General features: G+C 42.2%; 1 protein-coding gene across 1 annotated transcript; it reads left to right on the forward strand.

The window, feature by feature from the left end:
- Positions 1 to 1169: 1169 nt before the first annotated feature.
- On the forward strand, positions 1170 to 36927 carry asb1 (ankyrin repeat and SOCS box containing 1). Its single transcript, XM_063051779.1, has 4 exons — positions 1170 to 1618; positions 13043 to 13345; positions 22262 to 22647; positions 28038 to 36927. Exons 1-4 carry the CDS (start codon positions 1371 to 1373, stop codon positions 28169 to 28171), a joined length of 1071 nt encoding a protein of 356 aa, XP_062907849.1. The 5' UTR covers positions 1170 to 1370; the 3' UTR covers positions 28172 to 36927.
- Positions 36928 to 72089: the final 35162 nt, after the last annotated feature.

Genomic DNA, 72089 nt, shown 5'->3' on the forward strand with positions numbered 1-72089 from the left:
CTGGTTTGAGTCACTGCCCTCGGAGGGGACGCTGGTTTGAGTCACTGCCCTCTGAGGGGCCACTGGGTCCCGATGCGCTCGGAGATGTTATCGAAATTCTGAGATTTACGGATTGGACTGTAGTTCATATTAACTGTAGTTTATATTGGTCCCTTTCAGTTCTACACTGTTTTTTTCATATTCTCGCCCACTCTTTCTTGTTGCGGACTAGCAGACTGGGGGTTTGGGTGATCTGTTCGCTTTTGTATGAGGGAGGGGTTGTGGGGGGTGTTAGGGGTTTGCAAGTTTTTATTCTTTTCTTTTCGTGCGGGGAGGGGATTGATGTCTTTCTTTCAACTAATATCGTTTTCTGCATTTTATGGCTATCTGGAGAAGACAAATTTCAGAGTTGTATTCTGCATACATGCTTTAATAATAAACTGACCCTTTGAACTGCTCCTCAGTAAACAATGCATGATATTATTTTATACATCCAACTAGTTGATGGTTTGTATTAATTAAAAGGGTAAGTACGAGTGAAATTTTAAGAACGGAGTCACGAGATGTATCTTTTTAAATAGTGGCGAGCTAGAACTGCGACTTGGGAATTTTCTGCCATCATTTTTGTTGGTATGTCCTTCTCACTTTCACAAGCAGCAACGTTGAGGGTCTGGTCCAAGCAGCCAACCACCACATTTGGAGTGGCAAAAGACTTGGGATAACGTTTTAAAAACACAATTCTAAAGCAATAGGTGCAAGTCCAACACTTCATTTCACAACCACACTCCGTCACCAAGGCCAGCTGCTGCAGACCAAGGCTTTAGCATATTTATCAAGGGATAGCATATTCAGCCGTTTATCAAGGGCGGTTAGGAATGGGCATTCATTGCTGTTCTTAATTGCAATTACTGCATCACGCAGAAGAAATAACCTATGATAATTATGTTGATTAAAGAATACAGATTTAAGATACAGCCTGTAAGTTTATTTTTAAAAAAATGCAATCCTGGCGTGGAAGGAAACACTGACATAAATTGAGTTTCCAAAAGGTAAATAAAGAATTACAACCAATTGATCAACAGATAAGTTTTGCAAAATATAAAGAAATGCACCCGCTTGAAACAAGGGATGGGCACCACAAAAGATAAATAATAAAGAATTGCAACCTCTTTTCCCGGCACCGAGGCTGAGGGCTCCGCCGCGTCCGTGCCCACCCGGATGCGCGCGGCCGATTGGCATCGCGCGTGCACGGGAGCGGCGGTGGGAAGTGGCGACAACACGGGCGGTACTTGGGCCGGGCTTGAACCTCGGATACGGGCAATGGAGGCGACTGTGCTCTCGCTTCAGTTGTTCTGCCGCGGGATGGGGGCCACAGAGTAAGAGCGGCGGCCATGTCCGAGCGGCGTTCGGCCGAAGGCGGCGGCGCCGCTCCCCCGAGCCCCGGCGCCGAGTACCGGGAGGAGGCCGAGGGAGCGACGGCCGCTGGCACCAGGGCCGGCCGCGACTTGAAGGAGTGGCTGCGGGAACAGTTCTGCGACGGTACGGCGGAGGAGTCGGAGGACACCCGGCTGCATGATGCCACCTACGTGGGAGACCTGGCCACCATCGCCACCCTGCTAAAGGAGGACAACTTCAGGAGGTGAGAGCGGAGTCCCACCGTTTATTATTGTTCATAATTCAGCAATCACCACTGTCCGTGAAACTTGAGCCCGCAGTCTCCATTTATCGCGGCAATCTGTGTTACAATGCGAGCAAGATAATTTTAATGCGGTCATGCTCTGGAAAATATTACCACCAATCTAATCTGACGGTTGTTGTTTTCACTAACATCTTTCCCTGTACCGGCAGCCAACCTGCCGGTGTCGATAATGTAAGTGCTTACCACAGCAAGCCGTATCTCAGTATCTCATTCGCCATCCCCGCCCCCCGTCATTGCACAAATACCTGTAGACCCCCAGTTCAATCAAGACCAATAATTGAACAGGATAACTGGTGTAGGTATAACCACTTCTAAATATATGCGTTTGGAAAGGATCATTTCCCCCGCTTTGCCCATATGTTAACGTGCATGCTCTAATTGTAATATATTTCCTATTATAACATTACAAAATGGTCGGAATTCTTATCAAATCGTTGCATTTGGAGCCATGTTTCTGATGGAATTCTTGCAACTTAGTAGTTACAACACAGATACCCTTGAGAATTTGGGGGGGCTACCTTATTGAGCCTTCCGCAGGAAACCATTGTTGAACAAGGGTTTGCAGCTTGCAGAGTTCATTGTTGGTAGTGTTCTGGAGGTCTTACTGCCAATGACCTTTTAGGTGGTTGAGAGTCTGGGAAACGCTGCATGGATCTTGTAGATGGTAATAATTATACTCATGATGTAGTGGTGAAGAGGGTGAATAGGAATTTGGGTATGGTGGCCATTTGCAATTGCAGTAGATTTTTTTTTGTCTCTGTGGCATCTCATACCATCACACAATGAAATTCTTTGGAGCTTGCTGTAGTATTGTAGGAACATGACAATGGACTTTTCCGCTGATAGCGTAGTGATAATATCCAGACCAGCTCATTAGTTTATGTTGATTGTGGAATAGTATTAGCTCACAGCTCATGACTCTGCTGTCATCTTTGAAATACCATTGTGGTATCTTTTAAAATCATCTAAGACCTATTCACCTAAGAGCATCTGCTATTAAACGTATCTGGGAACAGAGCACCAGTATTGGGTTTAGAAATTATTCAGTACTGTACCAGCATGGTTTTTGAGTGTCTGGAGGAAGATTGGAACTTGCATCCTTAAGATTGTATGGACAGAATGAACCATGTCATGACTTTTTAGAATTGTGATATTGAAAGTCTGCAGCAATTCTAATAGACCAACAGGATGGATAAACAACCAATGTGCAAAAGACAACAAATTGTGCAAATACAAAAAAAGCAATAAATGTCAAGAACTTAAGATGAAGAGACCTTGAAAGTGAGTCTATAGGTTGTGGGTACAGTCCAGTGATGGGACGAGTAAAGTAATCTCTGTTTCTAGAGTCTGATGGTTGAGGGGAAACAACTGTCCCTGAACTTAGTTGTATGAGTTCTGAGGTTCCTGTACTTTCTTCCTAATGGTAGCAATGAGAAGAGAGCATGACCTGGATGGTGGGGGCCCTTGATGATTGATGCTGCTTTCCTGCGACAGTGCGCTGTCTAGATGTGCTCAATGGTGGAGAGGGTTTTATCTGTGATACACTGGGCTGTATCCACTGCTTTTTATAGCTGTTTCTCTTCAAGGGCATTAATGCTGCCATACCAGACTGTGATGCAATCAATCAATATACTCTGCACTGCACATTTTATGAAAGTTTGTGAAAGTTTTGGATGACATGCCAAACCTTCAGCAACTCCTAAGGAAGTTGAGGCACTGCCATGCTTTCTTCATAATGGCATTTACATGCTGGGCCCAGGACAGATCCTCTGATTCCACTGAGGAACTTAAAGTTGCTGAACCTCTCCATCTCTGATTTCCCCCGATGAGGACTGGCTCATGGACCTCTGGTTTCCTCCTCCTGAGATCATTAATCAGCTCCTTGGTTTTGCTGACATTGAATGAGAGGTTGGTGTTGTGGCACCACTCAGCCAGATTTTTAATCTCTCTGCTATATGCTGATTTGTCACCACCTTAGATTCGGCCTAAGACCGTGATGTTGTCAACAAACATAAATATGACATTGAAGCTGTGCTTGGCCTTATAGTCTTAAGTATAAAGCAATGGAGATTGTAAAGGAGATGTTGCCAATCCGAACAAATTGGAGTCTGCAAGTGAGGGAATTGAGGATCCAGTTGTACAAGGCAGATTGGAGCTGATCCAAGTTGTTGGTCAGGCAGGAGTTGATGTATTTCATCTCCAGCCTTTGAAAGTACTTCATCACAGTGAATGCAAGTTCTACTGCTCGATAGTGATTGAGGCAGATGGTGTAGTATAACGTCTCAGTACATGATCTCAGGGTAGCATATTTATTTTGAACTTTGAATACTATCTAGGGAAGTGCAGCGAAAGAGTTGACTATTTAGCACTTTGAACTTGATCAGTATTTCAGCTATGTTTGCTTCTGTAACCCTTTCAAAGCTTATTTAACAATAACCTATCAGTTTCTGTGCTGAAACTTTCAATTGCACACCCCCAGTTCTTTTTTTCACCTAAATGCTTTTCTTGGGTGAGTGTCATAGTTTTACATCATTCTTCATTCTTCAAATGGTGATTCTGAGGACCATCCCTAAACTGCTGAGCTCTTATTTTAAAATCCCTTGCTTCTCAAGCAGCAGAATTGTTTTTTGTTTACCTTATCAACCCTGAAAGCACTTCAGTTAGATCAGCTCTTAATTTTTTTGCTCATACAAATGTCGTCTGGAGGCCTCCCTTTATAACTTTGCCTTGGCACCATCAGAACCCTGAAGAGAGGGACCAAATATGGGCTGTCTGGGATCTTCACACTTTCCCAGAGGAGCTTCTGGTGGAGTTTATGAATGGATCAGGTTTCTAGGCACCAAAGAATTGCTCTATAGTGAAAGTGGTGTTTTACAAACTGGATCTATGCTGGACGTCATGATTATATCCATGAGAAATTCTGTAGATGCTTGAAATCCAAAGCAATACACACAATGCTAGAGGAACTCAGCAGATTAGGCAGCATCTATGGAAATGAATAAACAGTCAACGTTTTGGGTCACGACCCTTCTTGGAACTAGAAGGGAAGGGGGAGGATGACAGATTTAAAAAAAAGAAGTGAGGGGAGGGGAAGGAGGATGGGTAGAAGATTATAGGTGAAGCCAAGTGGATAGGAAAGATAAAGGGCTGGAGAGGAAGGAATTTAGTAGGAGAAGAGAAGGAGATCCAGGAGGAGGCGATGGGCAGGTGAGAAGAGGTAAGAGGCCACAATGGGGAATAGAAGAAGAGAGAGAGAAAGAGAATTTTTTTTACTGGAAGGAGAAATTGATATTCATGCCATCAGGTTGGAGGCTACCCAGACAGACATGTTGGAACAGGAATAGGAATCAGAATTTAAAAAATATTTGGCCACTGGGAAGTTCCACTTGTGGTTGGAGTGGAGGTACTTGATGGAGTAGTCCCCCAATTTACGACAGGAAGTGAGGGAAGAGATGAATGGGCAGGTATAGAACTTTGACCGCTTTTAGGGGTAAGTGCCAGGAGGAAGATTAGTGGGGAAAGACGAATGGACAAGGGAATCGCAGAGTGAGTGATCCGTGCAGAAAATGGAGGTGGGGGAGGGGGTTGGTGAAGATGTTTGATGGAAGGATCCCTTTGGAGATGGTGGAAGTTGCAGAGAGTGATGTGTTGGATGCAGAGTGTCTTGGGGTGGTAGGTCAGGCCAAGAGGAATTCTATCACTTTTAAAGGCAACAGGAAGGTGGGGTTAGCGTGAATGGTTGGAAGTGGAAGAGGTGCGGGTGAGGGCAGCGTCAGTGGTGGAGGAAGGGAAACCCCGAAAGGAAAGCCGCATCTTTGGAACACGTGCGGCAGAGGTGAAGGAACTGAGAAAAGGGAATAGCATTTTTGTAGGAGGCAGGGTAGGAAGTGGTATAGTCAAGATAACTATGGGAATCAATAGGTTTATAAAAGATGTCAGTTGGTAGTTTGTCTCCAGAGATGGAAACAGAGATTGAGAAAGGGAAGGGAGGTGTCAGAAATACAATCATGATTATACCATTGCTTTAGAATTGCAGTGATTCAAGAATTTCTGTTATCACCAAGGGAAATTAGAGATGGCCACGTAAATACTGATCTTGCCATTGAGCTATTTTGCCTAAATGCATTAACTTTAACATATTTTGATGCCCTGGTGACCTTGTATTCTCTGGCTCGGAGGCTGACGTTCAGCTGTCCAAGAGGATGAACTTTCGCAAGGTGACAGGCCCCTATAGAGTACCCGGTAGGGCTCTGAAAGCCTGTGCCAACCAACTGGTGGGGGTGTTCAAAGACATTTTCAGTCTGTCATTGCTACATTTGAAAGTTCCCACCTGCTTTAAAAGGGCAACACATATACCAGTGCCCAAAAAGAGCAAGGTGAGCTGCCTTAACCACTACCATTCAGTAGCACTCATATCTACGGTGATGACATGCTTTGCGAGGTTGGTTATGGCCAGAATCAACTCCTGTCTCAGCAAGGACATGGACCCACTGCAATGTGCCTATGTCCATAATAGATCTACAGCGGACATGATCTCATTGACTTTCCTCATGACCTCTGATTGACTGGACAGTACAAAATACCTATGTCAGGATGCTGTTTATTGACTGCAGCTCAGCAACAGTTTATTGCTGTTTATTGACTGCTGCACCATTCTTACAGTTGTGATCAAAAAGTTCCAGAACCTGAGCCCCTGTATCTCTCTTTGCAACTGGATCCTCAACTTCTTAACTGGAAGACCACAATCTAAGTGAATTGGAAATAACATCTCCACCTTGCTGACAGTCAACACTGGCGCACCTCAGGGATGTGTGCGTAACACTCTGCTGTACCCTCTCTACACCCATGACTGTGTGGCTAGACACAGCTCAAGTGCCATCTATAAATTTGCTGACAATACAACCCTTGTTGGGAGAATTTCAGATGGAAATGAGAGGGCATACAGGAGCAAGGTATACCAACTAGTTTAGTGGTGTCATAGCAACAACCTTGCACTCAATATCAGTGAGACCAAAGAACTGATTGTGGACTTCAGAAAGAGTAAGACGAGGGAATACATATCAGTCCTCATAGCGGGGTCAGAAGTGGAGAGAGTGAGCAATTTCAAGTTCCTAGGTCCTAACCTGGGCCCAACATATTGATGCAGCCATAAAGAAGGCAAGTTGATGCTATATTTCATTAGGAGTTTGAGGAGGTTTGGTATATCACCAAAACACTTGCAAATTTTTAAAGATGTACCATGGAGAGCATCCTAACTGACTGCATCAGCATCTGGTATTTTGGGGGGGGGCGGGTACTGCACAGGATCAAAGAAAGCTGCAGTGAATTGTAAAATTAGCTTCATGGGCACTAGCCTCCATAGTATCCAGGACATCTTCAAGGAGCGGTGCCTCAAAAAGGCATCCCCATCACCCAGGGCATGCCCTCATTGCTACCATCAAGGAGGAGGTGGAGGAGGTAAAGGAGCCTGAAGGCACACAATCGAAGTTTCAGGGTAGTTCTTCCCCTCTACCATCTGATTTCTGAATGGATATTGAACCCATGAACACTACCTTACTACTTTTATTTCTATTATTTTTGTGCTACTTATTTAAATTTACTATTTTATTTATATATTTATAATATTTACTGTTCAGTTTTTTTCTCTCTATAATTATGTATTGCATTGTTCTGCTGTCACAAATTTAACACATTTCACAACATATGCCTGTGATATTAAACCTGATTCTGATTTGTCTGGTCCTGACTTATGTTTAAGCTGTTCCATGATTTTTATTTAAGTTGCTTGCACAACCTCTCTGGGTTATTAATGGTCTTTCTGTAGGAAGAATCTAGAATATTTGTCAGTGGTATGTATTTTGACTGTGGCTGAAAAAATATTAATGAGGACTCTAAATTAATTTTGTTGGTTTTGCAGTAACTTATGAAAGCTGGGTTATGCTGAACTTTGTTATAAATGTCAGACACATTGTGGATGAGCCAAACCTTTATCCACTTAAATAGTAGAAGAAATGATTCAGGAGCCTCAACCATCAGGCTGTTGAACTGAAGAGGATAACTTCACTGACACCAGCACTAAACCATTCCCACAACCTTTGGACTTGCCTTCAAGGGACTCTTCATCTCATGTTCTCGTTATTTATTTATTTATTTATCTATTTATCTATCTATCTATTGATTGCTTATATAAATAGTGTTTTTTGTATTTGTAGTTTGTTGTCAGTTGCACATTGGATGTTTGTCAGTCTTGAGGTTTTTCATTGATTCTATTGTGTTTCTTTGTATTTACTGTGAATGCCTGCAAGAAAATGTATCTCAGGGCTGTATATGGTGACATGTATGTACTTTGATAATAAATTCACTTTGGACTTTGTTTCTTCATAAACATCCACTATTCAATCACACGAGATTCTGCAGATTCTGAAAATCCAGAGTAACACAAAACGTTGAAGGAACACAGTGGGTCACGGAACTGAATAAACAGCTGATGTTTTGGGCTGAGTCCCTTCTTCAAGACTGGAAAGGAAGGGGGAAAATGCCAGAGTAAAAAGGTGGTGAGAGGAGGAGGACTAGCTGGAAGGTGATAGGTGAAGCCAGGTGGGTGGGAAAGGTAAAAGGGCTGAAGAAGGAGGAATCTGATAGGAGAGGAGAGTAGACCATGGGAGAACGAAAGAAGGGGGACACCAGGGGAAGGTGAGAAGAGGAAAGAGGCCTGTGATGGGAACAGGAGAAGGGGGAAAATACCAGAAGGAGAAATTGATGTTCATGCCATCAGCTTGGAGGTTACCCAGATGGAATATGGGGTTGTACTCCACTGTTCAGTGTCAAAGATTAATTTCATAAGTGGTGCTTCACTCTCAAATTTTCTGGGATCACTCATATTTGCTGCTCTGATTGACTAACCCTGATATGTTTGTGTTCTTCTGGCCCATGGTTGTTGGAGAGCAAATGCTAATAAGAATATGTGACTTCAGATTTGAACTGCACAGATTTTATTTTAGACACTCTCCAATCGAAGCGAATCAGTACTTCTCATTGATCTGAAACGTTAACTCTGAGTTTGTTTCCACAGAGACTGCTTAGTTTGCTGAATACTCTCCATCTTATTTCAGATTTCTGCATCTGTAGCATCTTGTCTTTTGGATTATTAATTGAGCAGTGTGCGAATTGGCAATGAGTCAGGCAGGTTAGAGGTGCAGATGTAAAGAGAGATGGGGAGAAAGCTTGAATAGGTTACTATATTTGGATATATATCCGCCTTGATATGTGCAGCCATTTACTTTACATCAGCCATGATCATATTAAGTAGTGAAACAGACTCCTAGTGCTGGATAGTCTAACCCTCCATTTTCTGTCTTACTGTTTTATAGGACACAACAAAGTTCAAAGAAATTTTACTATCAAAGTACCTTGATTCATTTTCTTGTAAGCATTTACAGGAAAGTAAAGAAATACAATATAATTTGGGAAAACTAAAAATAACTAAGACTGACAAACATCCAATGTGCAAAGGAAGACAAAATATTCAAATAATATACTGAGAATTTGAGTGTAGAGTCCTTGAAAGTGAGCCTCAAGGTCATGGGGTCAGTTTAGTGTTGAGGTGAGTGAAGTTATCCACACTAGTTCTGGAGCCTGATGGTTGAAGGTAATAACTGTTCCTGAACCTGCTGATGTGGGACCGAAGGCTCCTGTACCTCCTGTCTGAAGTGAGAAGAGAGCAGGGCGTAGATGTTGAGGGTCCTTGATGAAGGATGATGCTGCTTTCTTGTTGCAATGCTTCTGGTAGCTGTGCTCAGTGATGGGGAGGGCACAGTGTGACTGGTGGAGAAAGAGCTCTTAATGGCCCTTGTGGCTAGGGTGATCAGAGGGTATGGAGGGAAGGCTGGTGCAGGGTTCTGAGTTGGATGATCAGCCATGATCATAATAAATGGCGGTGCAGGTTCGAAGGGCCGAATGGCCTACTCCTGCACCTATTTTCTATGTTTTCTATGTTTAATTGGTTGGGAACAGGGACTCACTGGCAAAGAGGTGGTCCAGCTAACCCCCAAAAGGTGGGGATAGGAGTGGCAGAGTGTATTTTAGTGATGACAAAGGAATCTAAGAGAAATAAGAAATGAAAAACGGGCAGATAAACATTCATGATAGACACACAGAAGGAAGTTGTTGGATGAATCACTGATGTGAGTTCAACTTGGCGGTATGACGTGATTTTTGGTGATGTGTTTGTAGGGGGAGGAATGGATGGAAAGAGAATGGATTGCAGAGGAAGCAGTAACTAACCTTGGTTAAAAAAATTCCCAGTTGAGAGTATATAAGGGGGGATCATTAGACAGTGCCTTTCAGTTTGGACTAAGGAATTTAAGACTCTAGAGATTAGGCCTCTTTATAGTAACTGAGATTATATAAAGCAAAGGGAGAGGTCTATCTGGAGGATTTTAGCTTTGGTATGGGACAAACAAGCAAAGTTGTGCTCAGGAGAGTGATGAATTCCAATTGCATATTGATGATTGTTGTTCCAGAGCTTAAAAAGAAAAGGCATATTTAGTTTTAATAATAATCAAGTCCACTGGAGTATTTGAAATTGATAAACTTTAAATGGCCACTAAGTTCCTGAGTTGGGACGATGTAGTGACATAAACTGCCCATGAGAAACTGCATCCATTTGTTAATGGGTGACACATTGGAATATAAACAGGATGTGTTTAAAAATGATGTGATACAAAGTTGGTGTGTCGCATAAGGGCCGAAAGCTCTACTTGCTAAAATAATCTTTTATGGATGATCAAATAAATAAAGAACAGCATAAAACATAAAAGAAACATAGTTTTAAAAAAAACTAGCAGAAGCAATGACGGTTAATGAAACAATCATAGTTATATAATTGCAAAATAAAAGATCTTGAAAATGATATGAAAATCTACTTTGGGGATGAGATGGTCAGAAGCCATGTAAACTCCTTTAAAGTTGACAATGATATTATAAAATGAAAATAGAGAAGTGTGGGAGATCATTTCTGTCATAGGTATCATTGTGCCAGACAACTTGAAATTTTAGGAGTTGGCCAATATGAATATACATCAATAAAATTACAGTAATGAATGCAGTAAAGGACTACATCCATGGGACCTTCTGGTTTTCATTTTGGGGTTTTAATGCAATGAGGTGAGGACATTGCAGAACTTTTCACTGATCTCTTAACTTAGCGGTTGTTAGATTGAAAGAAAAGTATTCATGCCAGCATATGAATAGTAGGAGAGAGAAGGAAATTACAGACCATTTATTTGCTCTGAAGAAGTTATGGTCTGTCATCAGAGCGGCTGAGGACTGTAAACTTTCACCTGATCAGAGGGATTACCAGAATTGCCAGTGACCAATTCTTTTGGCTGTATTGCAAATATTGACCAATAATTATCCTGTGAAAAAAGTGTCTACATTTTTAAGTGAAAGTTGCTACTTCAATGTTTTCTGTCTTTACAGTGCCTGCTACCATTATTTTGACTGAAGATTTTATTTTTTTGGCTGGAAATGACAATCTCTATCAACCTATCTTGAACTGTCCCTAACTGTGAAATTTAATTAGATTGAGATTTATTATCACTGTTGTATATGATATGAAATATGTTGTTTTGCATTATTCTCCTTTTGCACTACTTATTTTGTAATTTACAGTAAAGAGGTGGCATTCATAAACTGTACAGAAATTTGTTGGTGGAGGGAAGCTCTTTTCAAGATTCAAGGTACATTTATCATCAAAGAATGTAGACTTGTCTGCTTGCAAAGCTAGAAACCCAACAGAACCCAATTAAAAAAAAATAAACACCAACATCCAGTGTGCAGAGAAAGGAAAAAAAAATCATGCAAACAATAGAAATGAGCAACAGTAATCAGAACCAAATTGAGTCCTTGGAGCAGCCCAGAGTAGGCCTAAGCCTTGGTCTCAATTCATATGAGGGGGGTAAATGACCATGAAGCTCTCAGACACGAAGCATAGCAGCCGGGGCAGTCTCATGGCCTTAGTGTCGTGGAGAAAGGAGTGAACAGAGGAATTACAACAAAAAAAAATCATATTGAGTTGTATTGAAGGACAGATGGTACTTTTTTAAAGTTTAAAGTAGATGAGAATTCAATTTGAGAATTGTTTTGAAGTAGGAGAGAGGTTTAGAGAAGGAATTCTAGAGCCAAAGTCCAATCCCAATCATGAAGTGATCAAAATAGGGATGAACAAGAGGCTGGAACTTGAGGAACCTTAAATTTTGGAAATGCTCAGCAGGTCTGGCTGCCTCTCTGGGAACAGAAATTGAGTTAACATTTCAGGTTCGATACCTTTTTGTCAGAAGTGGGAAGGATAGAAAAGTGGCTTGATAAACTACAGGGAAGGTAGGGCAAGGAGGTAGGAGTATGATAGGGTGATCATGGATTAAACTGAGAACAAGGTTATTTAGTCAATGAGTGAATTGGAACAGTTAGAGGGTGAGAGCAAGAACCAGTGTGTATTTGGCTAGGTGGTCACTTTTTTAGATAGAGCACCTACACTCAGTCCACAGGAATGACCCTGAGCTGCTTGTTGCCTGCCACCTCAATCCGCCATTCCACCCTGTGGCCTTCTGTACAATTACAATGGGCCTGAGGAACAGCTTCCATCTGGGCATGTTGCAGCCTCTGGACAATCTTGAATTCTACTACTTTGAGGAACTTGATTTCTGCCTGTTTCAGTAATTCATGTGATATTGGTTCAGCTTGTTTGCACTCTTCTCTGGAAGTTGGTGGTGTGCCTAGTCTGACCTACCAGGCACATCTTTCCACTCTGCGCTTTGCAGCTCCTCCAATCCTTTGTCTATGTTCTCACTCTCTGATGACTCCCATCCACTCACTGACCAGACAACCTTGTTTACAGTTTATCCACACGGTCACCCAATTTTACCCTTGCATTGACAATCACTTGCCCCACACACCCTGCAGCTTAATCAGCTTCTTTTCTCTTCCGAGGTCTGATTAATGGTCTTCAACCTGAAACATAAACTCTGTTTCTCCTCTCACAGATGTGGGCTTTGCAGTTTGTTTTTACTTCAAATTTGCAAAGCCCGTGATTCTTTTGAATTTTTTGGGTCTGAAATTGTGGTGATTACAGCTGGAGAAGAATTCAACAAAGTTTAGAGCAGTGATAAATTCTTCCAAAATTAATGTGAGGATTCCCATTGTTTTGGTTTTCCTAAGAAACTAATTGTGGGGGTCGTGTACATCGTGTCTGGATGAGTAGTGTTGTTTGATCCATTCCTGTTCATCCTTGTGTGTTTGTTGTGTGTCTGAACATCATTTTGTGTGAAGTGAATTGTTCAAAGAGGCTGTTTTTTTGTGCTTTAGGAGAATCAATGAGAAGTCGGTCTGGTGCTGCGGATGGTTGCCCTGCACTCCCCTGCGGATTGCAGCGACTGCGGGCCACGCTGACTGCGCGGACTACCTGCTTAAACAAGGGGCGGAGGTGGACTTGGTTGATGTCAAGGGACAGACTGCGCTGTACGTGGCTGTGCTGAATGGCCACGTGGAATGTACCCGCATCCTCGTACAAGCAGGTGCTGATCCGAATGGAAGTTGCCACCACCGCAGCACGCCTGTGTATCATGCCTCGCGTGTGGGCAGAGCAGACATCCTCAAAGAACTAATCAAGTAAGTTTGTGGGGGTGGGCATGGTTAGGTCTCCCATATAAAGGCTTATTCCTGGGATATATAATGCAAATCATAAAACTTCCCTTACAGATTAAAATCATGTTTTTAAAAAAATGAGCACAAGATTTCATTGCTAGAGGGATAGAATTGATAATTGAATTGAATTTTGAATTAAATGATCTTTATTGTCATTATACATAGGTACAGTGAAACTCCGTTTGGCTTCCTCTTAGGCAATTAAATAAAGCAGTAGATAAAAACAAGACAGTAATAGAAAAACAGTATTCGATAGATAAGTAGCAGAAAATAAGTTGTAGCAGCACCAGAGTATCACAGTAATGCACAAAGTGCGGTTAGTGCAAGTTTTTGAGTCCTTGTGTATGCTCACAGTTTCAGTCATTGTTCTGTGGGAGTGGTGTGATGGAAAACTGCACTAAACCTGTTTCAAGCTAGTTAGATCCACATTAAGTATTGATTGTAGGTTTACTCAGAGAGAAGGCGTGGTAACAGAACTTTCAGTATATTGACTTTGCACCAATCATCAATTGTCCATTAAATTAAATTTGCAGTGGCCATTTAACCTACCAGCCTGCATTTCTTGGGGGTGTGGAAGGAAACTGATACACCAGAGGAAACGTACGTGGTCATAGGGAGAACATGCAAACTCCACGCAGTCAGCACCTGAGGTTAGAATTAATCCTGTGTCTGGCACTGGGAGACAGTGACTGTACTAGCTAAGCCCCCGATCTGTCATCTGGTTGGTGTATTGTTTTAAAAAACAAAACAATGTATGGGGACTGGAGCAGGTGCAAGCAAGATTTATTGTGGGGAAACCAGAAATGTGAAGGTCTGTATATCAAAGTGAATTAACTGCCTATATCTATTTTCCATTGAGTAAGGAAAGTTGAAGAATGACCTGATAAAGGTCTTCAAAATTATGAAGGGTTTGAACAGTGAGGATGCAAAGAGAACGTTTCCACTTCTGGTGAAGAGCATAAGTATAGAGGTGATATAAGGTGATCTTTACAAAAAGATTGGTGAGAATGTGGAACTTATTAGCATGGAGAGTGGTTGAAGCAAATATTGCAGATTCATTTTAAGAGGCAGTTGGTGTAAATATGAAGGAAAATAAAGTAGAAGCTTACACCACCGAATTTAGATAAGCAAAGGTTGCAAGAGGCTTGAGTGGACCATAATTGCAGGGTGAATTGTTTGGGCTGAATGACCTGTTTGGACTGTGTATCAAATGTAATCCTGTATGAGTTGGGCACAGCTCCCATTGCTCATCCTGTATTAGCTACATTTTTTTTTGAGTTTGGTAGAAAAAACGTTTCTTTGTATTTTATCCTGTAAACTGTGACTGACATGATGAAAGAATAGATCAACATGTAGCTGACTTGAATTTCAGTTTACAGCATATTCATCCAGCTGTGAATGCTAAGTAATAACGGCTCTCTTGGCTGGAACATAATGTGGAAGTTGTATTCACCTCTGCATGGGTGAATGTCAGTTGTATACAAGATTGGGTTTGGTTAAATGAATTTTTTTTAAAGAAATGCCTGTTTATTTTTATTAATTTTGGGAAAGTGTAGGAACAGGGTGAGGTATCTTAGTTGCTCATATCATTTTTGTCATTGTTAATCTGTGTCTCAGTTCCATTTATTTCTCTTATTCTGAGGCAATGCTCTTGTACAATAATATCTATCCATCTTTAGTAAGGGAAAGTGTCCTTGGTGTTTTTCAAGCATGTCTCATCTTGATTTGGTTTGAGTTTTAGAATTTGCTTATCTCCCTCCACAACCTTCCTAACACTTGCTTTCACATCCCTTCATCTGTACACTGCATTTTGATAGTGTTATAAAATTTAAGGAAGATTAGCTTTATTTGTCTCATATGTATCAAAATATGTGGTGAAATGTGTCATTTGCATCAAATCAATTAGCAAAGAATGTGCTGGAGGAAGCCTGCAAGTGTAACCATGCTTCTGGCACCAACAATGCATGCCCACAACTCACTCATGCTAACTATACATCAGTAATTTGAGAGGAAGCTGAGGCGTCCAGAGGAAACACACATGCAGTCACGGGGAGAATGTACAGCAGCAGAAATCAGACCCTGGCGCTCTAAAGCATTGTGCTAGCTGCTATGCTTAAGTGTATAAAAGAGTTGTACTCTTAGTCATAGAACACTATGGCAGAGAAACAGGCCCTTCAACCCATCTAGACCATGCTAAACTATTAATCTCCCTAGCCCTGTCGAACTGCACCTGGACCATAGAGCTTCCATACCCTTCCAAATTTTGTCTTAAGTGTTGAAATCGAACCTGACTCCACCATTTCTGCACACTCTGGGTGAAGAAATTCCTCCTTATGCTCCCCTTTATCATTTCACCTTTCACCCTTAACCCATGATCTCTAATATTAGTCTCACCCAACCTTAGTGGAAAAAGCCTGCTTGCATTTACCCTATCTATACCTCTCATAATTTTGTATACCTCCATCAAATCTCTCCTTACTCTTCTACACTCCAGGGAATAAAGTCCAAACCTATCCGACTTTTCCCTATAACTCAGGTCCTCAAGTCCTGGCAACATCCTTGTAAATTTTCTCAGCACTCTTTCAATCTTTTTGACCTTTTTCCTCTAGTTAGGTGACCAAAACTGCACATAATACTCCAAAATAGGCCACATCAAAGTCTTGTACAACTTCAACATAACATCCCTACTGCTGTACTCAGTATTTTGACTTATTAAGGCCAATGTGCCAAAAGCTTTCTTTTCAACCCTATCTACCTGTGACACCATTTTCAGGGATCTATGGATCTGTATTCCCAGATCTGTCTGTTCTGTTGCCTTCCTTACTGTTCTACCACTCACTGTGTAAGTTCTACCCTGGTTTATCGTCTCAAAGTGCAACACTTCACACTTGTCTGTATTAAACTCCATATGCCATTGTCCAGCCTATTTTTCCATCTGGTCCAGATCTTGCTGCCAGCTTTGATAGTCTTCCTCACTGTCCACTACACCCTCCAATCTTGGTATCATCAGCGCATTTGCTGATCCAGTGTAACACGTTATCATCCAGATCATTGATTTAGATGACAAACAACAATGAACATAGCACTGTGGCACACCACTAGTCACAGGCCTCCAGTCAGAGAGGTAACCCATCTACTACCACTCTTTGACTTCTCCCAAGAAGCTAGTGTCTAATCCAATTTACTATCTCATTTTAAATGCCAAGTGATTGAACCTCCCATGTGGGAACTTGTCAAAGGCCTTGTTGACTTCCATGTAGTTCCATGTAGACTACACCACTGCCTTGCCTTCATCATCTTTCCTGGTAACTTCCTCAAAAACTCTGATTGGTTAGGAACTACCTACCACGCACAAAGCCATGTTGACTATCACTAATCAGTCCTTGTGTATGCAAATCTTATACAGCTCGTTCCTTGAGATACCTTCCAATAATTTATTTACTACTTATGTGAGGCTCTCATAGCTTATTCTTGGAGCATTTCTTAAACAACAGAACAATGTAAGGTATCTTCCAATTCTCAATCATCTCACCCATTGTTAAGGAAGTTGTGAATATCTCTGCTCGAGCACCTGCAATTTTTGCACTAGCCTCCCGTAGGTAGGTTCTGAGGGAATACCTTGTCAGGTCCTGGGGATTTAACCACCCTAATTTGCCTCAAGACAGCAAACACCTCCTCTGTAATCTGTATGTGGTTTATGACCCCATTGTTGCTTTGCCTCATTTCTATAGACTGTGTCTGTCTCCAAAGTAAACACAGATGCGGAAAAATCCATTTAAGATCACCCCCATCTCTTTCAGCTCCATGCATAAATGACTATTCTGATCTTCTAGAGCAGGGTTCCCCAACCTTTTTTGCACCATGGACCGGTTTAATATTGACAATACTCTTGCAGACTGGCCGACGGGGGGGTGGGGGGGCGCGCACGGTTTCAACTTCAGCAGTGCGTGACGGCATGAGGAAAGGTGCAGCTGACTCATATTGTTTCATATCGCCAAATCATATTGTTTCCTCGCGGCCCGGTGGTTGGGGACCACTGTTCTAGAGCACCAATTTTATCCCTCGTAATCCTTTTGCTCTTAACATAAATGTAGAAGCCCTTGGGATTCTCCTTCACCTTGTTTGCTAGAGCAACCTCATGCCTTCTTTTTGCCCTCCTGATTTTCTTCAGTGTTCTTTTGCATTTCTTATTCTCAAGTATCTCATTTGTTCCTTCCTACTTATACCTGCTATGCACCTCTTCCTTTTTCTTAACCGGGTCCTCAATATCTTTCGAAAACCAAGGTTCCCTAAACCTATTATCCTTGCCTTTTATTCTGACAGGAATATATAAACTCTGTACTCTCAAAATGTCACTTTTCAAAGCCTCCTATTTACCAAGTTGACCTTTGTCAGAAAACAACCTGTCTCAATTCACACTTGCCAGATCCTTTCTGATACCATCAAAATTGGCCTTCCTCTAAGTTAGAATTGCAACCCGAGGACCAGACCTATCCTTCTCCATATTGGTCTTGAAACGGATGACATTGCGATCACTAGATGCAAAGTGTTCCCCTAATCAACTTGTGTCTCCTGCTGTATCTCATTCACCAATAGATCTAGTATTGAGGTTCAACATTCATTTTATTGTCAAAGTGTACGTGTACATGTATAATACAACTGTGATATTTAACACAAAATAATCTGCAGATGCTGGGGTCAAAGCAACACTCACAACGCGCTGGAGGAACTCTGGTCGGGCACCATCCATGGAAAAGATCGGTCGACGTTTCAGGCTGGAACCCTTCGTCAGTCCTGATTAAGGGTTACGGCCCAAAACGTCGCCCGATCTTTTCCACCGATGCTGCCCGACCTGCTGAGTTCCTCCAGCGTGTTGTGAGTGCAGCTCTGATATTTGTCTTCTCCAGATAGCCATAAAATACACATGAAAAAGTAAAAGAAACAAAGCTCAGACCCCAGAATCGTGCCCCCTCTCCGCAGAGGAAAAAAATAGCAACAGTAAAATTCCTCGACCCCCTTACTTGCAGAAAAAAAGATGGCGACAATTGCAACTCACCCCAACCCGTCCCCAGCAGAGAAAAAAATAAGTGACCAACCTCCTCACTTGCAAAAAAGAACAGTGACAGTAGCATCAAAAATCCCCTACCCCCTTCCCCCACCCACCAATTGACCACAAGACAGAAAACACCGGAAAACTGAAAGAGCCAATATAAAGTATAGTACTGCCCAGTCACATAAATCTCAGAACATTGAACAGTTCTTCCATAACTCAGAGCTCAGCCTGGTCCGAGTGGTGGCCTCTGGGGAGCGATCGCTGGCCCTCAGGCCTCCATTGGGAGTGAACACTGACCAGATCTGAATGCCTTAACATCGATGCTTCAGTCTTCCTCGCAGCTTCATGATGGAGTCGTTCATGATCCTGTGTCCCGTCTTGGTTCCCCCCCACCTCCCCCAAGTCAGCTTGTGTTCTCGGCCCTTTTCGGCTTCTCGTCTCTGATTTCCATGAGGCGGTTCTCCTGTCATAGCATAGCGCTGGATCCTTTGATCAAGATCCAAACCGTACATCACAGACATCAACAGTTTCCAGAACAAAACAATGCAAAAAAGAACAAACAGAAGACCTGGAAAAACTGAAATAATTTAATAGATTTGCTATCCGGAAGGTGTCACCCAAGGAATCGTTGCTCGCTGGCACCATCTTGACTGCACGCTCTGTAGTTGGGACCTTAATGTACTGATTAAGGAAACTTTCCTGAACACTTTTGATAAACTCCATCCCATCCAGACCTTTTACAGTGTGGGAGTCCCAAACAATATGGAAGGTTATGGATCTTGTCGTGAGAGGCCCCTTGGGTAAGAGTGACCATAACATGGTGGAATTCTTCATTAAGATGGAGAGTGACATAGTTAATTCAGAAACAAAGGTTCTGAACTTAAAGAGGGGTAACTTTGAAGGTATGAGACATGAATTAGCTAAGATAGACTGGCAAATGACACTTAAAGGATTGACGGTGGATATGCAATGGCAAGCATTTAAAGGTTGCATGGATGAACTACAACAATTGTTCATCCCAGTTTGGCAAAAGAATAAATCAAGGAAGGTAGTGCACCCGTGGCTGACAAGAGAAATTAGGGATAGTATCAATTCCAAAGAAGAAGCATACAAATTAGCCAGAGAAAGTGGCTCACCTGAGGACTGGGAGAAATTCAGAGTTCAGCAGAGGAGGACAAAGGGCTTAATTAGGAAGGGGAAAAAAGATTATGAGAGAAAACTGGCAGGGAACATAAAAACGGACTGTAAAAGCTTTTATAGATATGTAAAAAGGAAAAGACTGGTAAAGACAAATGTAGGTCCCCTACAGATAGAAACAGGTGAATTGATTATGGGGAGCAAGGACATGGCAGACCAATTGAATAATTACTTTGGTTCTGTCTTCACTAAGGAGGACATAAATAATCTTCCAGAAATAGTAAGGGACAGAGGGTCCAGTGAGATGGAGGAACTGAGCGAAATACATGTTAGTAGGGAAGTGGTGTTGGGTAAATTGAAGGGATTAAAGGCAGATAAATCCCCAGGGCCAGATGGTCTGCATCCTGGAATGCTTAAGGAAGTAGCCCAAGAAATAGTGGATGCATTAGTGATAATTTTTCAAAACTCGTTAGATTCTGGACTAGTTCCTGAGGATTGGAGGGTGGCTAATGTAACCCCACTTTTTAAAAAAGGAGGGAGAGAGAAACCGGGGAATTATAGACCGGTTAGCCTAACGTCGGTGGTGGGGAAACTGCTGGAGTCAGTTATCAAGGATGTGATAACAGCACATTTGGAAAGCGGTGAAATGATCGGAGAAAGTCAGCATGGATTTGTGAAAGGAAAATCATGTCTGACGAATCTCATAGAATTTTTTGAGGATGTAACTAGTAGAGTGGATAGGGGAGAACCAGTGGATGTGGTATATTTGGATTTTCGAAAGGCTTTTGACAAGGTCCCACACAGGAGATTAGTGTGCAAACTTAAAGCACACGGTATTGGGGGTAAGGTATTGGTGTGGGTGGAGAATTGGTTAGCAGACAGGAAGCAAAGAGTGGGAATAAACGGGACCTTTTCAGAATGGCAGGCGGTGACTAGTGGGGTACCGCAAGGCTCAGTGCTGGGACCCCAGTTGTTTACAATATATATTAATGACTTGGATGAGGGAATTAAATGCAGCATCTCCAAGTTTGCGGATGACACGAAGCTGGGTGGCAGTGTTAGCAGTGAGGAGGATGCTAAGAGGATGCAGGGTGACTTGGATAGTTTGGGTGAGTGGGCAAATTCATGGCAGATGCAATTTAATGTGGATAAATGTGAAGTTATCCACTTTGGTGGCAAAAATAGGAAAACAGATTATTATCTGAATGGTGGCCGATTAGGAAAAGGGGAGGTGCAACGAGACCTGGGTGTCATTATAGACCAGTCATTGAAAGTGGGCATGCAGGTACAGCAGGCGGTGAAAAAGGCGAATGGTATGCTGGCATTTATAGCGAGAGGATTCGAGTACAGGAGCAGGGAGGTACTACTGCAGTTGTACAAGGCCTTGGTGAGACCACACCTGGAGTATTGTGTGCAGTTTTGGTCCCCTAATCTGAGGAAAGACCTCTTTGCCATAGAGGGAGTACAAAGAAGGTTCACTGGATTGATTCCTGGGATGGCAGGACTTTCATATGAAGAAAGACTGGATGAACTGGGCTTGTACTCGTTGGAATTTAGAAGATTGAGGGGGGATCTGATTGAAACGTATAAGATCCTAAAGGGATTGGACAGGCTAGATGCAGGAAGATTGTTCCCGATGTTGGGGAAGTCCAGAACGAGGGGTCACAGTTTGAGGATAGAGGGGAAGCCTTTTAGGACCGAGGTTAGGAAAAACTTCTTTACACAGAGAGTGGTGAATCTGTGGAATTCTCTGCCACAGGAAACTGTTGAGGCCAGTTCATTGGCTATATTTAAGAGGGAGTTAGATATGGCCCTTGTGGCTATGGGGGTCAGGGGGTATGGAGGGAAGGCTGGGGCGGGGTTCTGAGTTGGATGATCAGCCATGATCATAATAAATGGCGGTGCAGGCTCGAAGGGCTGAATGGCCTACTCCTGCACCTATTTTCTATGTTTCTATGTTTCTATGTTAAAATCGGCTGCTATCACCACCTTATGCTTCTTGCAACTATCTACAATCTCTACAAATTTGCATCTCTAAATCCTGCGGATTATTGGGTGGGTCTATAATGTCGCATTAATGTGGTTATTCCTTCCTTATTCCTCATTTCAATCCATGTAGACAGATGAGCTCTCCAGTCTGTCCTGTATGAGCACTGCCGTGACATTTTCCCCGCTAAGTATTGCAACCCCTCCCCCTTTAATCCCTCCTGCTGTATTACGTCTAAAACAACAAAATAAACATGCTGCCAGTCCTGCCCCCTCCTGCAACCACGTCTCACCAATGCCTACAATGTCATAATTCCAGGTGCTGATCCATGCTCTAAGCTCATCTGCCTTCCCTACAATACTCCTTGCATTGAAATATACACAACTCAGAACATTAGGCTTGCGATGCTCAATCTTTCGATTCCTGACTTTCCCCACAATCACTGCTCCATCTGCTCTGTTGCTGTTTCTATCCCCCCGCTACTCTTGTTTGAATTCTCCCTCTTTCCCCCCTCCCACCATCCAGTGCACTTCTCCTTAACCTTCCATGCTGGAACGAGAACAAGTATTTCAACTATGAATTCAGGTATTTCAGGACACACAGCCATCATGTAGTTGTGGTTTTATGTGAGAAGCAGTGAATGGATTTTTTTTCTATGGAATTCCCTGGCAGTATTATGACCCTGTTTACTCTCTGCTTTCAGATATGGTGCTGATGTTGATGTTGATCACCATTTAGCCAGTCGTATCTCTGCACCTGCTGCTCGGCGATTCACATCACTTGGTGTGTGCCCACTGTACATCAGTTCCGCCTATCATCATCTTCAGTGTTTCAAGTTGTTACTGAAAGCTGGAGCTAACCCTGATTATAATTACTGGGGCCAGGTGGATGTTAAGGCCTTTCCCAGAGGATCTCCAACCTGCATTCTGGATGCTGTCCTACGGCATGGATGTGATGTGGAGTTTGTAAAACTTTTGATTGACTTTGGTGCTAACTTAAATCTGGTTAATTGGGAAGGACTGGACGTGGAAACAATGAGTCGCATGAAGGTGAAGGAGGAAGCGTTGCAGGTCTTCAGAGCAGCAAAAAGTAAGATCATGAATCAAGTCACAGTTGAAATTCCTGAACTGGCAGCATTTCTGAATAATCTAATTTCAGATACAGAATTTGATGTAAATGAAGCCTTATCTAAGGTTTATTCTAAATTTTACTCAGTTAACAGTTCTTCACTGATTCTAATCTCTGGTGTTTGAGAATTGCTTTTTTCCCCCCCCCCCAAGCATTATAGATGTGAGGTATGTTAAGTGATTCCTGTTTGAGGCCTGATTAGGACATGGATTGACGATTCATCGTATGGCCTTTAGATCCTAATCTGGGTTGCTAGTATAGTTCTCAGAGTGCCACACTTGCAGTTGATATCTTCTGAGCCAGGTTTCTGTCTGCTCTCTTGGGATAAATGTAAAATAATACAACATTGTAATCTGAAGAAGAGCACAGTCCTTTCTGATGTGTTGGCAAATATTTATCCTTCAACCAGCAGCTCTGAAGGATTAGATAATCTGGGCATTGATTAAATTGGTGTTACAATAATGAATGTAGTTCTTTGGTTATCAGGTGCTTTGGGATATCGTGCAAAAATGAGCAACTTAAAGTTAGGTTCTGTCTTTCTCAATAGATGTGAACCCAGCTGCTCAGGTGAATTAGTGTCAACACTGGCTAGTTGAATGCAATGCTTGAGCAAAGTGCATTATCTAATATTGTCGCTGTCTTGAAAGCAGATTTTGCAGATATGATTTTTGCATCTTTCAGTTGGAGACAGCCCACTTTGAAGACTACGCATATGCCTCAATTAACTGGCATTGTTGGTCCAGCTTATTAGAGTTGACATTATTCTGTGTCCTGGATCCTAACATGCCAATGGTATGCATTATGGTGGCTCAATGCTGGTTAATGCCATCAGTGAATAATTTAATGTGGTGTTATACTTCACCATCTATATTGATAGTCTCTTTAATATGCAGCACGGAGTTATCACTCCTCACCATATGTGTGGTTCCAGTATGTGGCACAATGGAGGTTGTCTTCCTCTTCGGGTGAGCTGCTTGGATAAGTAGAACCAAGAGGTTTCTGTGGAACAAAATCACCAGCACATCAATTAGACTGATTTAAAGCCAAAGCAGCAGTTAAAGCAGCATTTGTGGACAGAAACATTTAATGTGTCAAGTTAGTAACCTCTCTAGAATGCTGGTCTGTTGTACGTAAGCACAGAACACCGACTTCTTGTCAAATCTCTAACATTAAAAGGAAAATTGCAAATCCAAAATGAGCGGAGAGTGCAAAGAAAGGAAATAAGTGTGGGTTCAAGCCAAAAGTGAGGGAAATTAATTTGTAATGTTAATTGTAACAGGGAAGGTACGTTAATTAAAATACAAGAGGTAGTTTACTTGTGCTTAAAAGAATCATGTTCTTTTCCCATTGGGCCCTCCATTTCTCTTTTGGCAATTCATTGGTAACTTAAGACAGATGAGTGGCAGCCTTGCACATAATAAGGACCAGTGAAAGTTTCCTGCTGCCAACTTAACAGCATACAGATCTCTTTGATGCAAGCTCTAAAACCACATTTCCTCCCATCATTGCCACTGCACTCAGTTCTGTTAACTGGCCTACAGGGACAGAGATGGAGGCCAGCATCATAAGACATCAGTTGTTTTTCTGACAGGTCCTTACTGCGAGGTACGATACACTGTTTAGACAATTTAAATGATAGCCTAGCTCAGAGGCAAGAGCCAATTTTGCTCGCTGTCCATGACCTTCACTCCTCTCTCCAGAGTGCCAGTCTTTCGCTGTTCTGTTGTTTGGTTAATTTAAGTGCTGGCGTAGATTGTCTGAAAAGACAGTGTCGGTTGGGATGAGAGCCGATTTCCTTTGTTCTCCGCAATGGTTATCTCTATGGCACTGAGACTTTGAAGACTGCCCTGGCTGCTGTGCTCCGTGCCCACAAATATGATGAGCTGATAGGTGAGTCTTTGGGCCTACTCTGGGCTGCTCCGGGGTTCAAATCTGAGGATTCAATTTTGGGTTAGAATGCTGTTGTCCACTTCAACTGTTTGTGTGTTTTGTGTTTTTTTTTCTTTCTCTCCCGTATCGGGTGTTGGTCTTTTATTTTTATTCTTTTTTTCTTTAATTGTGTTCTTTTGAGTTTCTTGCTTTGTGGCTACTTGTGAGGAAGCAAATCTCAAGTTTGTATAATTTATACATTTTTTGATGATAAATGTTCTTGAATCTTGAAGTTTCATCATATGTGCATTCTGTAAGTGCACTGCATCAGAGGTAGACCACGGTAGTTTATTTCATATTTATCTCAGTCTTGGCACCATTGATATGTACACACATCTGCACAAAATATATCTTTGTTTGCTTGATGAAGATGTAGAATTTTGTTTTGTGGTGCATTCTGATGCCATGCTTGTTCCCCAGTAGGGTTCTCAGTATCAAAGCCCAAGTTTTATCTGTTCTCGGTGTTGCGATACAGAGTGTGTGCTGATGGCCAATGTTTGATGTTGAATCTATTTTGCCAATTCTCTACATTGTTGCCGGTATGTGTGATCAGCCCAAGCCACCAATTTCTTGGGAATGCCAGTCTGATTCCATCTTTTTGTTGGGGCATGGTCATCATCAGAGCTTGTTCAAGCCTTTTCTTTCTTTTTTTTCCCTCCCCCTCCCCCTCCCCCCCTATTTATATGGATCTTAATCTTCTGAAGCTACCAACAGAACTATTGGCACAAAACATGAGGACATGAAGTTTATTATAGCTTTCTTTGAGTTGCAGCCATTGGATGGTTACTGGGAGAAGTCCCTTTTTCTTCACATAAAACTCTCTTCCATCACATAAAATTTTATGCAGAGATGGCAGGCAAGGCCTCCGTACACTGTTCTTTATTCAAGTGAATGACATCTTCTGTAGAGCTACACTGAAGTGTTGGCCAGGATTATACCCCTATTTCTCTGCTGTGAGAATTGACCCCAGAATTTGCACGTCTAAAGGAGAGAATTCCATAAACAAGAGTCCAAATGACATGCAGGTACAGGGCTGCAGGTCTTGGTATTTTGAGCAGTGTATAAAACTGGAGGGACTCAGTGGATCAGGAAACGTCTATGGAGGAAGTGGACAGTTGATATTTTGGGTTGAGACCCTCTCGATCTTGAACTTTGCTTGTCTATTTCCCTCCATAGGTGCTGCCTGACCCTAACACCATGTGATGGGGAAATGGGGAATTGTCTTAACACTCTCCATGTGTATGTATTATCTCTTTCATAAGATGAGATTTTTATGACAATGTTGCTTTAAATAATTGATCATGTTCTGTTGTCTGTGAGAACTTGACAGACAGAACCACAATTGTGCAACATCTGGATTCCTTTTATGTTAAAATAGTTTATCCTTTTAACGATGAGAAAAATCCCTCCAAATAATTTTGTAAGACAAGTGGAATGATTGCAACGACCCCCCCCCCCAAGTCCTTTATCGCTGAGCTTACAGCTGAAAGATCTCGTCTTTCCTGTAAAAGTATAAAGGTTTTTTTTCCCCCCTCTGACTCAACAACGTGTAATAATTATTGCTTGGGCGTAAACATGTTGATGTTTGTACAGAGGAGATTAACTCTCGAGATACAGTATAATATTTCATGCGATTAATTGATGAAAAGGGGACTACTCCCAGTAACTTTAAAACCTTCCCAGGCTGCTCATCGAAAACCTACAAGTATTGATTGAAATAGTGAGAGATTTGTGCCAGAGTTGTAGTGTAATACAGCACAGAAACAGGCTCTTTAGCTCACTGTTTATCTGGGCCAAATACTTGTCTGTACCAGTCCCATATGAAACACTTGGTCCATACCCTTTTACACCTTGGCAATTCAAGTGCTCATCCATAAACTTGAAAGTTGAGAGAGTACCTGCCTCCACTCCTACCTTAGGCATTGCATTCCAGATTGTGGCCACCTGCCAGGTAGGGGGAAAAAATACTTCCTCCATTCCTTCCAAACTTACACATCACCTTTAAATCTACGATCTCTAGTCACAGACACCCTTACCGTGGGGAAAATTATTCTTAAATTTTGCCATATTTATTGCTATTCTAATTTTATACATCTCCATCAGGTCTGCCCTCAGCCTCTTCTGCGCCAAGGAAAATAAACCTAGTGTGTCGTCTCTTTTTGTTACTGAAATATTCTAATTCAGACAACAACTTGGTGAATCCCTTCTGCACTCTGTTCATTGCAGTAATTTCTTTTGTAGATTCAAACTTCTATAAAACAAACATTTATAGATGCATAGTGGAGAGTATCCTAACCATTTGCATCACCGCCTGGTATGGAAATGCCAACGCTCTGGAATGGAAAAAGCTATGAATGAAGCTAGGAAAGTAGTGAATGAAAGCCCTTCTCATAATTGAGTACATTTACGTGGAGTACTGCCTCAACATCATCAAAGACCCTCCTCCCCACCTCCACCTCCACCCCCCCCGCCCCCCCCGGCCTCTAGGTTGTGCCCTCTTGCTACTACCATCCTGCAGCAGGAGCTACAGAAGCCTTAGGACCACACCACCAGGTTCAGGAACAGTTATTATTCTATAACCGTCAGGCTCCTGAACCAGCGTGAATAACTTCAATTGCCACTACTCTGATCTGATTCTACGCCTTACAGACTCACTTTCACGGACTCTTTGCACCTCGTGTTCTCAGTATTTTTTATTTGCACAGTTTATCTTTTGCACATTGATTGTCATTCTTTGTCTGTTTAAGTATGTTTTTTGTAAAATTCTATTGTATTGTTTTTACCTGTATGTGCCTGCAAGAAAATTAATCTCATGGTAATATATGGTAACATATACATACTCTGATAATACATTTACTTTGAACTTGTTTCCTATATTATAGTGACCATAATTGCACATATTAATCAAGCTGTTGTTCTAACCAATATTTCATTAAGTTTTACCTAGAAATCCCTGCTCTTACTCTAATGACGGCAAGCTCCATGTGCCTTCTTTGCCATCTAATCTAGATGTGCTAGATTACTTTTGGGGAACTTTAGGCTTGACAACTAAGGTCCCTTTTAGAACATATGACATATGTCCTACCCTCACTTGACCCTTCAAAAAGAAAATCTCCCCGAAACAATCAACAAAAGCAAAATCTAATACTTGTGTGGGTCTGGTATGCTGAGTCTTGGCAACTTTTGTGCTCTAGAATCCATAATGCAGCAGAGTATCAAACATGAAGGAGCATTTCCTACCTCAATATGTTCCCTGTCTTCTAGTCTAGAATGTTCAGACTTGTACATGTTGCTGTTACATTGTTTACTGGTGTTGGTAATGGAGAGGAGTTTGATTTATTGTGTTCTCTAAAAGCCAGTGGTTTAACATTTATTAGGCATTGCAGAGAATGCTCATTAAAAGAATGTTTCTTTCTGAACAGGTACTCCCAGGGCGTTGACATCTTCCTGTCGCATTGTCATTAGGAGAGCACTGGGGAAGTTTCGTCTTAATCTGATCCAAACACTGCCTATACCAGACACAGTCAAAATCTTCCTGTTACATGAAGATACCTGAAGGAAGATCACATTTTACTACCCTGCATGATTTCTGTTGGACTGAAGCTTCACTCTGCTTATCTGGGGCTGGACTATCATTGGAAATTCAGGTTTCTGCCTCACTAGACTGATGTAATGTATCTTGGAGAGTGAGTTGTTGATTTCCTATTCTTCATTAGCCAGGACAAAAGATTTATCCTATTAAGGTTCTTGGAGTGCAATATCACTGGCATTTGTAAAAAGAACAGAAACCAATCTCAAAGAAATGATTATGTCCTAAATCAATGACAGTGTTTACCAATTATAGATAACACAATATCCAGTACCTCTTAGTGAATTTAAGGTATCAATAAACCTTTGTAAAAGTGTGTAGGTTAATCAAACTCTCTAATGCTGTAAGTGACATCAACTAAACACTCCAGTGGATTCCTATTTTTCATTGACAATATTCTGTCTCTCCAGAAATTTTCAGTAGGTAATACCTGACAGAACAGGCAGAATAGTTTTGTTTGACAGGAGCAGATGTATTAACTGTAATATTAGCCGTCTTTCAGCTATTGTACATTTAGATTAATCTCAATTCATTTTACAAGAAGGTCTTGGAGATACAAAATGGTATAGATATAATCAATTATGAAATTGATGGTACCTTGTTTGGCATCCTCTTGAAATATTTTACAAATTCACTATTCGAAATTGGTCAACACACTGCTTACTCCCTGAGGGCTTTGGTTTGAAACAAGATGCAAGGGATGGGATAAACAGGTCTAACAGGTTTAATGCAGTAAGTTTCATCTCTCTTTATATTAAGTACTTACAGGATGTAGCTGAATTGGCAAGGCCAGCATTTATCTGCTTGCATGGTTTAGGTCCTAGTTTGATTTTTGAGGGAAATTGCTGTTTGTGCTGAATTTTTAGAATTTTTTTATTTTAGCATGTCGACTGCCTTGGTCAAACTTGCTGGACAGGGTCCATTAATGAGTGCCTCTTCTAAATAATTGCATTGCTTGTCCAGAGTTAGTTACCATTTGCATAACAGGGACCGGGGAGAGCAGTGTGTACTTTTGTCAGGTGCACACATCGCAACTAGATGCCCTAGGTGTTGGATGGACCAACAGTGGACTTGTGCACTAGATGTTCCATGGATACAAGGTTGCATGGCCTATAGTATTCTGAAAACACTGAACATGGCCCCCTACTAAACTGCGTTATTGTCAAACATTAGTTCCTTTCCAAGTTAATCTGTAATTGCATCTCTTAATGTGCTCTGGTTTATTCTTTACTGCAGTATTTCCTTGATTTACAAAGAGATATTGGAAAAAGATCCAGCAAATTAACATAAAAGCCTTTTTCCAAATTTTGTTTGAAGATGAAAATATGAGTAGCACCAGAAAACTCAAGAAATTTTGGTCAAAACAATCTAAGCTCATAAAATATACATTAATGAATTATTGGAAATAAATTATTTAATTAAGTTAAAATGTAAGATAATGAAACAAGTGTACTTTTATAGGCTCTGCACCAAGTAGTAGTAGTAATGATGTTGGCTTTGAATGTTGAGTAGGTGGACTCAGAGATGAGAGGCAGAGCTGTTACTGGACTTCATACAATGGTAGTGGTGAATCTGAGCTCAATGGACTTTGTGGCATTGATGGCAAGGCTTTTTTGAGTGATTTTTTTTTTCCTGAGTAGTTGAAGATAAAAACTTAAGTAAGGTTTCAATAGAAATCTGGATAGCTTTCCTTTTTCTCCAGATATCCTTCCTTACATCTATCATGCAGCCACACTTGTTAGCATTATCCTCTTTGAGGGTGGTTATTGTGTGCTTCTTGTGGAAGAATGTCTCTGAAGTCCTTTTCATGGAGAGCTGTATTAGTGGTGTTTTTGTGTTGTTGGCTTTCTATTCCCCAAGCTGCAATAGATCCTTTTTTTTTAAAAAAAAAAGTTCTTCAACATGAAATTCCATTGTTTGCCATGTCACATTGATCTGCTTTAAACTCAGCATTATTTGCAGTCTTGACAGGATCTTCTCAGATTTTTCAGGTTCATAAATCCACACTGACCATAATATCGTCCATATATTGCAATGTTATTGAAGCTCACTATGGGCTACATTTAATTAGTCTTGAAGGTAGTGGTAGCAGCCTCGTGTTGTAGGGAATTGGGTTCGTGGATGCATAGATTTTTAACTATTTATCAACAAAATAAAGACAGACACTAAAACATTCTAGTTACACAGATACTGGGAGGTTAGTGTGACAGGTGTCAAAGTTTGGAGTTCAGACCCCCCCTCTCCTAGTTCAGACCCCCCTCTCCTCTCTCCCCCCCCCCCCCCCCCGGGTATAGTAGCTATGGAACTCACTTTCCTAATCTTATTCACTAGCTGTTAGGTGTGGTCAGCCAGGTGAGTAATATTCCCTGACTCTTCTGGAATGTAGTTGCAACACTCTCAGCCAATAACAGCACAGGTGTCGTCCTTTTCTGCAAGCAAATAAACTAAGGCCATTTGATTCAGCAACACAACCATCCATATAGCCACCGTTTTGGCTGATACTTGGGTTAGCACATTCTTTGCCTGCTGGAACACGAGTCTCCATGGAAGAGGTCATGACTATCTTTTCCCGGGACAACCTGGCCATTACCAGGGGGAAAAGCTATCGTCCAGCCCCTTTTTGTTTCTGAAATGCCTTTTACTATGCCGACCATCATAGGCAGGATGCACGTCCAGGCCATTAAGATAACGTATGTACAGTACAACATACCCTGGATAGCAACAGCCATACCACCCAGTGGGGAGCCGTGAGCAGGCCGGGGAGCTGCAATTGCGATAAGTATTATTCAGTGTCCAGGGAGTGCCCACCTTCACAGCACCATTTGGTGTAGATACAGTTGTCCCAGGATACTGTTCCTGCACACACTTGCTATATCCCACTGACTGATTGAAGCTGTGCTCATAAGATCGCCTACACCAACATTCCTTTCCCTTCCTTGTTGGCTGAGTTGGGACCTTTCAATTAGATGGATCATAAGCAGGTAAATACCAGTCCTTAAACACCTGCCCCGCTGGGGTTACCATAAGGTGAGATTGGTTAGAATGGACTTCCCCAAAACAGAATGCCAGAGAAGGTAGACAAGTTCCTCCAGCAGTCCTTTTCCTTTTCATCAAAGAGATTAGTATAGGTGGTACCCCTTCTGCAGTGTGAGTTGGAGTGTTGATGCATATCCAGTAATCCAAAATGTTAGTGTAGTTTGCATATTTGTACGCCACCCATGTGTTATAGAGGTCTCACACAGCAGGTCATTGCCATCACTACTGTCGTCAGTGTCTGCCACTCTGCCATTCTGCAATGTAGAGAGATGCACATTCACTCCCTCCTGATTGGTTGTAGGATATTTAAACATAAAGCAGTCTTGTGAGGAAAATGAACAACTTTTAGGATTTTCGCCAAATAAGTCAATCTTCTAAAACATTAATTCCAAATTCCCAATTTAATTGTCCACCAATGAGCAATTTCCCCAAATGTCCATTTTTGTCTGAAATGTGGACATCTCTTATCTGGAATAGAGACGTACAGATTTCCAACCCCTTAACCCAGCTTGCACATGGCTAGTGTGGGATCTGGGTTTCTCTCTAAAATCAAATCCATAGAAAGAAACAAACTAAAAACACAGACAAGACAGAACAACATCTACGCTTGTACTTTTCTTCCTTCAGAACCTTCCCAAGTAACTGCGACAGTGAAAAACTTAACACATTTTTCAAATAACAAATGGAAAGAAAAGATGACTGGGTGAGGACCGCTGACAAATTAACACATTCACACAACCTCTTAAGATTAGATTATGACGACATGCAGTCCTCTTTTATTGTCATTTAGTAATGCATGCATTAAGAAATGATACAATATTCCTCCGGTGTGATATCACAGAAACACAGGACAGACCAAGACTGAAAAACTAACAAAAACCGCATAATTATAACACATAGTTACAACAGTGCAACAATACCATAACTTGATGAAGAACTGTCCATGGCACAGTAAAAAAAGTTCAAAAGTCTCTCAAAAGTCCCACATCTCACGCAGACGGGAGAAGGAAGAAAACTCTCCCTGCCATGGCCAACCACAGTCCGACTCTGAGTTGTCCAAAAACTTCGAGCTCTGATCAGCCCTCTGACACCGAGTACTGAGCACCATCCCTATCCGAATGCTTCGACCTCAGCCTTGGTCACCAGTAGCAGGCAAAGCCGGGGATTTTGGGGCCTTCCCTCCGGAGATTCTCGATCGCACAGTAACAATGGCAGCGGAACAAGGCATGTCAGAAATTTCTCCAAATGTTCCTCTGCTTCTCACGTCTGTCTTCATCAAATCAGAATTGTCCACGGCCCCTATTTAACAGATACGATATCATTTCACCGGACAGCTGCGTCGCGCTGCCATCTTCTCCTCCCATCATAAGAAAAACGAGCTCCTGTAAATTCACTTCAGAATAGTGAAATATTTCAATATGTCACCTTTTCTGCTGAAGCATAGGATTAATTCAAACTTCTAATATCGATTTGAGCAAACACATGACAACCTATTCATTCGCACTTGCTCTCAAGTGATATCACGTGTGCCACACCTCATGTAACAATTAAAACATACAAACCATTCACACTAAACCATTTCAGAAAATGACTCGCTCTTAAGGTTTAAGCCATTACCAAAATCTTCGCCACCTATGCTGTTTTAATGAAGCACCCCACCATGGTTGTGGCAAGTCCATGATCCTCTGGCCAGTCACCACCACCATCCTATACACTGACCAAAGTCCACTGGCAAATGGCCTTAGTCCCTTCCTCTACTGGGCTTCAATCCTTCCAGGACTTCAAATCCCATTCAAGAAAGGAGAGGTACCTAACCTTAATAGCAGCTGTCACTTGATCCTGTAGAGATTTGTCATCCCCTTAGGAAGCAGGTGGCATCCTCAGTGGGTTATTTATTGTGTCTTGGATTGACAGCCCCTCCCGCCCCCAGGTGACCATCTCTCTATTAGATAAAGTCACTCTACCACCCTCTGTATCCCATATCCTCAATAGCCATATGGCCAGAGGCTTATGTCTATCTACAAGCCGACAGGCTATCTTGGTGCCCTTGCCTCCAGTTCTTTAGCCAAGGTCTGTGCTGACCGATGGCAGTACAGCGCTGATTCAAAGCTTCCACTTTGGTTTTAAGACTTCCTGTTTCCTGCTTGTTCTATGAAATTGTCTCACTCTGTTCCTTTACGATGGCTGCCAGCAGCTAAAAAGCTGGCTCCTCTTCCTAATTGGGAACTCTACTTCAGGGGTTCCCAACCTTTTGCGCACCGCGGACCGGTTTAATATCGACAATATTCTTGTGGACCTCACGTGCTTTCAAGTTCAACGGTGGGCGTGACAGGGAATGAGGAAAGGTGCAGCTGACTTGTATCGGTTCATATCGCCAAATCATATTGTTTCCTCGTGGCCCAGTAGCACATGCTGGCAGCCCGGTACTGGTCCGCGGCCCGGTGGTTGGAGACCACTGCTCTACTTCATTCAGCACAGGGACCATGTGGTGTCCCGTTTTCACACCTCAGGTGTTCGACTTCTCTGACAAGTCCACCAACGTGCTGTGGTCCGTCAGTGTGTTGGCAAGACTTCCGAATCCTGCACAGTTATCATCCACCCCGGGATTTGGCGTTCCTCACACGGGGTGGGGGAAAGGATGGTTTTCTCACTTTCACTTTTAAACATTTTAATCATTTTAATCTTCTGCTTCATTACTGAATCCTTGCCAACTATGCCAATTGTTGTGAGGGCTTGTGTTTGCAGATTTGATAAAGGGAATGAAAGACAACAACTACGGGTAAGTTTTTAATTATTTATCAACAAAACAAAGACAAATATCAAAATATTCAGGTTACACAGATCAACCCACAAAATGCTGGAGGAACTCAGTAGTTAGGCAGCATCTATGGAAATGAATAAACACTTAAAGTTTTGGACTGACAGTTTTTCAGGACTTTGCTCAGATCCTCTTCCTGCAGCATAGTTCATGTGATCCACATTTCATCGGAGATCCAGAGAGCAAGGGCTCCCCACATGCAACATTTATATGCCAGTGATACTTTACTGAAAGCCGGTACTGTGGTGCCAGAAGAGCCAATAGAAGGGCTGCAGTGTTCTTTAAATGTTAACTAACGTGACGGCAGTGGCTTTTGATCAGTAGATAGGATAGTGTTATGTTAACCCTTCACACTACACCTGGTCCATGGAGTGGAATGAAGGAGAGGTATTAGGTACAAAAGCTAATGTAGATGTTGTCAACCATATTCTGCTTATTCTGGACCTTGTTCACAATTTTGACAGATCATTCCTTGTATATTATTATTCAAGGGGGGGAGAGAGAGAAAATGATCTAAACATGGAAGGGAAGTGCTTTTATCTTTGAATTGCATATTTGATGTTAAACGTCTCTTTTCAAGCCTGCATATTTTCTGAGTGATAGACCAAGAGACGCTAAAGCCTGCAGTCCCTCCAATGTATCATTCTCTTCAAGGTGATCTTTGTCATGCAGTCTGGAGCAATTTTTTTATGGCTTGAATGAACATATGTGAGCGCATTCTTTTCTAAAAGAACCCATTTTTGTTGACAAAGTTGTTTAGGAGAGTGACCAACATCCTCATCAAGTACAATTAAACTTCCATCCCGGGCGTCTTTTCTAAGATTGTAAGGAATTGGTAAGACTGTCGTCTAGTAGTCAGAGAAGTCTTAGGATGGTCAGCATCAGCTCTGTTGTAAATCTGCAGGTGTGGTTTGTGAAGACTGATGTCTGTCCAGTTTCACAAATCAAACTTTCTCCTGCTCCTTTTTTTTAAAATAAAAGCCAAAGTTTTGGGCATAGAAACTTTTATTTGTCCATGATTTCAAGTGTTCTCATATTATCAACTCAAGCACTTGATGTCCTGGTAATGCAAAGTGCAGAACAACCACTTGTGCTTTTGTCTGTTTTCAGTGTGTCATCAGATATCCCTAATTTGGCTCAGAGAGTGGAGACCTTCCGTATTAGAATCCCTTTTTAAGCACTCCATAAGTTTGATTCTGAGCATCTTCTTAATAGGAGTTGAGATCTGGTTGCTCAGTTAGTTTCTCCTGTGTGTTTTGAGAATGTTGGACCAGATGTAACTTGTACTTCGGGAACAGTCTGTTGAACTCTGTAGTTCTGATGCTTGAATCCCATATTTGAGAATCCCTCATTACTTGAATTGCCATTGTCTCTTAAAAATATTTACAGGTTTTGGTATTTCTCTCTGAAGTGTCACCTTGATTGTTTGATATTTCTTCAGATAGGAGTATTTGACTCTGCTGATTGTTCCTATCTATGTTGCAGTCAGGATTAGCTTATTAGAATCTTTGAATTTTTCATGGGACTTCTGAGTTTTTCTATTTTTTAAAATTCTCTGTACTTTTACTTCAACCACAAAATGGAAAGGATGCCTCAGTAGTGGCAGAGTGGGAATTTTGCAGACTTTTGAGTTTGCAGTGGGATTTGAATCTCAAATTTTGGTAAGTTTTCCTATACAGTTTATTTGTACACAAATTTATCTGTGGGGAAAAGTGCAACATTTTGCTGTTTTCCTTGACCTCCTGTGAAGGTATTTGGTGATGTTTCTCTCAACATTGGATAGTAATGAGTCATTCTCATTATCTCGATCTTATGAATATTTTTTGGCTTTGCATAGCACAAACTTGTTGATTTTTTTTTTCCCCTCTAGCCCACTTTGTAACTCCAGCCCCTATCCAGGAACTGCATTGATGAATAGGCTTCTTTCTGTTTACAGTTTAGTTCTCTTCGGCAGTCAGAAGCCTGGTTAATGCAATTGTGTGGAAACCAACATTTGTTCAAGATTTTCATTCTACTTTTTAAGAAACTGACGACAATGACATCAATCAAATCAAATTGTGATTCATTAGCAAAGGCAAATGAAAATAAGGCAGAGTGAAGCAGAGTGGCCATTGTGTGAGCGGACCTGTGTTGGAGTGCAGAGCCTTGGACTCATCAGGCTTGGGCGAGGTAAGTTTCTTCTTCATTCTTCCTCTCTTAGTACATAGTTAGGTCAGCCAGGATGGCTCCAGGGGCTGTGTTGTGTTCTTTGTGTGAGATGTGGGAATTCTGGGGGACCTCCAGACTCCCAGAGAGCCACATCTGCACCGGGGCACCGAGCTGCAGCTCCTCAGAGAACGTGTTAAGAAACTGGAACTGCAGCTCAATGACTTTCGGGAAACTGAGGAGGTGATAGATAAGAGCTTACAGGAAGGTGGTTACGTCTTAGTTGCAGGAGGCAGGTACATGGGTGACTGTCAGGAGAGGGAAAGGAAATGGTCTGTCAGTGTAGAGAATCCCTGCGGCCATTCCCTTCAATATAAATTACTTTGGATACTGTTGTGGGGATGATTTAACGGGAGAAGCCACAGTGATTGGGTCTGTGGCATTACGTCTGGCGCTGTGGTTCAGAAGGAAAGTGGGGAGAAGAGGACTGCTGGAGTAAGTGAATTTTGGGAGCTAGGTAAAAAGCTGAAAAGCAGCTTTTCCAGGATAGTAATCTCTGGATTAATGCCTGTGCCACACGCAGTCAGTAAAAATAGTTTGATTTAGCAGACGAATATGTGGCTAAGGAACTGGTCCAAGGGGCAGGGTTTCAGATTTCTGATCATTGGGATCTCTTCTGGAGAAGGTATGACCTGTACAAAAGGATCGGTTACACCTGAACCCGGGGGGCGAGGGGGGGGGGTGATCAATGTCTATGCCGGAACTGTTGGGGAGGGTTCAAACTGATTTAGCAGGGGGATGGAAAGCTGAGTGATGGGGTAGTTGATATACAGGTTTCCCCCACTATCCGAAAGTAGAGTGTTCCTATGTAAGCCGAAATGGCGTAGAGCGAAGAAGCAATTACCATTAATTTATATGGGAAAAATTTTTGAGCATTCCCAGACCCAAAAAATAACCTACCAAATCATACCAAATAACACATAAAACCTAAAATAACACTAACATATAGTAAAAGCAGGAATGATATGATAAATACACGGCCTATATAAAGTAGAAATAATGTATGTACAGTGTAGTTTCACTTAATAGAATCGGGAAGACAGCGAGCACACTGGAAGGTTGAGAACCTGCCCTAAACCTACCTGCCCTTTCAAAATTAAAGTTATACTTTTCTGTAATCATTGCTGCACTGTCAATCGTAGCGAAAATCTCACGCAAGTGCTTCATGTTCCGTTTCTGGCCGTTCGGTTTCGATTTGTATCCTTTCCTCTTGCAATTGTATCAGTATTGATGAAATTGATGCAGTCAGTAATTGCATCAATTTCAACAAAAGGACTAACATATCCACTCATGTACTCAGGAAAAAATCACTTGGGTGTTCCAACCGCTTGGATGTGAACGAAACACAACAGGAAGTGTTCACCACGATCGAAGCGCTTAATTACGTTCAGTTTTACACTAAGCATAACACCCTTACGAGCTCTCTTAGGCTTCTCTGATACCTTAGGACACATCTTGCTAACGGATGCACAAAATAAATCAAGATAAAGCACAGATGCTCACAGACACAGTTCAAAGCTATGGCGGCTTGATGCTGAGATGCTGAGTGTAGTTCCCAGGGAAGGCGCTTGGTGGCGCCACTCTCGCTGCTGGGGGTGCGCGCTGCCTCCATAACGGCTCGCTGCAAAACAAACGCTGAATGCTATTTTTGCTTTTCGCCTTTTTTCGTAAAAGCGAAAATCCTCTGGATTTCTTTCGGTTAGCGAAAACAGGTATGTAGGTCTTTTGTAAAAATGAAGTGCCATGAAGCAAACTTTCGAATACCTGTACAAGCAGATGCAGGGTGTAGTGAGACTGTCAGGAAGGACAGGCAGATGATAAGGCCAAATTGCAGTCAGTAGAATAAGTTGCAGTATAACGGGGACAAATTGAAAATGGTAATGAATACTCTTCTGAAGGTGTTATTTGAATCCACATAGAATACAAAATAAGGTAAATGATCTTATGGAGCAGTTAGAAATTGGCAGATGTGATGTGGGAATCACTGAGTCTTGGCTGAATGAAGATTATAGTTGGAAGCCTAACATCAAAGGATACACATTGTATTGAAAGGACAGGCAGGTAGGCGGTGGCGGTGGTGTGGCTCTTTTGGTTAAAAAGAACGAAATCAAATCCTTAGAAGGAGGTGACATAGGATTGGAAGATGTAGAATCATTGAGAGTAGAATTAAGGAACTGCAAGGGTAAAAAGACCCAGATGGGATTTATATACAGGCTTCCAAACAGTAGCCAGGAAGTGAACTACAAATTATAATGTGATAGAAAATGCATGTCAAATGGACAATGTTACGATAGTCATGGGGAATTTCAATATGAAGCTAGATTGGGAAAATCAGGTTGGTACTGGTTCCCAAGGGAGCAATTTATAGAATGTCTATGAGATGGCTTTTTCGAGCAGCTTGTGATTGAGCCCTCCAGAGGATCAGCTATTCTGGATTGGGTGTTATGTAATGGATTGAATTTGATTAGGGAGCTTAAGGTAAAGGACCCCTTAGGAGACAGTGATTGTAATATGATAGAATTCACCCTGCAATCTGAGAAGGAGAAGCTAAAGTCAGATGCATCAGTATTACAGTGGAGTGAAGTGACTGCAGGTGACTAGTGGTGTTCCACAAGGGTTGGTATTGGGACCGCTTCTTTTCACGTTGTATGTCAATGATTTGGATAACAAAATTGATGGCTTTGTGTCCAAGTTTATGGACGATACTAAGATAGGTGGAGGGTCAGCTGGTGTTGAGGAAGCAGGGAGGCTGGAGAAGGAGAATAGGAGAATTGCAGATAGCATACATAGTTGGGAAGTGTATGGTCATGCACTTTGGTAGAAGGAATACAAACATATAATATTTTCTAAATGGAGAAAATTATAAAAAATCTGAGGTTCAAAGGGACTTGGTAGTCCTTATGCAGGATTCCCTCGAGGTTAACTTGCAGGTTGAGTCAGTGGTGAGGAAGGCAAATGCAATGTAAGTATTCGTTTTGAGAGGAATAGAATACAAAAACAAGGATGCGATGTTGGGTCTTTGTAAAGCATCGGTGAGGCCACACTGGGAGATCAGTTTTGGGTTCCTTATTTAAGAAAGGATCTGCTGACATTGGAGAGGGTTCGGAGGAGGTTCGTGAGAATATTCCTGGGAATGAAAGGGTTATCATATGAGCATTTGATGCCTCTGGACCTGTACTTGCTGGAATTTACAAGAATGAGGGGGAAATCTCATTGAAACCTACCGAATGATGAAAAGCCTAGATAGAGTGGATTTGGAGAGGATGTTTCCTACAGAGGGAGAGTCTAGGAACAGAGGGCACAACCTCAATGGTCTATCTTGAAAATGGGGAGAAATTTCTTTAGCCAGAGGGTGGTGAATTTCTGGAATTCTCTGCCGCAGGTAGCTGTAAGAAGCCTGGTTATTGAGTGTATTTAAAGTGGATGTTGATAGATTCTTGATAAGTCAGGGCATGAAAGGTTACAAGGAGTAGTCAGGAGAATGGGGTTGTGAGGGAATTGGATCAGCCATTATCACATGGCGGAGCACACCCGATGGACTGAGTGAACTAATTCTCATCCAGTGTTTTATGATCTTATGGATTTGTGACATCTGCAAACACATCCTATATTGTTGATATTTTGCTGATTATTTGAAATTTGATTACCACCCTGCCTGTTCTAGTGGAAAACCAGGATGTGAAAGCAAGATAAATGCTTAATGCTGTGGTTTTAGTGTGGCACGGGTGGTAGAGTTGTTGCTTTACATCTCCAGTGACCTGGGTTCAATCCTGACCTTGGGTGCTGTTTTTGTGGAGTTTGCACATTTTTTCAGTGACTGTATGGGTTTTCTCCAAGGGCTCCAATTTCTTCCTGTGTTCACAAACCTGTAGATTGTTGGGTTAATTGACTGCTGTAAAATTGCCACTAGAGTGTAGATGAGTGGTAGAATCTTGGGGGTGGGGTGGATTATGTAAAATTAAAATGGGATTTGGTAGGATTAGTGTTTGATGATTGTCATAGAATTGGTGAGTCGAAGAATCTATTTTGATGCTGTATCTCTTTGTGACTAAACATAGATGAAGGATGAATCAATACTGAAATACACCTGAAGTGTTAAAGTGATGATCTTCCTTGCCAGACATAACACTGAAGACAGGCTCTTGGATTGTGTGCTAGTCATCGTGACTTTGAATGTGCCACATGGCGACCAGAGCTGTGTTTGTAACGGGTCTTTATTCAGCACAGGTGGACAGTGACCTGGTGGGAGAATTTCCTGGAAAAAAAACTCTATAGAATCAACATGAACTCAATTATATTGGAAGTATATATACTCTGAGCAGAAAGGTATCAGCAGGTGACTAAATACTTGAGTTTTGATAGTTTGCTTTAACATTCTGGGTGTGGGCAGATACTGTAGCTCTGCAGAAATAAATCTTTACAATGGGAGCATGTTTCAACTATCAAGATATCTCTTGAATTGTCAACCACACAAAATGGCTGTCTTTTATTAATGCACTGTGAAACATCTCTCTCTCTGTCTCAGCATACAGTGGTGTTTATTAATATATCTGTGTCCTAAGTTGAAGAGGGATTCTTGTTTGTATTAACTGGCTGCTACCTGTGTAACTCCTGAAAGATGCCTGATGCCGAACAATTTGTAACAGCCACTGCATAGGCAGCCATTGCCAGAGCCAGTCAGAAAGTGGCCTTGTCGCAGCTGGCAGAAGCCATATGGCACATTCAGCCCCATGTGTTTGGAGTGCAATATTTTAAAGTCCTTGAGTTTCTGGTTGAATACATCAGTCAATCAGTCGGTGGGTGCCGTCCTGAATCCGGGGTTGGCGGCTGTGCACCTCCATCTTCTTTGATCTTGTGACAGCACTGAGTACAGCCTGTCCTCCAGTTTGTTCTCGCTGGCTGCCTTGGCACTGCCCGCCACTGCCCCGCCGAACTCGAGCCTGAGGCCATGTTGGCCTCCAGCCGTGGCCGCTTCTTCCAGCTTGGCCATTCCTTAGGCGGAGGCCTTGGGCAGGTCCAGGCACAGGGTGCAGCGCCCAAGTTCATCATGTCTCTTCTAACTAAGTGCATAGCATACAATTCGTAGATACGTGGTGAGGCTTTAATCTCTTCCATGGAAGATGGCCGTTGGCTCACAAGGAGCTCATCCGCCCTTTGTCAGGTCTTGTTTTTTAGTCCTTCTGGGTGTCCTCACACCCCTCCTCACCAGACTAAGTCCGGTGAGGGAGCCGGCCCAAGTCACCAACCATTCGACCACGGCCCCTGGCCGAGCGCTGGACGCCTGCCCCCCGCCGAATCTCTCTGAGCGTCCAGCACCCGACCGAAATACATCAGCTCCAGTTTAAAATTGTGTTTTGCCAATTTTGATCACATTTACTCTCAATTGGTGGCAACGAGCACATTGATTATTGGGTTGGAGTTGATAATTGTTTGTTACAAGGTGTGATAAATTAGCTGGGATTGAGAATATTCACATAGAAGTAGGCAAAGTTTATTAATGATCATGCAGGGTTGAACCAATGTTACATCTTTTGACAAAGTATTTGCTTTTTATTTTTTTTAAATAAAGAGCTCTCCCTCAGAAATCGCATACTTAACAACTTTGGATTGCCAACACCTTAGGAAGACATGAAGATACAGGTGTCACCCAGCTGTTGTTTAGTGACTGGTGTTGCAGTGTTAGGAATGAGCTACTAGATTGTTAGGGGTTGGGTACGACACACAGGAATCGATTACACCAGGTTTTTACTCCAGTGTTTAGAAAGTAAAACCCAGCCTATTGTGTTAGCCACTGTTCCATTTGAGCTGCATTAATAAAGTGTTACAGTTTTCAGGCCGTGTAAAAATTTCCTACTCAGAGCAATAGTTGATCTGCGCAGCTGTTTTAAAAAAAAATTAGAGTGAACATTGGTGTAGGCTCAATGGTTTGATGGAACAAACATCTGTTCAATATATGTGTTTATGATTTTTAAAAAGGGTACCTTTTCTTCATTCAGCATTTCCTTCTATTCTTAGCAGCTTCCTCTTTCCATTACCCCATGTTATGTTGAGTTTGAGTGTATATTTTAGCAGGCCAATAAGCAAAAAGGAAGGTGATCCTTCAGAGGTTGACATTGGTTTATTTTCCATGTTATCAGTTATGTACGTGTAGGTACACAACAGGGCAGTTGTTGACTGTGTGAAAGGGGCAATGGACAACAACAGGTCTTAGAGTAACATTAGCTCAAACCTGGGGATGAATTGATTGCACGGTCTTGCTCAGCATTGGAGAATTCTATGATTTAAATAAACAGTTACCTTTGCCAGTCCCTTCCAGTTAATACTAACAGTGTTTATCAATGGGTTCTTCTCATTGTACTGTTGGTGTGGAGTTCAGTTCTGTTACTTAATCTTTTTGTGTTTCCAAAATGTGGCTAATTGATCATTTCTTAATAAATTGTGCATTGATTCTACATTGTAAAATAATTAAATTCTGTGTTCTATTTTGTGCATTTAGAAGCACTTTATCCTATACACTGGAGTATATGATTTGGCAAGTTGATGTATCATACAAATTGGTATCTTTGTGCTGATATAAATGTCTGCTATTTAATTCATTAAAGATTGCAATTGTTGGAAAGTTGCTATTGTTCTTTGCACTCTTTTATGTAGAGAACAGAGTGTGACTTCAAGCTTGCATTGCAGTTGAATGAGAAGCCAAGACATTTGAACATTGCCTACCTAGCTCATTGACATAACTACAGTACATAAGCAAAGCCAGATTTTTGACCAAAGCAAGATTTTTTTTTATTACTCTCCACTGAAGGATGGATATGGTGCTGATCTATAGGAGCCTTTGTGCTGAAGATGACCAGAGTCACGATCAATACACTGCAATAATTATGGACTACAATGACACATAGTCTTTTCCTTCATATGACAGATACATCCTGTAGCAGTTATCCTCCTTTCTCGGATCTATCAAAACAAATAATTTAATCTTCAAAGCCTTTTTGTGGGAAGGCTACTGTTAAGTTTGTTAATTGGTAAGTTACCTGTTGATTTTTCAGGTTGGTATAACACAACTCCAGATTGTTTTTGAGCATAGTTTCTGGCGAATCAATTATCTGCCAGCATATCTGTCCTTGAATCCCAGTTGTATAAAGCCATGCAGAAAAAGACATTTTTCGTTTCCTCATTTGAACATACTTCACTTTCAGTAAGTATCGATTTTTTTTTCCAATATTCTCCAAATATATATTTGGCATCCAGAAGAACTTGATGAAAATTGAAATATTTTATTTCAGAAAATAAATGCTACAGTGGGAGCAATCCTTAAGAATAATGACAATGTTTTAGAGATAGTCTGTTAATACCTTTTTGGGCTCTGAAATCAGTCTTAGTAGTCTGGTTTCTCTGTTAGGTGCCCATTGCCACCCTCTCTGCTTGGAATTCACTAGCAAGTCCACTTCCTGCCTGACAAGCTGCAGATTTCGTGGCATAGTGAACTCTACTGGGCCACAGCAGGAGCTCTCAGCCAGATTACACCCTTGGGTATCAGTGACCAAAGTACTGGGTAGAGGCTCTGCCCTTCACTTGATTGTTACCAGGATAGCATAATGATTTTTACCAGGACCTCCTACATGTCTCCAGGTGGAGTAAAAAGTAAGTTCAAGCTGAAGCTTTGAGGACACTTCCATTACTCCACTCCACAGTTCTCAAACTTGTTCCAAGAATTTGGCAAGTGGAACGAGAAATACATGTTGGCCCACTGATACGAGCAAACTATCCATTATCTGCTTACTGTAGTCTCTTTTAATTCTTCCTACATTCCATCACGACCAAGATTCCACCACACACCTGTGCAGCAACTGACCTGTGTAAGTTGCCTCAACTAATCCATGTGTTTGGATGTGAGTGGAAAGTGAAACACCGGCACGGCTGTGTGTAGTGTACAAGCTCCATGCAGGCTGCATCCGAGTCGGGATTGAACTCTACTCTCTGGAGCAGTGAGGTAGTTGCTCTGTGTTGCAGCACTATACAGCCAAAGACTCATGATTCCTCTGGCCCTTGCCACCTGTTGACCTCCACCAAAACCAGGCAGATTTCTAGGTACAAGGAGAATACTAGCACAGAAAGTTAAACTACAGTAATAAAAAGGCTTAGTAGCTTTAAATTCCTCGACATCAACACATCAGAGGATTTGTCCTGGAACCAGCATGTAACTGTTGTCAAAAAGAAGGCACAACAGCACCTCTACTTCCTTAGAAATGCGAGTAGATTCAGTGTGTCACCAAAAACCCTGACAAATTTCAATAGAAACACAGTGGAGGTTGTCCTGACTGGTTGCATAATAGCCTGGTATGGAAACACCAATGGCCAAGAGCAGAAAAGGCCACAGAAGGTAGTGGATACTGCCCAGTCTATCACAGGCAAAGCCCTCATCACCATTGAATACATTTGCAGTGTGTGGAGCACTGCCAAAAGAAAGCAGCATTCACCATCGCAGACCCCCACCTTCCAGTCCATGCTCTCTTCTTGCTACTGCTATCTTCAGCAGCCTTGGGTCCCATATCACCAGGTTCAGGAACAGTTGTTACCCTACAACCATCTGGCTCCTGAACTGCCGTGGATGATTCTATTCACCACTAATCTGAACCGATTCCACAACCTACAGATTCTTTCAAGGACTCCTTACAACTCGTGCTCCCAGTATTATTTTTATTTTGCACTCTGTCTCCTTTTGCACATTGGTGTTTGTTTGTCTTTGCCTGTTTATGTATAGTTTTTTGTAAAATTCTATTGTATTTCTTAATTTTCCTGTAAATGCCTAAGAGAGAATGAATCCTTGAGGTATTATAGGGTAACATATACATGCTTTGATAAATCTACTTTGAACTTCAAAAAGATTCAGAATGGGAAAATATATATTTTTTGATTTTGACATAGAATTTCTCTTATTACCATCAATTTGACAAGTTAATTAGTATCTTAATTCTCTGATCTCGGTGTGTTCAGGCCATGTATTGACTACAAGAGAAGTTTTTTTTAAATGAAGGTTTAGTTTAATTTTCCAGCACAGTAAGTCAGAGAGGAACTCTCAGAATGGCCAGGCCTGATTCTAGCAGCACCACCTGTTTGTTAGTAAATGTTCTGAATCTACATGAGGAGCAAGAGTGCTTATATTTAAGTACGCCAAGCACATAGCTAGCTGTGGTAATGGTGCCCAAATGATTTACTTATTTTCCTAATCTGTAATAGCCTGTGGCAGGTTCTGTGATCTTCAGTGCTATTAATGTAATGAATCCTATTTCAGTGATTTTGTAGAGAACAAGATGTAATCATTAGGAATCTCCCATTTCAAGGGGTCTGAAATCCAACATAGAAACCATTTATTTAACTCAGAGTTAACATACTTAAAATCATCTGGGGTTCTGTCTCATGTTGTTCCTGGTAATAATATTGGGATAAATTATATTACTCCAAGGATCTGTCTGTGTTGACAGAACTTCAATGTGGCATAGACAACAGTCCTTGAACAGCTGGAACCAAAAATATCCCTAGTGATACTGAACCTGAATGTGGAGCCATGAGACACTGTATCCCTGAAATACAACACCTTCTCCTCCCTCTCCAATTAGTTGCTCTCTCTCTTTCCTAATTACTTACAGTTAGTCCCACCCAGATCTACTTGAAGGCTATTGGATTTAAATGGCGAGGATGGGGTCAATTTAACATAAATTTGTCCTCGAGGTTTTGCCTGTACTTTGTCACAATAAAAGTTAGACCAAAAATGTATTTGAACAACTTTCATCTTCCATTGATCAGCCAGTCAATGCAGATGAAGTATATGTGGAAGTCAGTGTAAAAAGGGAGACAAAACTGGATGTAAAAAAAACTCAACAAGCAATTATTTCATCTCAACTCTGCTTGCGTTGACCCTCCATTTAAAAAGGTGGATTCTTAAACATCTGAGTAAAGGCTTGCTGCCTTTGTTTCCAAGTCTTTTATTGAGCTACAGTACCTGGTTAACTTTGCAATATGGTTTGAACAGAAAGTGAAGAGTATTGGCCTCCTCTCTCTTGGATCACAGTTACAATGAAGGGCTGGATTGATGATGAACAGAGCTCAAAACTCTGGTTAGACTGCACATTGTTCTCTGGTCACCAAACAATAGGAAGAATGTGGTTGTGCTGGAGAGAGAGTATAAGGCAATTCACAAGAATGTTGTTTGCCTAGGGAGAGTTTGGGTAGCCTGGGTTTGGTTTCCCTGGAGTGGAAGAGCTAAGGGGGTGACCGGAGAGAAGAATATGCAATTATAAGACAAGTAGATGGTCAAAATCTTTTTTAGTGCTACAGGTGTAAAAAATAAGAGGCCATGACTTTAAAATGAGAAGAAGGAGCTGTAAAGAGGATCTGAAGGGTAAGATTTCTTACAGAGTAGTTGATATCTGGAGTGCACTGCCATAGGATATAGAATCAGATGCAATTAGTATGTTTAAGAGGCATTTAGACACACTTAAATGGAAAGGCATTGAAGATATATAAACCAAATGTAGGGAAATGGTATTAGTGTAGATGAGCAAAAAGGCCATGATGGATACAGTGGATTGAAGGGCCTATTTGTGCTGTGTAACTCATGGACTATGTGTACACCTTGGCTTGGAATAATTCCCCATATTATGTGTTGGTAATCTGCAATCTGATGGCATCTATGTCACTTTCTGTAACTTCTGATGAATACACCCCTCTGCTTACCTTTTGGGTTCCTTTATACCTCTGGTCCCATTACCCTTTCTCTTTCCCTCCCCCACCCTCATGATCTCTCACTTGGCTCATGCTCCTCCCCCACCCTCCACACTTTTATCTTGGCTTCTGCCCTCTTCCTTTCCAGCAATGATGAAGTTCCTCTGCCCAAAAGGTTGACCGTTTGTTCCCCTCCATAGATGCCATCTGAGTTGTTGCGTTCCTCCAGCATTTCGTGTGTTTCTCCACTACAGCACCTGTAGTCTCCACTTTGGTTTAGAAATTGTTTTATTGTGTTTAGCAGTATTAAATGACATTAAAACCCTAACTGTTTTAAAAGCCCCGTACACAGAATGATCTTGTATTTTGTGGTTCCCCATGCTATTGTTCTGAACATTTGGCTCAGCCATACTGGCAGTCGGCCTTTAAGGGGGCATAGCTCAATAAAACCAGCACTCTCACAACCTCCAGGTGATGCTGCTGTTTAAAGACCAGATACCTCAGTGATGGAATAGTTCTAGGAATACACACTCTAGAGGCTCACAGAGACAAGAGGGCAATGGACTAGGTAGCCATGGGAGAATGTTGCTAGGGAGATCTCTTTTTAAAAAGTCATTCTTCAGGAAGACAGAACCAGGTTTATTATCACTGATGTATGTCATTAAATTGGTTGTTTTGTAGCAGCAGTGTAGTGCAATTCATAAACGATTACTATAAGTTGCAATAAAAATATAAAAAGATAAATAAGTGAGATGTTCAATGTCTGTTCAGAAGTCTGATGGTGGAAGAGAAGTAGTGGTTCCTAAAACATTGAGTGTGTGTCTTCAGGCTCCTGTACCTCCTCCCTGATGGTAGCAATGAGAAGAGGTCATGTCCTAGATGGTGAAGATGCTTAATGGTGGATGCTGCTTTTTTTGAGGCTTCACCTACTGAAGGTGCCCTTAGTGGTGTGATGGAGCTGACTGAGTCTGCAGCCCACTACAGCTCTCTCTGATCCTGTGGAGTGGAAGTGAGTTTAATCTCACACTCTGTGGCTTGGATCTGTGAGGCAGCATTGGAACCACAGCTCCACTGTGCCTTTCTCATGTGTCTCTGGTTCCAGATTAGTTTGATACCATATGAGTCTTGGCATGTTTGACAATACTTTTGGACCACATTAACTTAATAACACGAAATGCTGGAGGAGCTCAGTGGATCAGGCAGCTGCTACAGAAGGGAATGAATAGTCAATGTTTCAGGCTGAGTCCCTTCATCAGGACTGGAAAGGAAGTGGGAAGAAGGTAGGGAGAGGGAAAGGAGGGCAAGCTGGCTGGCGATAGGTGAAACCATGTGAGAGAGAAGATGATGGAGGGGGGTGGGGCGAAGTGAGAGGTTGGGAAATTATCTTTCCAGTCCTGATGAAGAGTCTTGGCCCAAAACATTGATTGTTCATTCCTCTCCATAGATGCTGCTTGACCTGCTGAGTTCCTCTAACATTTTGTGTTTGTTCTTCTGGATTTCCAGCATCTGCAGAATCACTTGTGTTTGATTTACTCACAAAGTTGTTGACAGCAATAAGCCGTCTGGTGAAGGGGAAGATAAACTGTACTGTGCTCCTGATCCACATTACTAATGCCTGCAGGTAGCCAAGTGGAATCATGAGAGCATTTAGTCCATTGCTATGCTTGGTAGATAATTCAGCAACCTTTTTAAAAATAAAGACCACTATTAGTTTTGTTTCTGGCATTTACTTACAATGATTTGGCTAGCATAAGTTGTGTATACTCCAATTTAAATAGAAAAAAAGTCTAGAACAGGGGTTCCCAACCTTTTTATTCTATGGACCAATACAATTAAGGAAGAGGTTCATGAACCCAAGGTTGGGAATCCCTTATCTTGAAGATAGAACACTACAGCACAGTACAGGCCCTTTGCCCCATGATGTTGTGCTGACTTTTTAATGTACTCTAACCCTTTCCTCCAACATAACTCTCCATTTTTCCTATTATGCACGTGCCTATCTAAGAGTTTCTTAAATGTCCTGAATGTATCTGCCTCTACCACCACCCCTGGCAGGGTGTTCTACATACCCACAACTCTGTGTAAGAAAACTTATCTCTGATGTCCCCCCTCCAATCATCTTAATACTATGATCCTAATATTCACTATTTCCACCCTGGGGGGAAAAATTCTATGCCTCATATCATCTTGCACACTTTCTATCAAGTTGCCTCTTTCTCTCCAAAGAGAAAAGCCCTGGTTTGCTCGACCTGTCCTTATAGGGTGTACAGATGTGTTGATGCAGGCATAAAGTTCCCCAGCCAAATATTACAATAAAAATTTATGTTTTTTTCCCTTAGTACTTGGGGCTGAGAATTAAATGGACCCTAGACCCAGACAAAACTTTTCAAGTTGGGTTATTTCTGTAGAGGATTTGGGATATTTCACAGAACAATAACTGAAGGACAACTTCACCTCATTTGTTTTTATGGCTGAGCTGGAATAGTTCAGACATTGGCTATTGGGCGATCAGTTTATTGTTAATGCTGCAGAGTCAATGCCAAAAAACTGTTATAAAAACATCTGGGGATTCTGCATCCTGTGTAAATTGCCAATCCAAGTTCTGCGTGCCAAGTCCAATGATATCATTGTGGTTGGAAACTTATTGTGGGAAATGCTTCCAGTGGAGAAACTGGAAACTGTCACAACCATCTTTCACAAGTCATAGTGAGTCATCACCAGCAGTCAGTAATAGCTTTTCTTGGTCCGTATTGCCAGCTGAGATTTAAGTAGAAAATTCCATTGTGCTACCATATAAATGTTGTGCTTTTACACTTCAGAGTGTTGCACCCACTGTCAAGTAGGGTCCTAATGAATATTATTTTAATCTACTGTATATGCACAACTGAGTAACAGAAGTTGCACTGTTGGTCCAAGCTCCCATTCTGGATTTGAGCAGATAATCGAGAATGAAGCTTTAGTGCAATACAGAAGTGATGTATTATGGGGCCAAATTTTTCAGATGTAACATTAACAGAGGTAAGAGTGAACGTCACTCACTGAAGGTCAGCCCACGTCATTAAAAACAGTTGGGTTGGTGGTTTATATGTTGGGTTTGTAGGGGCTTTTTGTGACTTACAAAAGGGTTGCAGCAGGGAATTCAGCCCATCAGATCCATGTCAGCTCTATGTAAGAACAGTCCAGCTGATGCCACTCTCCCTAGTTCGTTCTTCGGATGCTTAGTCATAAGACACAGAACAGGAAAATAGAGTTTATCACCGATAGCAGGTTGTAAACACAAGTGAGAGCCAGGTTGTCCACAGTAAATTCAAAGGGAAAGTTTAAAAAAAAGTGAAGGGGGAGCATGATTAGAGATTGACAGGGGATCCAGGAATGTTCTATGGGCACATACAGGAAAATTGGTTGTAAAATGAGAAGTGGGGTTCATCAGAAAGTAAAGAGGAAATGAAGGATGAAAATGGTGGTGTTTCAGCAACTATATGGATTGCTACATCATCACAGTAACTACACTAAAAAAAAAGTTTAAAGGTTGTGATGAACTTTGGGGCATCTGATGTTGTTAAAATGGTCATAAAAGCACTTTAAAAAATCTTAATTAGCTGGAGTTTGACAAGTTTTTGGTGTTTTGCCCCCTGTGTGCACCTATAGAGCTGGCAACATGTTATACATTGCTTCTGATATATCAATCGCTTCCAGTTCATTAAAGTAACTGCAACAAAATTTTGGACATAGAGTACACCTGCTGCTATAAATGTACCCAAGAACAAAGTTCTATGTTTAGCCTGTCTGTGCTGCTTGGCAACATTCATTAGCAACACTTCAATTATCAAAACTCCTAATATTACAGCAGATATAGGTCAGTGCAACACTCTATCAGAATCATAGAACTGCACGGTGGCACAGTGGTGCGGCTAGTAGAGCTGCTGCCACTAGAGATCCTGGTTCAATCCTGACCTCAGGTGCTGTCTGTGTGGAGTTTGCATGTTCCCTCTGTGAATATTTGGGCTTCCTCCGGTTCCTCTGATTGCCTCGCACATCCCAAAGAAGTGGGTTGGTTAGGGTTAATTGACCACTTTGGTAGACTCTTCAGGGAGTATGGAGTTGGATGGTTAGCATAGACCTGTGGAAGTTTAAGTTTATTGTCACTCAACCGTATACATGTATACCACCAAACAAAACAATGTTCCTCCAAGGTGCACAAAACAGTACATACAACTCACACCCATAACACAAAAAATAATATTGCAACTAGTAAATTAACATAATAAGGTGCATTTGTGACACAAATTAAAAAGTAAACAGTATAACGTTACTGAGTTTCATGTGTGAAGAGACCTGGGTGGCGGCAGGAAGTTTAGTAGTCTTGCAGCATTGGGGAAGACTGCTCCCCACCCTAACAGTTCTTGTCCCAATGCTGCACTACCTCCTGATGATGGTAGGGGGGTCAAAGAGATTTTTGGACAGATGGGAGGGATCATTGACAAAGCTAAGGGCCCTGCATACACTGCGCTCTTGATAAATATCTCTGATAGGTGGAAGAGTCCTGATGATCCTCTCCACAGTCCTCGCAATCCTACGTAGGGACTTGCGGTCAGATGCCTTACAATTCCCGTAACGGACAGTGATGCAGCTGGTCAGGACACTCTTGATGGTATTCCTGTAAAAATTGGTTAGAATTTTAACCAATTTATTGGGGCCTCACCCGAATCAATCTCCTCAGGAAGTGTAGCCGCTTCTGTGCTTTTTTTTAAACCAAAGAGGTGATGTTGAGAAATCAAGTGAGGTTGTCCATTATCTGCACTACCAAAAACTTGGTGTTCCTAACTCTCCACATGGAGGAGTTGTGTATGTCCGGTGAGGACTGGTCAGTCTACACCTCCCTAAAGTCCACAATCATCTCTTTAGTCTTGTCCACGTTAAGTCTCAAGTGGTTGTTCTCACATTATCCTACTAGCCACTCTACCTTCCCTCTGTATGCCGTCTCATCGTCCATGTTGATGAGGCCAACCGCTTTGTGTCATCAGCAAACTTTGTGATGCAGTTTGAACCAGGTCTAGCAGTGCAGTCGTGCATCAGCGGGCTGACCACACAGCCCTGGGAGGCACCGGTGCTTGGTGTGATGCAGCTAGAGATGTTTCTGCCCATACAGACTTGAAGTGGCCTTTCTGTCAAGTAGTCCAGGATCCAGTTATGGAGAGGAGTGTTGAGACCCAAAGAGGACAGTTTACCCACCAGCTTCTGAGGGATGAAATGCTGAGCTGAAGTCAACAAACAGCACCCTTGTATATGAAGCATTGTTTTTCAGGTGGGACGGGATGGAGTGGAGTGCAGAGGCTATGGTGCCATCAGAGGACAGATTTGAGCAATAAAGTAAATTGGAAAGGCTCCAATGTGGCAGGAAGATGGGATTTAATGTGGTCCATATCCAGTCGCTCAAAGATCTTCATTACTGTTGAGGTCAGTGCCATTGGAGGATAGTCATTATGGCAGGTTACTGTCACTCTCTTGGGCACCAGGATGATGGTGGTTGCCTTGAGGCCTGTGGGGATAGTGGACTGTTCCAGAGAGATGTTGAAGATGTTGGTTAGAACCTCTGTTAACTGGGCTGCACAGACCTCGGCACCCGGCCAGGTATGTTATCAGGCCCAGCAGCTACACGAGTTGACCCTGGCTAGGGTCTTCCTCACATCAGCTGCTGCCAGACAGAGCTCTTGCTCCTCGGGCTGGTGGTGGGGAGGGAGGCAGCCTTCTCTGCTGGCGCATCATTCCGTATATCAAACCAAGCGTAAAAGACATTCAGCCTATCAGGATGGATTTGTCGTCCATTATGATCTGAATGACTTGCCATGTACGCTTCTTGTCTTTGGTATGTTCTCTGTGAATAATCCGGTTTTGCCTTGCTGATTGCATGGCTGATGGTCTATTTCTGTGCTGTATTTTGCTATGACTCTGTGACTTTAAATCAAACCATAAACGCAGTACATACAGGTTAATAAGAAAGTATATTGCTTGAAACAAGCCATTCCAACTTATAAACTTAGTTGCATTCTCTACAGAATAGTGAGCATTGATTCTATGAAGCTCAACATATTCAGAGACCCTCTACTAATTCCAGCTACTGCAATGTGATTCTTGACTGAAGATCAAAAAAATACTCATATCTCGTTCAAATCTGATTTGTTTGCAGTCTGTTGCAATGCAGCAACCAAACCTTCTATTTCATTTATGCATTCTTGAAAATAATTATCTTTTAATGTAAAAAGCCTGTTATTTTTTTGTACCAAGAATATAATGTGCATTATTAATTAATTCCTTGGTGATCACCATATGCACTGCTTAGCTAATAATGTGAATTTTGGGGATTGGCAATAAAATTGTCTCTTTTCCTCCGCTCAAAGTTCAAATTTCAAAGTAAACTTATTAACAAAGTACGTATATTTCACTATATACTACCTCGAGCTGCATTTTCTTGCAGGCATTCACAGTAGACCAACGAATTACTGTATAATAGAGTCAACTATATGCAAAGACAGACAAACAATGAATATGGTCAAAGTGTTGCAAAATAACTGAACTCCAGAGGTGAGGTGGGAATGGGACACCAAGACAACCTTTTACTGTGATCAAGACTGGGGAAACCCTTCTACTAGCTGGAGTCATACTTTGCCAATTGGAGATGTTTGTTATCAATATTAACCATTCACCTTAGTCTCAGGACACTACACCGCAGCAAGGTTTCCCCAGTAAATTTCTGAGCTGCAACCATTTTCAGCCAAGCCCATTATGGTGTGATCTTCACTGATGACTGCAGTACTCGCTTCATTCAGGAATGCTCAGAAAATGAAGCAGTTCATATTTGCATGAAGGAAGACCTGGTGGACATTCAGGGCTGGGCTGATAAGCGGCAAGTGATTTTCGTGCTTCACCAGTGGCAGAGTATGAGCATCTCCAGCCAGGTACTATGCAGTTGGCCTCCACTGCTAATCTGGATTGTCACCATTAACCAGAAACAGAGCTTGATCAGGCAGTATCACGTCAGAGGCTGGGTATACTGCAGCATGTGACACACCTCCTGACTTTCCAAAGGTTTCTCTCACAAGTCGCAAACCCAGAATACAATGGAATTCTCCCTGCTTGCCTGGATGAGCCCAACTCCAAAAATGGAAGTAGCCCTGTCCCTCATGTTAACTTCCTTTACCATTGTTTCCCTTTACATGATACAAGCAGCTGATCCCCAAGCCTCCTTCAAACACTCCTCCTGAAACTGTGAACTCTCCCGAGGAACATGTGGAAAGGTTGCAGTGGAGGAAGGAATTGTAAGGGTCACTTGAACTTCAACTCACTAGACTTTTGGTGCCTGGTGTATTTATCAAAATATTGCATGGAATTCAGAATTGGACAGAGCATTGAGAGCTGTTAAAAATGGAGAGAATAATCCCTATATTGTACACGTCTGTGCTTGTATGATAGTGTTGTTATTTATGAAAAATAGTTTATTACTTTACAGGGTGTCATTTCTTCTATATGGATTAAATTAATTACATATACAATAATTCCAAGATAAATGTTTTAATATTTTAGAGTGTTAAACTGAGATTCAAATCAATAAACAGTACTTTGAGAAAGGCTAAGCTTTAACAGACATGAGATGAGTTTACATTGTTGAATCTCTTGTTCTCCTGTGGCAATCTGTGGTCTCACACATAATAATGCCCAGTATCACCAATAGTGTGTAACCTCCATTTGGCTGGGATGTGTATAAGGGATATGATGTACCTTTTGGTGTCGCTCGGGGAAGCTGTCTTGGTCCTCTACTCCTCTCCTTATACGTGCTCCCCTTAGGAGACATCATTAGGATGCTGTCCAAGTTGCATGCCATCTTGGTCAATGTCTCCCATCCACTACGTAATGCACTGGTTGGGCACAGGAGTACATTCAGCCAGAGACTCATTCCACCGAGATGCAGCACAGAGCGTCATAGGAAGTCATTCCTGCCTGTGGCCATCAAACTTTACAACTCCTCCCTTGGAGGGTCAGACACCCTGAGCCAATAGGCTGCTCCTGGACTTATTTCCTGGCATAATTTACATATTGCTATTTAATTATTTATGGTTTTATTACTATTTAATTATTTATGATGCAACTGTAACAAAAAACAATTTCCCCCAGGATCAATAAAGTATGACTATGACTATTAGCGTAAACCTGATTTCCATAGTCATACAGATGACACATAGTTGTACATCTCAATTGACCCTAACACCCTATCTTCTCATACTTCTGGTATGGCTACAATAAACAATTGGATGAGCCATAATTTCCAAAAACTAATCAAAGATAAAACTGAAATACATTTAGTTGATTCCAAAGCAAAAAGAGGTAAACTTCTTGAGAAACTTGGGAACTTGACTCCCATTGAAATATCTGAAGTAACAGGCCTGGGTGTTGTCCTTAATTCAGATTTGAATTTTAAATCTCACAGAAAGAAAATGACCAGAGCAGCACTTCTACACTTAAGAAATATTGCAAAGGTATGTTTGTTGCTGACATGTAATGATGTTGAAAAGCTAATTCATGTCTTTATATCGAATAGGCTAGATTACTACAACGTGCATTTTACTGGCCTTCCAAAGCAACCTATTGACAAACTTCAACTCATTCAGAACAGACTTAACTAAAACCAGAATGAGAGAGCGTAACCCAATCCTAACTGCTCTGCATTGGCTTCCTGTGTCTTATAGAATTATTTTAAACTTCTCTTACTTGTTTTTACAGCTCTTAATGGTCTGAGACTGGAGTATATCACAGAATCACTTTCATTTTATAATTCTGCCTGAGCTCTCAGGTCTTCTTCCGCCATTCTCCCCAGAGCAAGGGGTTTAGATGGGGTGGAGTTTGCTGGTGTATTCGGGAAGGTTTCTTGACACAATATGTAGATGAGCCTACAAGAGGAGAGGCTGTACTTGATTTGGTATTGGGAAATGAACCTGATCAGGTGTCAGATCTCTCAGTGGGAGAGCATTTTGGAGATAGTGATTATAATTCTATCTCCTTTACAATAGCATTGGAGAGAGATAGGAACAGACAAGTTGGAAAAGTGTTTAATTGGATTAAGGTGAATTATGAGGCTATCAGGCAGGAAATTGGAAGCTTAAATTGGGAACAGATGTTCTCAGGGAAAAGTACGGAAGAAATGTGGCAAATGTTCAGGGGATATTTGTGTGGAGTTCTGCATAGGTACATTCCAATGAGACAGGGAAGTTATGGTAGGGTACAGGAACCGTGGTGTACAAAGGCTGTAATAAATCTAGCCAAGAAGAAAAGAAAAGCTTACAAAAGTTTCAGAGAGATAGGTAATGTTAGAGATCTAGAAGATTATAAGGCTAACAGGAAGGAGCTTAAGAAGGAAATTAGGAGAGTCAGAAGGGGCCATGAGAAGGCCTTGGCAGGCAGGATTAAGGAAAACCCCAAGGCATTCTACAAGTATGTGAAGAGCAAGAGGATAAGACATGAAAGAATAGGACCTATCAAGTGTGCTAGTGGGAAAGTGTGTATAGAACTGGAGGAAATAGCAGAGGTACTTAACGAATACTTCAGTATTCACTATGGAAAAGGATCTTAGTGATCACTTGCAGCAGACTGAAAAGCTTGAGCATGTAGATATTAAGAAAGAGGATGTGCTGGAGCTTTTGGAAAGCATCAAGTTGGATAAGTTGCCGGGACCAGATGAGATGTACCCCAGGCTACTGTGGGAGGCGAGGGAGGAGAGTGCTGAGCCTCTGGCGATGATCTTTACATCATCAATGGGGACAGGAGAGGTTCTGGAGGATTGGAGGGTTGCAGATGTTGTTTGCTTATTCAAGAAAGGGAGTAGAGATAGCCCAGGAAATTATAGACCAGTGAGTCTTACTTCAGTGGTTGGTAAGTTGATGGAGAAGATCCTGAGAGGTAGGATTTATGAACATTTGGAGAGGTATAATATGATTAGGAATAGTCAGCATGGCTTTGTCAAGGGCAGGTCGTACCTTACGAGCCTGTTGAATTTTTGAGGATGTGACTAAACACATTGATGAAGGTAGAGCAGTAGATGTAGTGTATATGGATTTCAGCAAGGCATTTGATAAGGTACCCCATGCAAGGCTTATTGAGAAAGTAAGGAGGCATGTGATCCAAGAGGGCGTTGCCTTGTGGATCCAGAACTGGCTTGCCCACAGAAGGCAAAGAGTGGTTGTAGACGGGTCATTTTCTGTACGGAGGTCGGTGACCAGTGATGTGTCTCAGTGATCTGTTCTGAGCCCCTACTCTTCGTGATTTTTATAAATGACCTGGATGAGGAAGTGGAGGGATGGGTTAGTAAGTTTGCTGATGACACAAAGGTTGGAGGTGTTGTGGGTAGTGTGGAGGGCCGTCAGAAGTTACAGCAGGACTTTGATAGGATACAGAACTGGGCTGAGAAGTGGCAGATGGAGTTCAAGCTAAGTGTGAAGTGGTTCATTTTGGTAGGTCAAATACGGTGGCAGAATATAGTATTAATGGTAAGACTCTTGGCAGTGTGGAGGATCAGAGGGATCTTGGGGTCCGAGTCCATAGGACACTCAAAGCAGCTGCGCAGGTTGACTCTGTGGTTAAGAAGGCATACGGTATATTGGCCTTCATCAATCATGGAAGTGGATTTAGGAGCCGAGAAGTAATGTTGAAGTTATTTCAGGCCCTGGTCAGACCCTACTTGGAGTACTGTGCTCTGTTCTGGATGCCTCACTACAGGAAAGATGTGGAAGCCATAGAAAGGGTGCAGAGGAGATTTACAAGGATGTTGCCTGCATTGGGGAGCATGCCTTATGAAAACAGGTTGGGTGAACTCGGCCTTTTCTCTTTGGATCGACGGAGGATGAGAGGTGACCTGATAGAGGTGTGTAAGGTAATGAGAGGCTATCTCTACTCCCTTTCTTGAATAAGTGAACAACATCTGCAACCCTCCAATCCTCCAGAACCTCTCCTGTCCCCATTGATGATGTAAAGATCATCGCCAGAGGATCATGTGGATAGTCAGAGGCTTTTTTCCCAGGGCTGAAATGGTTGCCACAAGAGGACACAGGTTTAAGGTGCTGGGGAGTAGGTACAGAGGAGATGTCAGGGGTAAGTTTTTTACTCAGAGAGTAGTGAGTGCGTGGAATGGGCTGCCAGCAATGGTGGTGGAGGCGGATACGATAGGGTCTTTTAAGAGACTTTTGGATAGGTACATGGAGCTTAGAAAAATAGAGGGCTATAGGTAAGCCTAGAAATTTCTAAGGTAGGGACATGTTCGGCACAACTTTGTGGGTGGAAGGGCCTGCATTGTGCTGTAGGTTTTCTATGTTTCTACGTTTCATTCTGTTAAATTTAAATAACCTCCCTCAAAAGATAATTGGCAGGTCAGCTTTTCTGAACTATGCTCCTAAATTGTGGAGCTCAATACTTAAAACCTTAGACACTCAGTTGACCCTCTAAAATTCCAGTTCAAAAGATAACTATTTAACCTTGCTTTTATTTTCAGGTTTGCATTTTATCCCATTGTAAAGCATTTGAGCTACTTCATCTGTATGAAAAGTTCTCTATAAATTAATTGTTATTATTATTATACCAATTTCAGAGAATTACCTTGAGAGGAACTGTTGCAATTGCATATAAGCTTCAGCTATTCAGTTTGTCATGATAGATACTGATCTATAATCAGACTGTAAAGTTTCAGATCAAAGCTCTAATAATTAGTGCTATCTCCAGCTGTTCAGAACTCTGCATTCCTTCCTCTCAGTAGGGCTGCCAAAGTAAAGTGATCTGCATTCTGTATTGGACTATTTAGAATTGCCTATTAAGATTTTTAAGCACTGCTTATGGTCATCACACCAGCTAGGTATATGTAAGACTGAGGTAGAAAACTCATGAGATTTGGCAACTGCTGGAAACCTGGAGCAACATACACAAAATGCTGGAGGAACTCAGCAAGTCAGACAGTGTCTATTGAAAGGAATACTCATGAGGTCTTTTTTTCTCCCCACTTCCAAGCATTGTTACAAGCATAATCACAATCTAAGTTTATCGATAAAACATTTGGGATTGCATGTTCATCTTTAGGAAAATCGAGTCGAAGTCATAGAGCACAGAAACAGGCCTTTTTGTCCACCATGCGCATGCTAACCATAAAGTAACCTACCTGTGCAATCCCATTTACCAGCTCTCGGCCCCGGCCTATACCCTTCTGTACATTGACAATCCAAATGATTCTCCAGATATTTAAATGCTTACCTGTCTCTACCACCCACTCAGATAGTGACTTTCAATTCCAACTACCTTCTGGGGAAAAAATGTTCTCCCTCAGATCTCTTCTGAACCTTTTAACTCTAAACCACTGACCTGTGCTTTCTGATATCTTGGCTTTGCAGAACAGTTTCCTATTATTTACCCTACTTATGTCTCTCATAATTTCGTGTATCTCCATCAGGTCCTCTTTCACCCTCGTCCATTCTGAAGAAAACAAACTCAGCCTTTCCGTTCTCTCCTAATTTCTAAAACATTGAACTTGGGCAGCATCTGGTAAATTTTTTCTGCAGCCTCTCCAGTACAATCATATCCTTCCTATATCGTGTAGAGTAGAACTGAACGCAGTACTGCAAAGTTGCACCATAACACTCCTACCCCGCCCCCGCCCCCCCGATCCTGGCTCTTGTGTTTTATATTTTGGTAACGAAAGCGTATGCCCTGTATGCCATACCTACTTGTGCTGCCACCTTTAGGGGACCTTGTACACGTACATCGAAATCCCTTTCCTTCTCAGTCTCCCAAGGTTTCATATTCACTACTTGTCTGCTATCTTGTTTGCTCGCTTCAGACTTGTCAGGATTAAATTCCATTTGCCATTGCTCTAAAGAATGTTTGCACTGATCAATATCATGCTTTAGTCTAAGCCCCACCACCCAGGCTATGCTCTCTTCTCACTATTACCATCGGGCAGGAGGTACAGGAGCATCAGATTCATGAACAGTTATTAGCCTAGTGCCATCAGGCTCTAGAACCAGTGTGGATATCATTGCTCACCTCAACTCTGAACCCATTCCACAACCTACAGATTCACTTTTAAGGATTCTACAACTCATATTCTCAGTATTATTTCTTCTTGCACTATTTGTCTTCTTTTGCACTTAGGTTATTTGTGAATCTTTGTTTGTTTAAAGTTTTTTTGTAAATGTTATAGATTTCTTTATTTTCCTGTAAATGCCCATAAATAAATGAACCTCACGGTTGTATATGCTGACATAGATGTACTTTGATGATAAATTTACCTTGACCTTGACTTTGAAGACAACCTTGTTCACTATCTACACTTGGTTTTCATGTCATCTACAAACTTCCTCAACATATTTTCCATGTTTCTGTACACGTTGTTAATGTATGTCATGGGGATTAAGTATTTCCACACAGCTCCTTGTGGCACACTGCCTGTCACATACTTCCCATCAGAAAACAAACCGCCCACCATTACCCTCCACCAAGCCAGTTTTGGATCACATTTGCCAGCTTATCTTGGACTCCGAGCTTTCGCACGAGCACCCTAATTCCCTGAATCCATGCTGCCGCATCTCATCCCTCTTTTCACCTGTGCCATTAGGACTAACATGGACATCTGGCTCTTTGCCATCTGCCTTTTGAATGCCCTGCAACTGTACTGCGACACCCTTGACACTGTCACTGGTCAGGCAACTGAGGTGCCAGGCAACTGCTGAGCTCTGCTCAGATGATGATTGAGATGGGGGAAGAACTGGATCGTCCCATGGAGGGGTGGGGGCTACGGGGAAGATCAGTGTAGTCACAAAGTTCCATTCATTTCAGGATTTGACTGACACATCTCAGCTGCCTATGATGCCACTCCTCATCCCCTTCTGAAAGGTGGCGAGGTGAGTCCAACCCTGTAAGATACCCGCTGGAGAAATAAAAGCCACCTTTCAAGGAGCAGTCAATGCGGGGGAAGCAGTATTAATGCTCAATGTGCAGAAGGCAGGGCAGTAAATATCCTGGCACCCTGAATCAAAAGTATGCTGGGAATAATTTAGTAAATTATACTGCCTTGGCATTGAAGCTTGCTGTCTGTTTTCTGTCATTACAGACACCGCAATATGTGCCATCAGGAAATAGTTAATAGGAGTTGTATGGGGTGGGGGCACACGTTGGGGAATCCAGTGGGGGGTTTAAAATTGTTCTGATGGATAAGCTGTATTGAAACATCATCAGGTCCATTAAACATTTCCTTATAGTGCGTGCCAGTGAAACAGGGTCTTTGAGAATGATAGTGTGCAACATGAGAAATTTTAGTTCTCAGATCTGTAGTCTTGGCTGTGGTTTTTATGGCGCTTCCCCAAATATGCTTATTATCCTCAGCCTGTTTAGCTTTACATTTTGGATCCCTCATAAGATTTACTAAGATGCAAGTGTTGCTGGATTTAAAAAAATGGGAAAACATTGCGCAGGAGACGCAGGCTGAAGAAAGTCTTTTGTACTTTCGGCCTTTAGGCATCAGCAAGAGGGCTGAAAAGCTGAATGCTTTTGATTAAAATTTTACACTCTATCCTTCCCAAAAGGATGCAGAAATTGCCATCAGAATCAGAAAACAAATTAAAGTGCTATTTAAGTATCTTTTGGCAACCTGTCATGGAGGAGAAGAGAAATTTAACACGTTCTCTGGAACTGTGCAAAAGACAGGCAACTTAACATTAATAATAGGAGTGAAGGGGATGAGATAACATCTATCTTAATAAGCAGTTATCACCTGCTCCTCAGTCGAGTTTGCTCATAGTTCTCTCCTGCCAATAATAATTGAAGCCATGCAGTTGAAGTTACTGATATTATGCCATGGAGTGATCAAGCCATGCAGCATAGAGATAGGTGCTATTTTAGTGACAACTGTCCAATACAAATCCCATTTACCAGCACTGGGTCTGTAGCCTATTAAACCTTGTCGAGTGAAGTGCTTGACCAGATTCATCTTGTACGTCTCTCCCTCCACCACCTCTCTAGGCAGAATGTCCCACGTTGCAACCACCTAGGGGACAAAGCAAACTTCCTCAGATCCCCTTTAACTCGCTCACTCCTCATCTTAAACAAATGACCTCTAGCCTTACACACCTTTACTATGAGGGAAAGGTTCTTACTGTCTGCACTAGCCTAGGCACTGAAAGAATCCCTCATAGGAAAGCTGTTGTCTAAACCTGAAGCATATTGAACAGAGGCGACGGATAATGGACAGGTATTGAAGATGGCAAGATGTCTCTGATGGTATCTAGATATTTTGACAGAAAATTACACTTCCAAGTTCACCAATGATACAAAGATAGTCACCACTGTAAGCAACATAAATGGTGTAGTTCATTGCAAAAACATGCCAGTGGACTGAGTAAATGAACAAACCTGTGGCAAATGGCCTTTAAAGTAGGTAAAAGATTGAACAGAGTAGTGAGATACAAGAGATTGCAGATGTTGGAATTTGGAGCAAAAACAAACGACTGGAGCTACTCAGTGCATCAGGCAGCATCTGATGGGCAGTCGACATTTCTGTTCAAGTACCCGTCATCCAGACGGAGTACAGAAGAGAGTGCCTTTTGTAATCCTATTTATTCAGTGAAGTGATGTTTATTGCGAGAGGGCGTAGAATGCAAAATTACAGTGGTTACTTTGGTTAGGAGAATTCATCTGGTGTATTGTGTATCGTATTAATCTCCTTATTTATTTGAAGGAGGACATTGAAATGCTAGGAGCATTTCAAAGAAGATTTATTGCCTAATACTTGGAATGCATTGGTAGTCCTTGGAAGAAAGGTTAGGCTGGAGTAGCTTGCATTAGGTAGAATGTAGAAGGGGGAGAGGAGACGATTAAAATATATTAGCTTGGAAGTATCCAGACATGGTGGGCTTGACGAGGATCTTTGGGTCTCCCACTTAAGACAGAAATAAAGGATTTATTTCCTCTCTAGATGGCTATGAGTCAGAAACTCTCTTCCTACAAAAGAGCAGTGAATCTTTGAATACTCTGCTTTAAACATGGATTTTTAATAGGCAAGGGGTGAAAGGTTACAGTGAGGAGATGCGAATGCAGAATTGAGATTACAATCAGATCGGCCATTAATTAATGGTGAAGAAGACTTGAGCAGCTGAGTGATCTACTCATGTTCCTAAGTTGTATGTTTGTACGTAAATTTGTGGGGGTTCATGTAAATATGTCATTGTCCGGGGCAGGAATGAATATAATCAGAAAGGCTGATTGAATCCTGGCTTTCAAAGCTAGGAAGTGGAGATTGGGCTACAATCGTACAAAGTTCTGGTTGGACCACAACTGGAGTATTATGTTGCGTCTGAGTATTGCTAGTTAGATCTGTATGATCCCTCCAAAGCCAGGGATATATCAGCTTTAACAGGAGAAAACTGTCAAATTAGAAGAGTGATATGTGAACTCCCAAGGTTATATTACAAAGGGAGAATGCAGGAACCAGAATATAATTTAATATTAACCACTCAGGGAATATCCCAAAGGTTTCAATAAACAGGCTGAGAGTGTATACTCAGTGGCCATTTTATTAGGTACCTCCTGTACCTGACAAAGTGGTCACTCAGTATATGTTCGTGGTCTTTTGCTGCTGTAGCCCAATCACTTCAAGGTTTGAGATGTGTGTTCAGAGATGCTCTTCTGCGCACCACTGTTGTAACGCACGTGGTAATTTGAGTTACTGCCGCCTTTTTGTCAGCATGAACCGGTGTGGCCACTCTCCTCTGACCTCTCATTAACAGGGCATTTTCGCCTACAGAACTGCTGCTCACTGGATCTGTTTTGTTTTCCGCGCTATTTTCTGTGAAATCTAGTGTGTGAAAATCCCTGGAGATCTGCAGTTTCTGAGATAATCTGGCTCCAACAATCATTCTGTGGTCAAAGTCACTTAGATCACATTTCTTCCCCTTTCTGATGTTTGGTCTGAACCACAACTGAACCTCTTGACCATGTCTGCATGCTTTTATGCATTGAGTTGCTGCCACACGATTGGCTAATTAGATATTTGTGTTTAAAGTGGCCACTGAATGTATGAAATGGCTTTTGCCAATTCCATTGCTGTTTCCGTGGCTCGGGGCATGTAGGTTTGCAATATCTAAAGGATACCCCTACAAATGTGAATAGTTACGAACTTCGAAAGACGGTCAATGTATTTAAATAAACACTTAAGCCCCTTAAACAGCAGAGTAAGGTATCATTAAAAGGCAAGGATTTGGTAAATATTACTCATCTCTCCAGTCTTCTGAATCAGAATAACTTTACCGAGCAAGGAAAAGGTATTTGATAGAAAGACCCCAGTATCAGAAACCTATGAAACAAAACAGAAAAGAAATCCAAAGATCAGTTATTATAAAAAAAATGATGGGATGGAAAGAAAACGAGACCAAATGAACTCAAATGAATAAATAGCAAAAAAACACAGAAATGAGGCTTAACAAATGCAATGTATCCAGTGATAAGTTTGTGTTCTTTTTAAAGGTGTTGATATAGTGCCAAGGGAGTATAGACTCAATTAAAAGAACATACAGTATAGATATGAGTAATGGGTAGTCAGCAATGAACAGAATTAAACTTATAAAGTAGTTTTCAATGAAAGGCACAAAAAAAAGTTAGCAAACAGGAAAATGCTGGAACGGATAGAGCTGGTCAAGATAGCGTTGAACTGCAATGTCTATTGATGTTGTAGCTCAGACAGTTTTTTTGGGTTCCTGGGGATGGTTTTGGGGAGTTAGGGTTCAGGGACAGGGATGAGGTGGAGTTAGAGGTTAAGGGCAGTAAGTGGTCAAGGATAGGAGCTGGAGTCCAGGTCAGAACACTCCATGGTAGAAGGTCACTGATCTTGAGGTCATGCCAGCAGGCGCTGTGGAGACCAGCGAACTAGAGGTTGGTGAGTCCCCTGTTGGGAGGTCCATATGGGTGGGAGTCATGAGTGTCAGTCACCCCCAGATCACCGGGGTTGGAGGTCTGTGCAAGTTGGAAAGTTATAGTGCCAATGTCAAACCCACAATCGGCAAGTCCTGGGGTTGAGGCCTGAAGGTCAAACCCATAACTGGTGAGTCCTGGGCTTGATACCCAGAGGTCAGTGAAATCCAGAAGGAAGAGCCAAAGGTCGAAGAACAGAGGTCGGAGGTAGAAGCCCGAAGGGCAAACACTCCGGAGGTAGAGGCACAATGAGTGAAGACCCTGGGTCAGCTTGTCTGGATGTCATGGCCCCAATGTCTGTAAGTCTGAGAGTCCAAGGCCAAGGATGGGGGGGCCAGTGGTGGCCTGCCCTCGGCCTGGGGGCCCATCTGTGTGCGAGTGAGTTGGTGGGTGGGTGGGAAAGAGGCCTGCTCTGATGTTGTCTTGTTTTGTTCTTCCTGCTGCTTGTGTGGTTCTGCTGAACGTAGTGGGCAGGCTATTTTGGCACTGGAATATGTGGCGACACTTGGGGGCTGCTGCCAGCACATCCTTGCATGCGCTGGTTATGAATGCAAATGACGCATTTCACTGTATGCAGATGTGATAAATAAATCTGAATCTGATCTCTAGTTAAACTTACGGAAGAGGGAAAAAGCAGAACATGTGCACTAAATTATAACATTTCAAATGATGATACTTTAATACTTTAAAAGGGCAAAGCAACTCAGGAGAGCAGAGACTTATGTTTAATATTAGGATGCTGAGAAAAGACCTCCTAGGCTTTGTACTTGGGCATACAGGTAATACCAAATCCTGATAAATCAGTGATCAGCTGCAGTTCATTGACAGGGCAAATAAAAATAAGTAAACAACAGGAATTCTGCAGATGCTGGAAATTCAAGCAACACACATAAAAGTTGCTGGTGAATGCAGCAGGCCAGGCAGCATCTCTAGGAAGAGGTGCAGTCGACGTTTCAGGCCGAGACTCTTCGTCAGGACTAGTCCTGACGAAGAGTCTCAGCCTGAAACGTCGACTGCACCTCTTCCTAGAGATGCTGCCTGGCCTGCTGTGTTCACCAGCAACTTTTATGTGTGTTGCTTAAAAATAAGTAAAGATTGTTTCTCAAAATACTATATGTAGAGAACAGTATAGGTAGATACTTGAGAGGTAAAGGGAGATTGGGGGAATCTAATTAAGATTAGCTTGATTTGTCACATGTACATTGAAACATGCAGTGAAATTAATTGTTTTGTGTCGAATCAAATCAGTGAGGTTGTGCTGGGGGCAGCCCACAAGTGTCATCATGCTTCCGGTGCTAACATAGCACGCCCACAACTCACTAACCCTAACCGTATGTCTTTGGAATGTGAGAGGAAACTGGAGCACTGGGGGGAAACCCATGTGGTGGCAGGGAGAACATACAGACTGCTGACAAACAGCGGCGGAACTGAACCCTGACCTTACAGCTGGCGCACAGTGAAGTGTTGTGCTAACTGCTATTCTACCATGCTGCCCCCAATTCCAACTGAAGGATTTTGGCAAAATAAAGTTTTTTTTAAAAAAAGGGAAGTGTTCCTGAAATATAGAACTCTGGATAGGACAGTGGGTTGGGACAAGTCCAAAATACAGATACAGGGAGACTGGGCGACTGGTGAGGAAGGGGGAATGAGAACCTTTGGGAAAGTGTAAGGAAACTGCTGTAAAACATGTGATAGAGGACAAGGGCAGAGTTTGTGCAAGGCTTTAACGGTGATTGGATTTGCAGTGCCAAAATATTTTAAATCAGTTCCTCATCTGTTCCCAGTGGCCAATCTCAGCAGCACAGGAAGAGCTGATGGCACTGAAAGGAGTGGATGTTGGATCGAAGACAGCGAAAGCTGGAAGAAGTTCAAAGGAGAAACCCCAACATGAACATTATGTAAGGATGAGCAGGAAAGTTGGTCATACTCGTTACGATCTTTGAGGAATGTTTGGAGTTGGGGCTAGAGGATGAGTTATGGAGAGTCAGTATCAATGCAAATGTGTATCAAAGGGTGGGAGTCTCTTTGTTCCTCACAGTGTAACACCTCTAACAGGCAATGGATTAAAGGGGAAGTGACAGATCGTTGGTTCATTCAACACATTCTAATAATCCCAATCATTTACAAGTATTGAAATAAATAGTAAATCCCAGTGTGTAGCAGCAAAAATTCTCTGAGACCTGCTCTGTAGACAGACCTGCAATTGAAAGGAGCAACACACATGAAATGCTGGAGGAAATCAGCAGGTCAGGCGGTATCTACACAGAGAAGAGGTATAAAAAAAAGTTTGGGAACCCTTGATGAAGAAGGATGAAGAGTCTTTATTCCTCTCCATAGATGTTACCTGACCTTCTGAGTTCCTCCAGCATTTGAGTGTGTTAGTCTGCACTTCCAGCATCCCTAGAATCTCTTGTGTGTATTGAATGGTGCAGCTCTAGTTCAGAGTGATGGATGTGGAGTCTGTCCCAAAGGAGTAGTGTTCCATCACTACCATATTCTGTATAATAACATCTCCCCCTGTAGTGCAGATCTGGAAATGACAAATAGGTGTTACCATAGCAAGTATTGCTGAAGAATTGGAGGAGCCGCTCTCAGATAGGGTGCTCTCAGAAGGGTGCAGAATTGCATATTCCATGGTGCGGGAGTATGTGCTGAAAATCAGTGCTGTCACTCAAAGGATTTGTGGATGGGATCACAGCCTGGGGTCCTTCCACCACTGGACACTGAGGGGCCGAGTCCTCTGCAACAAACACTTCATGGATGTATTGTTTCAGGAGAAAATGCAAGTGCCAGTGATGCATTGTAAGAGAATGTTTTGATTTAATGGCACTAAAGAAAGACAAATTGATTCCATTGTTTCCGCCCCCACCCCCAATCTCTGCAAGTCCACAGGTCAAGTTGAAGCCCAATGTTTGCAGGACAAAGTCTGAGTTCCCTGTAGGCTGGAGGGCTGTGCTGGGGTTCAGCACCTTCATTATGTGCTGTGTTGTATGACATGGGTGATCATAGTCTTCTGACCATGATTGTTCTTGGCAAATTTTTCTACAGACTTGTTTGCCATTGCTTTCTTCTGGGCAGTGTCTTTACAAGACAGGTGGCCCCAGCCATTATCAATACTCTTCAGGGATTGTTTGCCCGGCATCAGTGGTCGCATAGCCAGGATTGTGATATGCACCAGCTGCTCATACGACCATCCACCACCTGCTCCCATGGTTTCACATGACCCCGATCGAGGTAGTGGGGGGTGGGGGCCTAAGCAGGTGCTACACCTGGGCCCAAGGGTGACCTGCAGGTTAGTGGATGGAAGGTGTGCCTTGCACCTCCTTTAGTAGAGACATATCTCCACCCCACCACCCTATCCTGGGGTTAAAGGACTGTTTGTGTGTGTGGTGGAAGGGACGACTGGGTTTGCTGTGCTGTGGTTGATCTGCTGCTTGTTGTGTTCTGTGTTGTTATGGGATGCTATGTTGGTGCTGGAGTGTGTGGCAACACTTGTGGGCTGCCCCTGTATATTCTCGGGTGTGCTGGTTGTTAATGCAAATGACACATTTCACTCTTTCTCTTTCTTTCTCTTTCTATCTCTTTCTTTCTTTTTCTTTCTTTCTTTCTCTGTCTCTGTCTGAATGTCTCTCTCTCCACTTTTAGTAATTACTCTTTCCTGTTAGTCTTCTATGCTTTTGATGTCATACATTACAATATCGTGAAGGGTCTGGTTACCATATGGAGTGACTTTTGTGTATTTCCTGACTTATGGACAAAATTGAGTTAGCGATGTCTGTAAAAATGGAAGCTGTCAGTTCCCCAGGGCCAGACTGAATATATGTTTTAAAAAATAATATAAATTTTTAAAATGAAAAAAACTTATTTCAATTTCCGAAGCAAATAATGCTTTGAAATAAAGCCAAGAGCTGCATGCAGGTGAAAATCCATCGAAGCCCCAATACATCTCCAGCTGCCTCGCATGTGAGAGATAAGCAACACTCACAAAAAATGCTGGTGAATGCAGCAGGCCAGGCAGCATCTCTAGGAAGAGGTACAGTCGACGTTTCAGGCCGGGGCCCTTCGTCAGGACTAACTGAAAGAAGAGATAGTAAGAGATAACGGGTGGATTTTGGATCGCAAAACCTGCTCACCACACCAGCAAGTATTTGCAAAGTGGAGATATGGGATGGAATCTGAACAAGAAATGGACCCAGCTCTGGTATCCTCTCCTAAGTTTTTCCTTTTCCCATTCCTGATAGTGCCATACAATAACCAAAGAGCTGGCCGGGCTAGTGACAGTGAACCTCTTACACACTTGATAGTCTGCAAAGCGGCCACTCCTGAATCATCTGCTCTATAAAGCAAAACTCGATCTGTGTTCGGCTTCTGCGGTGTCGAAGAGACAACACAATGAACACAGAATGCAATACAGTAGATTAGGAGGTCTACAGCCCATTCCCATGTTGATCCTTCCCTCATATTATGCCCTTTGTTCTACTCATTCCTCCTATCCACCCAGCCCCATCTTTGCAACTTGAAACTAACTTGCTTTCTGTTTCCCACTTCTGATGAAAGGTCGTTGATCTGAAACACCTGCTATGTTCCTCCCCCCCCCCACAGATGCTGCCTGACCTGCTGACTCTTTCCAACCTTTTCTGCTTTTATTTGACTTCTGTCCATCTTCACCAGTTACTGCACAGACTTGACAAAAGTATGGGAAATTGATATGATCATATTGAGTACAGTGGGGTTAAATTGTAACCAAACCCCTAGAGAACAAGGTCATGATCTGGTCAGTGGGGTTGAAACCATCATTGCTCTGGGAGTCTGTTTATGAGGGTGAGGAATTATTTGTCTTGAGTGATTATGGTTTAGGAACAGATGCTCACACACCAGTACTCCGGCATAAAACAGAAAGTGCACAGGAAAGTAATCAACCTGAATTGTTAACTCTCTCTCTCTCCACAGATGCTGCTTGACTTGATGTACAGAATGTTCTGATTTTCGGTTGTTCACTTTGTTTTTGAGGAATGGGGAAAGGATGTGAAAAAGAGACCATAGTGAATTGGTTTCTAATTACTCCTACGTGTTTTAGAGATGTTGCAGTGCTCTGGAGATATCTGTTTATTTAAGTAGAGATTAAAGATCCCAATGCTCTTTTGAATGAAGGTTTATCTTTTTTTAATGAACGTGGAAGTGAAGCATTGAAAATAAAGGTGAAAGATTATTTTTATTTGTCACATGTACACAGAAACATCAAAACATACAGAGAAATGTGTAGCTGTGTCACCATTTGTGACGTGTGGGGGCAGCCTGCCAGTGTTGCCGCGTTTCTGGCGCCAGCATCGCACGCCCATAATTTGCTAGCCCTAACCTGTACGTCTGTTTGGAATGAGGGAGGAAGCCAGAGCACCTGGAGGAAACCCTTATGGTCATGGGAGAATGTACAGACTCCTTATAGACAGCGTCGGGAATTGAACCTCAATCTTCTGATCACTGGAGCTGTAATAGTGTTATGCTGACCACTATGTGACCGTGCCACCCTACCTAATAAGGGTTGTGAATTGTCTTCTTGCCTGCCATAACCATGGGTGCTGGGCCTTGGTGCTTACTCCTCTTCTTTTCATTTACTTAAGTCATTTATGTCTGAGAAATCATAGATTATGAATATTAAATTTTAAGTCTAAGTGCCTGATGTTCGTTTTGAATTAGAGTTACTTGCTTTTCTTGAAGCAGTAACTGGTCGTTAAAGAGTCTCTCTGTGCTGAATACACGGCCCTGTTACCATATTCAGTCCTGCTTTGATCACGAATACCTTTGGCAACGTTCTGTTATTTATGAAATAGTGAGCCGGCCATGTGTATACAACATAGTCTTGATCTTTTGCCCACTTTCTCCCTCACATATACCCGCAGCACATTTTTTAATGGAAGTCTGTTTCTTATAAGTTCCAGCACCATTAACCATTTCACAGCTATTGGTGCTGCTTGTGTATCCTGTGTTCCTCCCTCACCCTCATCCAACGATTGTACATTCCAGGTATGTTGTGTCAGTTCTCAGCTAAAGCTTCAGACAGCAGATTTGAAAGTGTGGGATTCTTTCAGATCTGAAGTCCTGAATTTCCGCTGCAATGATTTTTCAAGGAGTCAGCAGTCCCATGTGGCAAAAAGTATTGGCCGAGTATTTGGTCAGGGGAAATGAATAATGCTGGTGGATATGTGACTTCACTCCATACTGTGAGCCCACAAATGCACACACGCACACACACTGCGTGAACACACGCACACACACTGCGTGAACACACGCACACACATGTACACACATGTATACACACATACGCTGCATGAACACATGGCACATGCATGTATTTGCACATACAAGCACACAGATATATTCACACATGCACACACTCACATGCAAGCACGCATGCACATATGCGCACTCATACCATGAGAACACACACACATATATACATAAACACACACACACACCTGAAAACATACTGTAACTGCACGAGTGCAACGTGCAACTTCTCATGTACACCTACACGCAAACATTCATTGACACGCAAACACATGCGACCAAATGCACAATGGATCCATAACTCCTTGCAAGAGGCGTCACAGGCAGATAAGATCTTAATGAGAGCTTTCGGCATGTTGGCCTTCATAAATCAACGTACTGAGTACAGGAACACGAGGAAATCTGCAGATGCTGGAATTTCAAGCACACACATAAAAATTGCTGGTGAACGCAGCAGGCCAGGCAGCATGTCTACAGTCGACGTTTCGGGCCGAGACCCTTCGTCAGGACTAACTGAAGGAAGAGTGAGCAAGAGATTTGAAAGTGGGAGGGGGAGGGGGAGATCCGAAATGATAGGAGAAGACAGGAGGGGGAGGGATGGAGCCAAGAGCTGGACAGGTGATTGGCAAAAAGGATACGAGAGGATCATGGGACAGGAGGCCCAGGGAGAAAGACAAGGGAGAGGGAGGGGGAAAGCCCAGAGGATTGGGCAAAGGGTATAGTGAGAGGGACAGAGGGAGTACAGGAGCTGGGATGTATGTTGAAGTTGTACTGTATAAGATGTTGGTGAGGCCTAATTTGGAGTATGGTGTGCAGTTCTGGTCACCT

The sequence above is a fragment of the Mobula hypostoma genome, chromosome 6, assembly GCF_963921235.1.
Source record: "Mobula hypostoma chromosome 6, sMobHyp1.1, whole genome shotgun sequence".
NCBI lineage: Eukaryota > Metazoa > Chordata > Chondrichthyes > Myliobatiformes > Myliobatidae > Mobula > Mobula hypostoma.

What these genes read in the sequence shown, in the direction of transcription:
- asb1 (XM_063051779.1), top strand. Translation starts at nt 1,371, where the DNA reads ATGTCCGAGCGGCGTTCGGCCGAAGGCGGCGGCGCCGCTCCCCCGAGC. An exon ending in ATCCTCAAAGAACTAATCAA is followed by an intron (nt 13,346 to 22,261) that starts GTAAGTTTGTGG and finishes CTCTGCTTTCAG; the next exon opens with ATATGGTGCTGATGTTGATG. An exon ending in GGTCTTCAGAGCAGCAAAAA is followed by an intron (nt 22,648 to 28,037) that starts GTAAGATCATGA and finishes CTTTCTGAACAG; the next exon opens with GTACTCCCAGGGCGTTGACA.